Genomic DNA, 68157 nt, shown 5'->3' with positions numbered 1-68157 from the left:
GATGGGAGAGCTGAAGGCATTGAAACAAGAAGGATCAGTGTTGGAGTACCAGGAGCAGTTTGAGGAATTGTTGAACAGGGTGGATCTGCCTGAAGATTATGCCACCAGCTGTTTCCTCAGTGGTCTAAAAACAGAAATACAATTAGCCGTGAGGATGTTCATGCCTAAAACACTACAACATGCTAGGACACTAGCTAAGCTGGAAGAAGCTAAGATTCTAGCTCAGCAGAAGAAGGGGGTGAACAGGCCAGGCTTCCATCCCAATATGACAGATAGGTGGAGAGGAGACAAGAGTTTTGAAACTCCCTGGAGGAAGGAAAACAGCTTTGAACGAAATTGGGGGAGAGATGGTAAGGCACTTCTGCCCACCCCTAACCAGGCTAAAGGTGGAAAAACTGCAGAGGAATACACCAGGAAACCATTTAGGAGGTTGTCATCCGCAGAGATGGATGAAAAGAGGGCAAAAGGCCTCTGTTTCTGGTGTGATGAGAAATTTGGAGTTGGCCACAGATGCAAGAACAGGCAATTATTTCGATTGGAAGTGTGTACAGAGGAGGAGGATGAGGAAGTAGAGGTGGAATCCGAGGAGGAGGGTGAAGTCTCACAAGGTAATTTGGCTTATATTTCCTTAAATGCCATGACCTTAACTGCTATTCCTAATTTTAGAACAATGAGGGTGACTGGCCATGTGGGAAAGACCCCAGTCAACATTTTCATAGATTGTGGGAGTTCGCACAACTTTGTCCACCCAGATTTAGTCAATAAATTGGGGTTGAGAGTGCAGAGAGTACCACCTCTGGTGGTAGAAGTAGCAGATGGCAACAAGATCACCACTAACACATTGTGTGCTGGTTTTACTTGGAAGTTGCAGAACCAAACCTTCAAGACTGATGCCATGGTACTGCTGGTGGGGGGCTGTGATCTGGTGTTGGGGGTGCAATGGCTATCAACTCTAGGTGATATCAAGTGGAACTTTGAGGAATTAAAGATGGAATTTCTCAGTGGTAAAAGGAGAGTTGTGTTAAGGGGCAAGGGTCAGCAGGCTATACAGTTGGTGAAAAGAAGGACCATGCAGAGGATTCTACACAAACCAGAGCAGATTGCTTCTGCTCAGCTATGTTTCCTGGTGCCTGTGCAGTCAGCAACAGAGGGACCAACAGCTAATCTTTGTCAGGTTGTGAGGCACCATAGCTTGAAGGTGAAGCAGAGCAAGTGCTCTTTTGCCCAAACGCAGGTAGCTTACTTGGGACATGTGATCTCAGGACAGGGAGTGCAGGCAGACCCTCAAAAGGTGCAAGCTATCCAGCAATGGCCTATTCCTTCAACCCTCAAGGCATTAAGGGGATTTCTGGGGTTAGCAGAATACTACAGGAGGTTTATAAAGGACTTTGGGAAACTGGCTAAACCTCTGACAGAGCTACTCAAAAAGAACAACTTCACTTGGACAGATCAAGCCACAGAAGCTTTTTCCAGGTTGAAGTTGGTCATGAGCTCCCCACCTGTGCTGGCATTACCTGACTTCTCACAGACATTTGAAGTGGAGACAGATGCCTCAAGTGAGGGCATAGGGGCAGTCCTGTGTCAGAAGGGGAGACCATTAGCTTATTTCAGCCAAGGCTTGGCTACTAAGCACAGAGGCCTCTCTGTGTATGAGAAGGAGATGCTCGCCATTGTGAGTGCAGTGCAGAAATGGAGACCTTATCTGTTAGGAAGACACTTTATCATCAGAACTGATCATCAGAGTCTTAAATATCTGATTGAACAGAGAGTGTCTACACCTATGCAGCAGAAATGGGTGGCGAAACTTATGGGGTATGACTACAAGCTTCAATACAGGAAGGGGGTAGACAATGTGGTGGCTGATGCATTGTCTCGTCAGCCTAACCCCGATGCAGCAACACTAGCTCCAATTTCAGTCATTAAGTCAGCTTTGCTTACTGAGATCCATAACAGCTGTGTTCAAGATCCCCAGCTGCAATTGCTGATACAGCAACTGCAAGATCCTACGTACAATCACCAGCTTACACACTACACTTATCAGCATCAACAATTGAGGAGGAAAGGGAAATTAGTTGTGGGGCATGATACTGACTTAAGGCAGAGAATCATCAAATTATGGCATGACTCCCCTATTGGGGGACACTCAGGAGTACAGGTGACCTACAAGAAACTCAAGGAGGTGGTGTACTGGAGGAATATGCAGAAGGAGGTGGAACAGTTTGTGGCTTCGTGTGATACTTGCCAAAGGCACAAGGTTGAAAATGTAGCATATCCTGGATTGCTCCAACCATTGAAGATTCCTGAGAAAGTATGGTCGGACATATCTATGGATTTTGTGGAGGGATTGCCTAAATCTAATGGTAAGGACACTGTCCTTGTGGTGGTCGACAGACTCAGCAAATATGCTCATTTTATTCCTCTCAAACATCCTTACACGGCACTGATAGTTGCTCAAGTGTTCCTGGACAACATCTATAGGCTCCATGGCCTTCCTAGCACCATAGTGAGTGATAGGGACACCATCTTCGTCAGTCATTTTTGGAAGGAGCTGTTCCAATTGTTGAAAGTTCAGTTATGTTTGTCTACTGCTTATCACCCTCAGTCAGATGGTCAGACTGAGGTGGTTAACAGGTGTTTGGAGCACTATCTAAGGTGTATGTGTAGTGACCAACCAAAACAATGGTGTTTTTGGTTGCCCCTGGCAGAATTCTGGTATAATACCAATTTTCACTCGGCCATCAAGAGTACTCCCTATGAGATTGTGTATGGACAACCTCCCCCCTTGCACGTCCCTTACATTCCAAGCAGCTCCCATGTTGATAGTGTGGACAGAAGTTTGGCTGCAAGGGAAGCTGCTCTCCACTTATTGAAACATAACCTGCATCGAGCTCAACATCGAATGAAACAACAGGCTGATCAGCACAGGTCTGAACGAACTTTTGAGCAAGGGGACTGGGTGTATGTCAAGCTTCAACCATATAGACAACATTCGTTAAGGGGTCACTCTTGCCAGAAGTTATCTCCACGATATTTTGGGCCATTTCAGATATTGGACAAGGTGGGTTCTGTGGCCTACAGGCTACATCTTCCCCCAGATGTTAAGCTTCACCCCACCTTCCATGTCTCTCTATTGAAGAAGCATGTGGGTGATCAACCTGTGCAACCACACATCCCTACTTGTATCACTGATCAAGGTCAGTTGCTCATGGAACCTGTGGCTATCTTGGATAGGAGACTGGTGCGTAGGGGTCGAACTGCAGCGACCCAGGTGCTGGTGCAGTGGAGTAACAGTTTCCCTGAGGATGCTACTTGGGAGTATTGGTTTGATCTCCAACAGCGATATCCTCATTTCAGTTCTTGAGGGCAAGAACTGTTTGAAGGAGGGGGTATTGTTGTGACTAAAATATCCATGTGGAAATAAAGCTCAGGTCAGTGCAGTTAGTTAGGCCACGTCAGAGTTAGTGCCAGCTAGGAATGGCTCCATGCGAATTGGTTGGGCCATGCAGGCAAGAGCCATGCAAGTTAGTTACGCCAACTGGATTCTGTTAGGTGGTTACCAAAATGGAAAGTCGGCTGAGCAGCTGGGATACGAATAAGGAAGGTCAGCGCATGATTGGTATAAAAGCAGGGGAGCTAGGAGGAAGAGGCAGTTCAGAATCATATTTCTTTCTATTGTATTTCATCTTGTATTCCTTTCCCTAATTCTCAATACATCAATTCTCTCTTTCTCGGATTGGCTTCCCATTCTCCAATCCCTGATTGAGAGCCTTTATCAGTGAGATTTTTACTACCTTACGCATCAACTTTCCCCTTTTATTCGTTTATTAACCCACCACCTCCAACTCCTCCGGCACCAGCCCTCGGCGGACTAAGCTCAAATCATCAGCTGTTCTCGGCGACTAAATTTTCATAATTACTACGAAATAATCTATAAAACCATAAAATCATGGTAAATATTTGTATTCTTTTGATTGTTATAATTTGTAGTGTTGTTGCTCAATTCAATTTCTCTCCCCAAACCCTAATTTTCTTCATTGATCCCTAATTTACAGTAGTAGTTTGCTTTAATTTGATTCTTTTGTATTGCCTTTGTGGGCATGTGGCAACATTTCTTTAGAATTCAAGGGCACGTTGCAGATTTGAACTTGCATTGTTTATGCTGATTCAGTTGTTAAATCATCCACATTCTGTAGAATGATTTCATTGTAGATCTTTGTTTTTGGCTGAGGGGAAGGTGGGCGAAGGGAATTTCCAAAGGGGGAGATCTGAATTCGGAAATGCATAAAAGGCTGGATGATATATTTCTGAATTGTTAGGGATTAAGGAGATGGAAATTTGCTTAATTAGTTGCCAGCGAGAGGCTGAACAAGCTATGGTTTTGCAATACTGGATGCAGGGGGTTTCTGATCTTTGTTAGCATGGTGTCATTTGGATGTGAAGGATGGGAGGGGATTCTGGAATGAGTCGATGACTAACTCACTTTTTCTTGAAGTTCTGGTTTCAGAGATCGATTGAGGGATTCAAAAGTAATTTTCAGTTGAGGTTCATTTAGATCCTTTTGATGCGTCAAATAGATCAAAATGTGCAATGAGTTTGCCAGTTACTTGTTTGTGCTAATTTTTCTCGGTTATCGTTCAGCTATACAGTCACATGTTGATATCATTTTCACTGCTCTTTGAAGGTGTGTAATTTGTCTCAGTGCATGTGGATTAGCATTATTTCCTTTTGACAGATAAATTTCTAAGAACCGAAAAAGTCTGTCCTGAACCTTTCCGATTATTTAACTTTGAGTAAAAGTTTAAATCATTTTATTACTTGTGGATGTCATTGGTCTAAGATTTGGCATTGCTTCCTCGTTTTCTTTGGGTTTCATATAAGATTTAAAATCAAGGGGAGCCCAGGTTCTGGGTGCTGTTTATGCATTTTCTCTCATTTACTTGGGATGAATTTTTTCTATAATTATCTTTTTATTATTTGCATTGCCTATTCTCTAATACCTTCTAATGCAACTGATTAGCTCTGAAATTGTGTATTTTTGCTTGCCTTACTTTTATCTGAGACGTTGGAGCATCAATTACATCATCTTCCATTTGTCAGATTCACTTTGTGCTTCTAATTAGCCGACAAGGAAAAGTGAGGTTGACAAAGTGGTATTCACCTTATCCCCAGAAGGAAAGAACTAAGGTACATCTTTTGAATAGGTTTTACTGGACAGGAAGCGAAACTCTTTACATAACAGTTTTTTTCTGCCTCTGTTCACCTTTATATACTACTACAGTTTCTATGTACGTTTTTGGAGCTTGAATATTTGAGCTTTTACTTATTCAGATTATCCCTCTGCTTGGGTCATGATACTATTGATAGTTGAGACTCGTCATAAAGATCAATTTATTATGTCTTATATTTTTCTTATATGATGCTTTCAACACACATAATTGTAGCTTTATTATGCTGATCATAAGTTGTCTACAACATGATATGTTAAACCTACATTCATTTTTAATCATCAAATGACTCTTCTTTTGTATATAATTCTCTAAGGTTATCCGGGAGCTTAGTGGTTTAATTCTCCCTCGAGGTCCCAAGCTTTGTAACTTTGTGGAATGGAGGGGATTCAAGGTCGTTTATAGGAGGTAGTGTTTAATCACCCATTCTTTAAACAGATTTTTGCATATTTAACCATGATGCTATATAAATACATGACTTGGTTATTTATTAATAATGTCTTGTGCTTTGGTCATATTATGCTTACATGGTTCACCATTCTGATATAGTCTTGTTGATTTGGCAGATATGCCAGCCTCTATTTCTGCATGTGCATCAACCAGGATGACAATGAATTGGAAATCCTTGAAATCATTCACCATTATGTTGAGATTCTAGATCGTTATTTTGGAAGTGTGAGCCTTCTGAAACTTAAGAGCACCCTAGATATAAGGCAAATTCAATTTGAACCTTAGTCATTTTGTGCAATTTTTGGAAGACTTAAGTGATTTGTGTATTGATTTTAGTGGTGTCTTCCTTTATTTTGTAGGTTTGTGAGCTAGATTTGATCTTCAACTTCCACAAGGTATGATCTTGCTATTAAGATTCCACATTTCTTTTATGCTAAAATCTCTACATCTTTCTACAAATCTTAGGGAAACAGCATTTTCAGGAAGACAATGGTCCTACATCTAAGCTAAAATCAAGGGCATGGTTGGAAATCAATGTTTTAGAAGGCTTTCTCTTGGAATGTTCCTGTAGTAAGACTGTAATTAGAGGAATAGGCTTCTGGAACTTATTTCTTTGTCTGATCTTTGGGTTCAGATTCATCCCAGGGGCAAGATGCATTTCGTTGTGGGGTAATTCACAAGTCCTATAGAATTGCCAAGTCAGTTGATTATCTAGTCACAGAACTCCTTAGAAGATCCATGCCTGATATTAGTTTAAGTGGGTGGCAGGACATGACCTTTTTTTGCCCTAAGATCTGTTTTACTTTTTCACTCCAGTACCTTCTTTAGTCTGATCTTATGCATCTCAAGCTATATCTTGTCATACTTTGACTAGCATTTCATCACTAGGTGGTTTCTAGGTATGACAACTGAACCACCTTAGCCATTTGCGGCCAATTTTCCCTCTTTAATCCTCAACTTAGCTCATCACAGTTAATTAAAAGTTTTTATGTATCGCCACTGTGGTTCTTATGTTTAATTGTAATCATGTTCTTTGTGACAATCGAATTCTTGGATGATGACCCTTGGCCCTGGAACTGGATCAGTTTAACTTGCAATATAAGCAATAGTCAATTTCTAGGTTTTCCTTTTAAACTTAGCTTATCACAGTTAATTAAAAGTTTTTATGTATCGCCACTGTGGTTCTTATGTTTAATTGTAATCATCTTCTTTGTGACAATCGAATTCTTGGATGATGACCCTTGGCCCTGGAACTGGATCAGTTTAACTTGCAGTATAAGCAATAGTCAATTTCTAGGTTTTCCTTTTAAACTATGTGGTTCTCCTTTTAGCTGGTTTTCTTGATCTGCCATTTCTGCACTTCCTTTATCTTTGAAAAAGCTGTTTTGTCTTTGTTGTTTAAATCTGAAGTCCTTGTTACCCTTCATATTTCATTTGAGAGGTTATTTGGCACGTAATCAATTATAGCCTCAAATCATAGAGCTCAATTAGGCTACAGCTTTATGTAAACATTGTCCATTATAGGATTTATGTATGTCTAGTGACTAGATACTGATCCTAAGGAATAGATAATGGTCCTTGAACAACTCTGAGTTGAAACGCTAATGGTGCTAGAAGTTAAGCTTGTTAGAGTATTGTCAGCTTCAGTAGCGAACACATCTATTCGACTCCCCTTACATTATTGGCCTACTCTTTTTGGACATGGCTTATCTTTGTTACAGGATCTGCTGTAGGTTTATGACTTGAGTGACCTGATGCTAGAGTTGTCAGCCTTAGGAGGATCCTTGGCATGTGTTTGATCTTGCTGGATTAAGTTCAACTAGCTTCCTCACATTACTTCTTCCTCGATATCTCGAATGAGTTGAAAACAACACCCCAAAAGAATACTAGAATCAAGTAAAACTTGAAAAGAACCTGAAGTTTAATTATTGAGAGTTTCACTCGTCGGGGCAAGTCATTGTTCCACAAGGCAAAAGTATTGATGAAAACAGGTTCTGTCCATCACTTTTTCTCTGATGAAAGTCGCAAAAGTTTATTTCTTCTCTACTTTTTTCCAGCGTTGCAGAGATCAAGAATCAAGACCACAGATTTAGGTTACATAAAAGGAAAATTGGAGTAGGTTGAGGTTTTAGTCTTTTGTGTAAAGATTTCTGTAATGAGGAGGTAAACATTTAATTTTTGTTGAATTGTTGTATCCTATAAAGATTTATTAATTATATTTCGTGTTATAGCTAACCATTTGAGATTAGAAACCATGAGACTGGAATTTTAAATCAACCACCTTGAAACACTAGCAAAAGCTGGCTTCTTTTTACATGAAATTCAGTTCTCTTAGATTATTCCATGTTCAGTACCGGCAAGTCCAGATGATTGGCTTTGCTTTGTCCATTTCTGATTTAGTGACAAAATGACTAGCAGGCTTATTACATTTTGGATGAACTACTGATTGCTGGTGAACTTCAAGAATCTAGCAAGAAAACTGTAGCACGTCATATAGCTGCACAGGTATTGCACTACAAAAGCTTTTGATTGATTGATCTCTTGGGAGTTTTAAGATTAATTTTTAAGTTGCATTACATTGCAGGATTCTTTGGTGGAGACTGCTAAAGAACAGGCAAGTTCTTTGAGTAACATAATCGCTGAGGCAACAAAATGAGAGCCTCATAGACATGTGAGCGTTTAGAGGCTCAAATTCAGCATCTTGTATGATCTCTGGCACTCACTGGCTTGGCAGTTTTACTGGTCTGCAATTCAATTTTAAGGAATTTTACATCTTACTCCCGGCAATATGGAATGTGGAGTCTATTTTACCTATAGCAGATCCTAATTGATTTTTTTTATTATTTATTTATTTAGACTGGCGAGGAATGTTATACAGTACGCTTGGTGACCTGTATGATGTTATACAGTACTTTTTGGTTTTCTTTTTCTTTTTTTTTTCAGTACTCTGAGTTATATGGTTATGTGTTTTAAATTTTCTTTTATTTTATCGTGTATATATATATATATATATATATATATATATATATATATGCAAAATTATTTGTTGTTCTTAGGTACTTCTTTATGTAAAATAGATTATATATTTGTACTTGAGACTTTATTAAAAAATTTCACATGAAAACTGCATAGTTCTTCATACAGAACTATGTGATTGAGATCATCTGCACGAGGATTTCCAGACTGGATCATTAAATATTAAAACTCTCCTATGTAAAAAGTTTTGGGTACTAGGCCAATAATTTGGAGATCGAAGGTGGTGTAATTGTGTGAAGCCTAAACGGTAAAAGTAAAATCGAGAGAAATAAGACGTGGCTTTTCAGCTAAAGGATAAATGGACAAATTCGTTCCTAAACTTTTTATTAATGTCGATTTAATTCCTAAGGTCAATTTGATTCCTAAACTTATGTTATGATTCCAATTAAGCATCTCTGCAGCGGCGCCACCACGGAAAATTGATCAAACTTCTAATTGATCAACTAAATAGAGGTTTTTTGGAAACTTTAGGTATGTCCTCCCGACACTATCAATCTCCGCCACCTGCTCTTTCTTCTCTTACCTTTCTTCTCCCGCCTCTCCTTCCCCGCCCTCTACATGTCAGTCATCTTTGTAAATTTTGCAACTAAGGATCGATCAAGAACAAGATGCAATAGTTTGACTTCTAGGACAGAGGAGGGTGCGAAAAGGAGCCAATGATGGAGAGGGGTTAGAGTTTGGGAGGGGTTTGAGGGCCAAGATATTCCAGAAACTAAGCAAAGAGATTCCCTTGGATTGGGTGGAGCCGAACCCATGTGATGCCTCAAATCCAAATGTTGGATGAGTGTCGGATCTGATCTAGGCATGATGAAGCATGTTGTTTTTTGGTAATCATATGATCCAATGATTCCCTACGTACAAGTAGTAAGAGTAATTTGAGTTTTGTAAGCATTATATTATCAGAATCAAATATAAGAGCAGTACCAAAAACGGTGGATTGGATGGAGAGTGAAGAGTAGATTCTATTTTCTTGTTTTTTTTTTTTTTTGAATTCATTTCCATCCTCCGTCCGTGGAAGAAAAGGAGGATGTTCGTAGTTAGCAAGAACATTCCGGCAAAATCCACAACATGATATATGCAACAACTGGAGGACTACTGGATGTATGATTTGATGCATCACTTGTCGTACCCAAAGCTACGACAAACTTTATTTCAGTGTATCCATATTATTTTTGTAGTGTACAGATTCAGCAATGCCAAAATTTCCCAAGAAACTAACAAGGAATTCATTGCTTCGCCTAACACTTAATCGTCCGCTACAACAAGAGTCATTTTGATGGCCACTTGGGACAATCCCTGCCTTGAACTTGGCATGGCTGCAACTGTGTAGAAGAAAGAAAGGGAGAAGCTTTTACTGCTCTCTTTTGCGAAAGGAAGCTTCTTCTTCAATGTAAGAAAGATTGTGTTTTGGGCTGCTCAAGGACTGGTTAGCGGGCTGCAACAAAGATGACTGACATGATAGAGGAAGGGAAAAGAGAGGCAGAAGAATAAGGGTAGGAGTAGAAGGAGGCGGTGGGAATTGATGATAGTGGGAGGAAATATCTAAAATTCTTAAAACATCTCTATTTAATTGGGCAATGAGGAGCTTGATCGATTTTCCGTGGTGGTGGCGCCATAGAGATCTTTAATTGGAACCACAACATAAGTTTAGCGATCAAATTGACCGAAAACAAATGTTAGGATTTAAATCAACATTAACAAAAAGTTTAGGGATGAAAGAGTTTATCAGTTTTCAGTTAGCTAAAATCCTAAATCCAGCAAATTCATCCATTCTTACAATTGTACAACTTTTCTTCACAATGTTCTCAAACATTTTCTGATCATCAAATACAATTAAACCATGAAGTTTGTCTTTTGATGGTAAACAGATGAACCTAATATGCTTATAACAAGAAACAACAACTGAAATTTCCGTAGATTGTCTAGTGTTTCTTCTGAAATTTAACACGAAACAAAGAAGCCGAATTCATTAACCACAATACTATGAAATTCTTCATGATTCACGCCTAGGCTTTCTTGAATACAAAAACAAATGGATCATCACTCAAACCAAGCCATTTTTTCCCATTTTCAATAAACACACCAATGTCTCCGCACCCAACCTTGCAGGAGGCACAAACTCCAGGACAATACACAATCTTGTATCCATTCCCACTTCCATCTCTCTCTATTTTGAACCAACTGCTCAAAGTATCAGCTCCGGGACGGCCAATTACACCATTGCTCATCACATATCTCCGCCCCGTATTTTCATCGATGGGTCCAAGTTTCCAGGCGGTTGATTGCACACAAATGGTTGCTGCGTTGAAGGCAATATTGAGATCAGTAGACAAACTTATGCTCTGCTGTCTGTTGTCCACAGGCAATAATCTTAGCGGAACACCATTTGAGGCTTCAAGATTTTCTTGCATGACATAAAACGGGCACGCGAAATCTTTAGCTGACAAGGCTAGCCCTCCTCCATTCCCACCCTGGCTTGGATATATGTAGTATTTTGTGCCTGATTGGAGTTGATGGCCATCTGCATCTAGTGCAAAGTTGATTCTTGCAGGTGCTGTGGATTGAGAGAATGTTGAACAAGAAAAAGAAAGCAATATGGAGAATAGAAGCCCAAGTTTAAGGTAGGATAACTTCATATTGTATTTGATCTGGTTTGACATAAACATCAAGGGGGGGATTTATTTATACAATGCTAGCAACTATACATAACCAATTAGACAAGACAGAAACCTTCGTCTTGTATTAGATGGTTTTCGGATCCTCCATTACACCACATGTGTCAATCGTTATCATGCACCCTGTATTTAAACAGCACCTGATACGTGGAAATGTTTGACAAAATGGTACCAATAGCGATACAAATAAAATTATACATGAGGCCGATATAGAAAATAGAATAGAGATTGGCATTGAAAGTGAGACATAAGAGAATATAAAATCGTATTTGAATTATGACAAAATTAATAATGTTTGATCCACTTCACACTCCAATTGCTGGCCAATATAAAACTTATATATGGTGATTGTTTTCCTAGACTTTCTTTTATTTCTTTATTAGGAGTGGGGCTAAGCTATTGCTCCCGTGAGTTTCCCTTTGGTCTTTAGCCAAATTGTTATGCCTTTGATATTCGAATCAATTAATCTGGATTATAAAAGAAAGATTGAGGCTCTAGAATCCTAAAAGTAAAGATCTTTTGCTATTCTTTTGAGCATGTATTGCCAATGATTTAGCAAAGTGAAAACATTTGGCTAGTGGATTGTAACACATAATTGGTAGCAAGTGCTTCAGTCCCTACTGTTTAGTCAAAGCATGATCTAGTGGCCACAAAAGGGCCCTTCTATAGCTAGAGAATCAACTGGTTGGTGCTTTTGTCTGTCCTCGAATTTTATCAGTTTTTTGAACACATAAAGCAGGGAATGGTTGAGGTTTCAATGCCCTCTTGGATCCTAAATCGCATGTTTCTCAATTGATTCTGATTTTTACAAAAGCTGATTTCAGAGAGCTCAAAATCAGGATCTAAAACGCAAGTCTTTTGTAACTTCTGCTGAAAGAGAAAGGCGATAAAAACCATCATCATCACTTGACATATTTTTCCAAAACCAAAGGTTAAAAACAGGTTCCTACAAATTAGTGGAGAGTAAGCCCTTAAAGTCGTGAACCCTATGGAATACTCAAAGACCAATCAAGTAATAACAAGGTTTGCCAGCACTAAGCTGAAAAGGGCAAAAACAAAATGTGGATTCTAATATTTAATTTGGCTTCTTATCCATAAGCCACATAGCAAGGGATAAATGATAATTAAGCCTAGATTTTTTGTATGCATCATTTGGGTGTATATTACTTTAGAGTTCAGACCTTGACTGCGTGTCGTGTCATATATATCTGCAAAAGTGCCGTTCTGTGATTGCTGATACAAAAGAGAGGGCAAAATGTGTAGGCATCTGGTTGTTGTTTGTGTATGTTTCCGGTAGGTGGGAGTTAAAAAAATGGTCTGATTGTACCAAGGAAAATGATGGACATGGCATGTTGTCGAGTCTCCGGAGTTTCAGGTGCTCAATGATTGCATTCATGTGACATTGTGGACAGGATGGATGCTATCAAAGATTACATCATACATGAGTCTTCTCTATGCCAAAAAAAAAAAAAAAAAGTGAAAGAAAGAAAAGTTTTTAGAGGCTATCAGACAAATATTTTAGAGCATTTAGGCTAGGTGAGCAAACCCAAATCATGTTGTGCCCAAGATTTATGAGCCATAGAATTCAAATACGTTTAGACTCTGGGCAGGCCAAAAAATGGATTTAATAGGCAGGCAAGCCCATCTTAGTGGAGGCCTTTGCAGGGCCTAGGTTTTGGACAATATAGACCTATTAGAACTAATTTTCATTTGATACTATTGAAAATTAAAATATGAAATCCGCATGCTGAAAGCATTAATCACTCAATTGAAGTGATATTACTGTATATTTGTTATAAATACTAGAATTTTACCACCGAAGCAAATTTCTGAAAAGTAACATTATTTCTGGTGATTCACGCTCCGTTCTCTATACAAGTTTCTTTAGATTCCTCCTCTCCTAGAGTATATGTTAGGGTAGGAGTACCTCTCCGATAATGTAGGTAAGTGTAGGAGTAGGATGAATATTATCGTCGCGAGGAAAAAGAAAAAGAACAGGTAACCTCGTTCATTTATTTTACCTATGAAAGTTCGAATTCAAGTCTCACTTCATCGGACTCTTGTTGATACGTGTTATTCATAAGATCCATGGTAAATCGCTTCAAATTCACCGAAAGCATGTCCTTCCCTCGACATGAGAGAATCTTCTCTCCTTTTATACCTTTTCCTTGCACCAAACGGGGGGAAAAACCACTCAGTAACAACAAGAAGAACAACAAGAAGTCAACAACAACAACTGAATATCTTCATTGCAATACTTTATTTTACAAACGAAAGCTTTCTAGTACCTATGTCACATGCCTATGTTGAATATACTCAACCAACATGCTTCCCATTTTCAGATACATGAATTAGAAAAATTGTAGTTATCCATGTAAAAATGTGCTAGTCACATTCCCTTGATTTGGCCATCCTCCACAAACCAGACTCCCCCATATTATGCTACGGCCTTTTTGTCTGCCACAATCTCATGTGAAAGCTAAAGAAATAAAGCTTGTTTGCCCAATGCAAATGGTTTTTTTTTTTTTTTTTTGGGCCCTATTTGAACATTTATCAGAAAACAGACAAAACCAGACGCCCTCACCACCCCGACAACGACCAAAGACAAAGCTCTCATCTTGTGAGTTGTGACTGCCCAACAGGAGAAAAGAAAGAAAGAAAGAAAAAAGGGAAAGGAAAGAGGGAAAAAGAAACCACGTTTCATTCAATTTGAAATCAATCAATCATCAATGATATTATAAATAAGCCTGCTGTTCAATGTTGTCAGGAATTTGGTGCTTTGCTTTGTCAAATGTTCTCAAAGTTACAGTATCACGTTTCATAGAAATTAGGAAAAGCAACTTTGGCCTTTTATCTGTGAAGCAAGTTTTTGGCCAAGTTTTTTAACAATTTTAGTTACAGTAATCTTAAAAAAAAATTTTAACGTTTTTAAATTATACATTTCAAAATATTCAAAAATTTACACTTTAAAATTTTTTTTTATAACTTTTACAGTCAACTACAGTAAAATTTTAAACAAACATCCAAAAAACTCAATTGCCAAACTGGGCCTTTGTTTGTTTCTATGATAGTAAACTCGAGCATTTGTTTGCATTCTTATGATTCTTGATCTAACCTTTAACTATGAATATTCAACAAGCAACTGATGAGCTTCGTCTGGGCACAGGTCACTCAGTACGTTTGGATAGAGTATTATTTAAAATAATTATTGTGAGATGAGAAAATATTTAAAATTATAGAAAGTTAGTTGAAAAAACGACAGTTAAAGAAATTTTGTGTCCATGAGTTTGAATTTTAGACTACACAGGTAACTTATCAGAACAACTTTATGGACATCCCAAAAAAAAGCATCATCTAAGTAGATGGTACAAAAAAATCTAATGCCACCGAAAGAGTCAAGCCCACTAGAGCTTGCACCACTAGAAATTGCTATAGCAAGTCAAGCTGGGATGACATTCCAACTAACCCAACTAAAATCCAAGTATATATGGGGCAGCTTGAGAATGATTTGTCTATAAATTGATTAATAATTTATTAAGAATTATTATGAGAAAAAAAAATACAATTAGATTAAAAAAAAAAGAGAAAGAAGTATTAAAATTTATTCACTAGAAGATTTAACATAGGGGAGCCCGGTGAGGTACACCTTTCCTCTTGTGCAATTTCTTCTTTGGTTTTAGCATAGAAATCCACCCTTCTTGAATTACCTCAGAAGACTCTGATAAAGAAATGGATTGATCCTCATCTTCATTCTCCTTCAAACACATATTATCAAATCCGGAATTTGGAGTCTTTCTACAGTTCTTTTCTTTACACATTTCCTTAACCATAGACACCTGCAAATTAATTTTAAAAATTGATCACACTTTCATGTTTGACAAGAAAAAAAAAATTTAACAAGAACCCTTTTGGAAAAAAAAAAACAGATATTGAATTGGGGGACTAATAATTACTTTGCATGCAATGGAACAAAAGTTGTTAGGCAAGTCTTGTATATGCCTTCCACAAGCATCACATGTGGCGCCACCCTTTGATTTCTGAATTTTGATGTCTTTAGTTTGAGGCCTTGGATTCAAGTGTATTGCTTTTTCTCCATTAATTTTGTAAGTCTGTGAAGAAATGCTACATTAGCACAATGCAATTTGATAAATACGTAATGTAATTTAGACCAAAGCATTTGAATTGAAATACAAGATACAGTAAATCCAATCGAATCCAAAAGAAGATAAAATAAATTCAATTTTCATAACAAACTTAAACAAAATCCCTCTTGCTAAACAGATTAGATCAGGGCCTTGTGATGGAATGATAATCAAGATAAAGCTTTTAATGAAGCATTAAAAACCGCCCTAAAACAAAAATTGGTAAATTAAGATAAGATTATCAAGATAAGGTTGAATTGTATGGAGGTAGATAACCAGATAACCATAAAACCAGGTGGACTAATCTAATGATCAAGAAACCATTATCCCACCAAATAACATCGAAAAAAAAAAGGGACCAACAAATTATAGTTTCCAGATGAGCTAATAATTCAACAATACTCACTTGAATTTTGGAGCAATCAAGATGCTTCTGAATGTCTTGCAGGCGAACAACATCATGATAGACATATTTGCAGATTTGAAACCATTGGTGAAGGCAATGAGGAGAAGAAGAAGACATACAGTGCTTGCACAAGCCAAGATTACAATCAATACAAAAAATGTTCTTTTCGTTCTTCCTAAGATCATGGTGATCAGCACATGAACCAAAAAATTTGCTGTCCAACAAAGTATTCAGCCACTCTGGCTTTCTCTTCTTCAGTCTTACCGCACATCCAACCTTCAAAAATCAAATACAAAGATCAAACAATTAAGTGAAATTCACACATATATAGCTCTACAAACATAATGATGCAAGAATTAATATAAGGTACAAACCATATTGCTTTTAGTGCAAGATGGAGCAGCAACTGGATACGGAAGTGGACAATATAGAGCAAGAAAAATGGTTATTGGAGAGAAGAGGGTTTTAAAGGTTTTTGAAGATTGAGGCTGAGATGGAAGGAGAAAATATGGAAAAGAAAATATGGGAAAAAGAATAAAATAGGAATGGTAAGAATGGGATCTTCTGAAAAGCTACGTAAAATATGTTCACACTGGGAATTCTTTTAGGTTTTCTAATTCCCGTGAAAGGTGAAAGAATTTTTGTCGATGTGGGGCCTATATGAATAGGGGTGCCATGGATGACTGACACGTGTCACATTGATATGCAATCCACACAACTTTCCGCTAATCTCGGCCATTGCTTCCGGAGTTGTGGAGGCGCCGCTTTTGTCCCTTTTCCGCTTTCCCAAATTTTATTGCATTGACATTGGCTAATCCCATGGAATTGATCTAAATCAGCGTATATTTTTCTGAATAATGGGTATAAATTTGTGATGCCAGGTCGGAGATATTCTAAAGTTTTTGGTGAAATTTTGAAGTGAATTTTTTGTAAGTTAATTGGCAAGTTAACCAATAGTTATTGGGATTGTTGGTTCGAGGCGTTATGTTTTATCTAACAAATTAGAGTTCGAACCTAATTCTAATTGTCAGGTTTGAGGATAGAAAGGGACTAGGAGAAGGAAAAGGGGAAAAAAATGTCAATTAGCAAGTTGCATCTTTTCTAAGTCCATTTGTATAGTGTGTTTACGACAATAATAACCCTTTTAATTATATTATACACAATACATTTGACCACTCAAATGTAAACACATGAATTAGTATTGCCTTTGACTGAGATCAATAGCATGAATTATAGCTCCAAACATTGGAAAATTTAAGGGGACAAAGGCATGGAAAGTTGTCAAAACCATCATCCTAACTTTCAACGGTCAAGATTTTTTTTGACAAAGTAAAATTTCAAATAAAGTTATTGTTTGTATAACACCACATAAGTTTGAGATAAAGGACATGATTTTCCCTTATAAATAGTAATAGGTTTTTACATTGTTGTTAAAGGGTTGTGCATGTTCTTTTTTTTTAAAAAAAAAGTACAAGTGAAAAGACTCAAATCCATAATCTCTTATTTACACTTTTTCCTTTTCCATGAACCACTCAATCCATTCCTCCTCCAAAGAGTTGTACAAGTCGTTTATGATGAATTACGACATCCTATAAAGGTAACACACTGCTGAAAGGTTACATATTACTAAAGAACAATAGGACAGGTAATAGAATAATACTAGTTTATAAAAAAGTATACGCTAAACTAATATTGGTTTATATTTTCCAAGACAAATAGAGCTGCGAGTTTTCAATATTACAACAAATTCATAAGCAATTGGCCACAAGTAAAAAAATGTACACTAAGATGAAGCACTTTATTGGTGGCTACCCCGCCGGAGTTGATTAATGATCTCCAATATTTAATAGGTTTATGGGGCAAGGGAAAAAAAAACAGAAACAGTTCATTCTCTCTCTCTCCCTCTCTGGCTATTTCTTTCCTCTCTAGTCTCTAATCTCTATAAGCTGTGTATTATGTATTCCAATGTCACGTAACATAATGGTCAAAGTGATATTCTAATTAAATAATAAATTATGATAAGACTTTACTAATTGATACTTTGGGTGTAATAATATCCTCAAAGATTGTGATGATGACATTGGAAAGTAAGGGCCAAACATAAATAATCAGAAATTAAGAAAGGCTGACTTTTCTTCAATGTCAAAGACTTTTTGTTTCTCTCTATTCTTCTCTTCTTCTTCTTATTTTTTTTCTTTTCAGTAAAGAATGTGAATATAGATTTTGAATTACCAATACAAAACACAAGGAAAAAGACTAAAAATTTCAGCACGGATCTTCACTGCCGAGTAAGAGTCGAACTCTACGGGCGCTCCCCGAATCAAATTTGAATTAGTCTCACTGAATGTGGAAATATCGAGTGCTCTAAGCAAAAAAGGAAAAAAGACTGAAAAAATGATTAATTTGTAAAGAATGCGAAAAGAGAGTTTGAATTACCAAAACAAAAACAAGGGAAAAGACTGAAAAATGGAATAAGTTTCATGCAAAATGGAATCAGACGATTATATCTAGATTAACAGTAGCTAATTATGAAAATCTAGCAAAAGCAAATCGTTGAGCTATCATTTTATCTTGCTTCTTGCAGCAAAATCAAATCAATCACAGGATTACCATCATTACCTGATTTCTCGTTTGACTGCATCTTCTCTTTCTTGCAAATATTTCCTTTTCCTATAATTTCTTGTTTTTCTTCCTATTTGGACCAATGCCGCAATCAGTATATTATCACTCCCCAAGGAAAAGCATAATTCACCAGCATTCTATCAGCTTTTTTTTCCACCAATTTGAAGGAGTGGCTTTCAAACCTTCTCATCCATGCCTAGAAACAATCCAGTGTTAAATATAACCATCTCTGTACTTGTACACATGACATATTAAGATCTATGCCCATACTGCCCTGTACCATAGCAGATGGTACATAATAGCAAATTTGAAAACTCAACAACCTCCAGAGAGTTCGACATTTTGTTTCTAAACCTTCAACTATCGAAATTGACCTAATAAAATTTTCAATATTTTAACGTTCTCCTAAAAATGGGAAGCTACCATACCACTGTTGCATAGCAGAGCACAATGCATCTGTGACGATTTCTTTGAAATAACACCAAGCTATTGCGGAAATACTAATAGAAGACAATTCATTTTGGATTCAGGGCAAAAAGTGGTCAAAAATCTAAATTGGGATCAAATTTTACTAACTTATTTTGTAAGGGACGTACGGGTTTGTTTGGATTGTGTTTTATTTGGAATATTTTTACTGTAGCACTTTTTGTGATGTGATGTGTGTGAGATAAAAAGGTAATTGGGAAGATAAAAAGGTGTATTGGAAATTGTAATGATGATGTAAGCAGATAAAATTGGGGAAATAAAACACAATCCAAACAAATATTTTCAAGAGTGAAAGATGGAAAATTTCGTTTGACGAAATGTAATGGATATTTTGAACGATTTTTTTCTTTTTTCATTAATTGTATTGCATTTTTTCTGTTTTTATGAAAAAAAGTATTGACAATTCACTTTTTTCTTTCAAGGGCATTTCTTTTATGCAGTTTTGAGGAAAAGTGCAAAGGAAATTAGGTACCACTAACGAAAAATAGAGTGCCAATGGCGACGCTCGTATTGGAACGAAATGTTTTGCCTTCTGAGATTCCTTCTACTTGAATTATGGTGGTAACAAATTTGAATGGTTAAAATAAAGAAAAATAAATCATTTTCTCGTCCAAATCTCTTTAATTACTACTGCCTCGGACCCTATTTTACATCGATTCTTAAGTTTTTTTCCTAAAAGTTTTTGTCAAAAACTTTTCAATTTACCAATTTAAGAAAACCACCCACTTCCCAGTTCCCTCTGCTTATACTTAAGCTAGTTTTCAGTTAAAAAAAAAAAAAAAAAATTTCAATATATAATTCTTAGATACTAGCTGTATTTGTCTTGAACATGTGAATCACAAAAGCTGCGTAGAGTTTTGTTATTTTGCCAAATTTGTTAACGACAGAATCAATTATTTTTGTTGTGTAGGCTGCATTTAAGTGCTATTTGCCAATAAAATAGGAATTCTTCTTGTGAATGTTGTTGTACATATAAAATACTCACGTTCACATATAAAATAGTTTATTTACTTTTAATTTTTAATATTGCAAAAAGAATTTGTGAGAATATTTGTTCTAAACTAGGAATAATAGTTGATAGTATCCTCAAAAATATCTCTTACCAAATTCTAATCTGCTTATCTAAATTTTTTATCAAACCCTACATGTTTTGATTCTCATTACTGAACCCTCTTACTTGTAAATTTAAATTACCTATCGAGTACCCTCTACCCTATATGAATAATTCAATAAAAGAAAATTAACTTTTATCAAATTAAAATTAATACATATATATATCCTGTTAAATTACCACATCACGTTGAGTCTTAAACTTGGATAGGGTCATAGAACTTGCATGAGAAAAAGATTCAGACTGACATTGTCTCCATTTGCGGCTTTTAGTTAATTATGCCTTTGGCCGTGAGCAATTTCAGCAAACATCCAAGAAAAGATTCAGACAAATACTCTCACATTTCCTTAAGAATATATATATATATATATAGATATATATCTATACACTTCCTTAAGAATATATATTAATATGTTTTAATATTTATATACTGACATTATATAGACTATCAAATTTGGATAAACAACAACATACAACATTTGCACACACACATATACACACACATATACATATATATATATATATATATATATACATATAAGATTTTTAAGATCCTCTTATCAAAACCTAGTAAATTACTCGTCGATGACACTTTATAAATATCAAATCCTAACGGATAATCTATCAATCGTCTAATCGAATTAATCATAGAATCAGATATTGAGAATTTCGAGTTTTACCCTATTTATTGCCGTCCCTGTTCTAAACACCTCTAGTAATTATTCAAATCTGTGTTTAAATTATTTTTGTTTACAACATCCCAAATATGGGACAGCGTTATACTTCATATTTGGAAGTTACTTTCATCATCTTTATTGGACTATATTTTGCAATCCAATCAATGTTCTAGGTGATAGTGCGGGAATGAGACTGAAAAATGTGAGGAATTGCTCTGCTCGTGTGAGTCTTGAATCCTCAAAAAAAAAAAAATGAAAAAGCCAAAGATAAATATGTATAAATTTGAAGGGGCAATTTTTACCCAGAAACCATCCCATTCAAAATGACAGCTGTTAGCGGTAATAAAAGAAATTACTGGGGTAAATTGATTTTGATGAATAGTAATTTCCCTTAAAATCAAAAAATTCTTCAAGAATGTATATCAAAATCTACGTGGCGTATTCTTATTGGGCAAGATAACGTAATTCCGACTCCAGCTCTCGAAATCTACGTGTACGTCAATTCCCAGAGCACTCCATCTTCTTCTTCTTCTTCTTCTCTTCTTCAAAACATCGACAAAACCTCTAGAAAACTCTCATTTCAGTTTTTTTTTTTTTTTTACATTTCCTCTTCTTTTTTTCTTTTATTTTCCAATTTTATTCTTATTTTTTAATTTATAATCTCAAATATTTTTTCTGATTCAATTAAAATGCCGCTGAAATCCTCCCAACGGAAATTATCTTTCAGTACCCTGACCACCCTCGAAGCCCAATCCGACGACGTCACTTCCATTCCCCGCTCCATTTCCGATCCCTCCGCCTCCTCCTCTACCGTCGGAGACGGCGCCGTATTGGACCACAAGAAAAGGAAGAAGAGAAAGAAGATAAAAAAATCGGGAAATGATAAAGTAGCCGACCTTGATGGAGAAGCAATTGATCGGGGGCGTGGGTTTCTCCTTGATAAATATAGTTGCACCGTGGTTGAAACTTATCCGAAGGTGGTGCCGGAGGCGGAGGAGCCGGAGAGAAGAGGAAGGGATTGTTCGGTGCGGACGGTTCATCACAGTCCTCATTTGAGGCAGAGGAACGTGAGTTTTGTAGCGGAGGAGGTGACGTCCGGGGTGACGTCATTGGGGAGTGAGGCGGAGGGTAATTGTAATGGTGATAAACATAATGGAGGTGAGATTGAGAGCAAGAGTTTTAAGGAAGATGAAGCAGAATCGAAGCTGCAGGAACAGCAGCAGCAGAAACCGACCGTTGAGATGAACGGGAGGAAGTTGGAGAAAGAGGAGTCGTTGGATTGGAAGAAATTGATGGCTGAAGATCCCAATCGTAAGTCAAGTTTTGTTATTTTGTTTTTTTAACGTTAATTTTAGGGGTATAAACATCTCTAAACAAATTCAAAGAGTGGAATCTTAATGAGGTTGAAATTATATTCTAGGTTTACTTGATTATTAAAATCAAGGCCGAACTTGAGCTCTACTCGAATGAGCTTTGGTTGTTGTTTCAATCAAACAAGCTCAGACTCAAGATCAGTTACATGCTAAACTGTGTCTGCTAGCATTATATTGTTTGTTTGTCGGTTCTGTACTGTGTTTCATAGCTACCATTGACTGTTAATGGCTAATCGGAAGTGAAATTTAATTGTAGAGAATGAGGGCGTGAAAAAAAAATTCAATTGTGAATTTATTCCTACTGGATAACAATTCAATTTATGCAATTGTGAATTTATACTTGCCTTTTATAGCCAAAAAATGTTTTTTTTTTTTAAATTGTTTGTGGGAAGTTTACTTTGAAGAGATACATGCTGGCTAATTATTGAGACCAGAAAGTACAGAGTGACATGATCTTTCAAGTAGATTTCTGTGTTTTAAATAGTGACATGATCTTGTTCATTGATCATGACACATTTAGGAGGCTACCTTTAAGAAGCTATCATAGTTTTGTAACATAACAAAAGAAGCTCTTTTTGTTAGAACTCTGTACTACAAGGTCTGCTTGAGAGACATTAGGCGTTCAGAGATTCTTAAGAACTGGTGAATTGTAGATTAAGGACAGCTTGATATTTCAATGCCATGCTAGTATTTTAGAAAGTTATATTAGGAATTTTCTGCTTCATGTTATCCTGCTTTTGAGGATTGGATGTTTGGGTTGAACTGGAATTATGGTGATCTGCTAGATCTCCAGTTAGGAATTTTAGTCTTAGGAGCTGATCACAAAGATCACAAAGTACATGTTTTTGGGAATTGTTCTAAATGTGGGAAAGTTGGATTTAAAAGATTGAAAGTCTTAGGAAAAGTTTGGATGAAGTTTCAATGTCATGGGTTAAGATTTAAACTTAATGAGGCAGGAAGTAAGTGCAGCAGGAAGGAATGAGAGTTCTTTTTCTATTAAGTTCGTCCAATTGACATTATATGCGCACTTGTAATTAGGAAAGAAGAAAAGTTACACTGACAGCTAGTTTGTCAGTTGTGTAGAGCACCAAGTATGAATTGTATCATTAAGTTGGAAAATTGTTTTTGTTGTGAAAATCTTGTAAATCCTGTCTGACCTTGGTTGCAATGAAGATTTATTTCACACTCATGCAACTTGCCATTAAAATACATGCGAAAAAGGGGCTTCTTGAACTAACCATATACGAAGTCTGACTTGCATAGCAGTATTTGTAAACTGCACATCAGCATTTGCAATAGAGAATATTATATGCAGAAGAAAAAGCACTTACACTCACGCTATTAGGTGCATGTGAGTAATGTAGACATGTCTCCTATATTGTTTAAATTCACATAAGTTGATAGAACGTTTCTTCTTTCAGTACTTTGAGCTTCAGTTTTGGGCACAAAATAACGAAATTAGTATATAAGTTCTGGTTAAAATTTATCCTTTCAGCAAAACTTTTTTTCTGTGGGTCAACTGAAATCATTTCAGTGTTTCAGATATTATCAGATTGCTCTCTGTAGCTTGGAAGTAACTTTTTGTAAGTCAATGTTCATATTCTATGACAGCCAGCTTCTCCAAGGGCACTCAGTGTGATCTGATTGAGCAAGATCTTTGGAGTTGTAGCCTTCAACATCAGTACTGAGTCTTGGACTCTGATTATTATTTAAAAATCATAGTACAAGCTGATATTTCTGCTGGCTTTACATTGTTCGGTTGTCTAATAGTCCCTTTATGATGATAAAGAAGTTGAACTTGAGTGTTCATAGCCTGTTCTGACTCATGACAACATTTCATAATTAACATGATTAACAAGTGTCTACTTCATCATTAAGTATCGTGAAATATGATCCTAACTAAGGCCCTATTTGATAACTCAACTTAATGCTGAAAATAAATCCATTTAAGAGATTTTTTAAGTTCAGCATGTTTGATAACATGAATGTCTTACCACTTAATACATTAAGCGCGACTTAATTTGTGTTCAAAATTTTAAGTGCAAACTTTTCAGTGAATTTGCTGAATTGACAACAGGTAGAAGGACCAATTTTTTCATTCCTCTTTCGCTCACTCTTTTTTTTTCTCTCTTTTCTAATCAAACATAAATTCATATTCTCTCTCATACACTCTTTCTTTCACATACAAGCACACACCATTTTTCTTTTACCACACGCTCTCGTTTGTGCTCTCTCTCTCTCTCTCTCACACACACACACACACAGTAGCACTGACATATTATCTCACATGCAAAAAAAAAATTGTTATCAAACAGATATAACTTTATTAAGTCAGCAACTTAACGTTTTCAGTCCTTAAATTTCAGAATTCAGACTTTGGACTTTAGTGTTTCAGAATTCGGACTTCGGACTTTAGTGTTGTCAAACAGGGCTAGTTAAACCAAAAAAATTGAGGGTTCCAAGGAAGATTGAATTCTGTATCTAAATGATGCATTTTATCAAAATTTTAGCATATATGCATGTTCATTTCTTGATAGCCTACTCATGTTGTTCTTAAACACCAGACTACAAGAATTTGAAATATCAGAAATTATCAGCTTGGGAGATCCAAGTAAAGTGACCCACAATGATTTTCCATTTACTCTATACATTTCCTCAGGATACAAGTTTATGTTCCCATGTACTAGTTCAGACGCTGCCTTCGAAAAATTCTAGGCATACATTAGGCACGCAGTTTATTTATGCTACTCCTGCATGCTCATAGTTGTTTTGTACCAATGAGAAGTGCAGTGTTGGTCTATAGGTTGTCAGTTATGTAATTGCTGAAAGTCCTACACAAAAGGAGAATTAATTAACACTTGTCCGAGTAGGCTTTTTTGTTCTGTAATTTTTAGCTGAATTGCCAAACTCAATAACTGATTTTCTAATTCACTGTGCTGAACATGTTTCCATTTTAGAGGCGTACCCTCTGGAGAAGTCACCTATGAAATACTTTTTGGAAGAAATGTATGCTGGAAATTCATTAAGGAGCACAATCACTCCTGGTAATGAGAAAGATCGAGAAAGAGTATATGATACCATATTCCGCTTGCCATGGAGATGTGAACTGGTGAAGTTTCTCATTTTTTCTACTCTTAAGCTAAGACAGCAGTGAATGTCCATGATACTTTTTATCTGATTTCATGCTTTCTACCAACAATTAGTCAATAAGTACAGGCTCTTTGTGGATGCTATAATTTTATCCTTCTGAAGAGTCTGCTTTGGTACGGTAGCCATCTTAAGTTGCTAATTGCATATGGGATTTAATCTCTTTGTCTAGTTTTGTCTCCCTTACCCTTTTGCGTCAGACAACTGGAGAATTCCTCATGTGTAGAAAGTGGCATCTAGGTTATAAAGACTTGTTGTATAATATCAAATTCTTGTAATGCTATAGGATAGTATTAAAAGTGTTCTATGCAAAATGAATCAGAGAGCATAACCTATGTGATGTGTTTATTTTCTACTTTGCACTGGATGCTTGAATTACATACCTATTAAATGCAATATTTGAAAATTTTTGGAGAAGAAATAAAACTACTATGAACAGAAAAAGCTATATTTCCTTGTAATAATGGTTAAGAGATCAACAAATGCAGCCTTTGGCATGCCAGCTATTTTTGACCTTGGGTTTGTAACTGATGCTCTGTTCTCATACAGGACTTATATACTGATACCATAAAGGAAGAATTTAATGCCATAGAACAGTCATTCTGAATCAATTGAACTTCTTTCTTGGACATTATCTGGGATGGACTATAACGATGTCAATGTGTTGCAGCTCATCGATGTTGGCTTCTTTGTCTGCTTTGATTCATTTCTATCACTGTTAACTATCATGCCAGCACGGATAACTATGATGTTATATAGACTTCTGAAAACAAGGTTAGTTGTTTCACGTTCTTAGTTATGCTCTTGATTTATCAGTAGGTTGAGGAATTATATTTGTTTCTCTTTAAAGAGCCATTGGGTTTTCCAGAGTTAAGATGAGTATTCTAAATGCACAAGAGCCGTGTCAGTTTACAACACCATGCTAACAAGTGATGAGATGATATCAGTAATCCAGCAAATGAAAAAGCTCAAACATTTCCATTTTAGATTGTACGAACTATATTCTAGACATGCATTTTAGTTTCCATTTTTGAAAGTAAAAACTATTATCCTTGACTTCTCTGGATGGATAGATTTTTTTTTGACAATTCTTAAATTAGGGCCAGCCTCATAATATGGGATCTCTTCTATATATATATATATATATATATATATATATATATATATATTTTGGCCATGAGGGGAGGGAGGGCAGCTGGGGTTGATGTGGTTGTGGGGGTGGGGAAGGGGGTGGCGAGAATGAGAATGTTATATTTAACTTAAAGGTATCTGGAAAGTTAGACATCTGATATTCTTGTGTTTCCCTAAAGCTTTTTGTAGAGTCTAAAATTTAGGTCCAGAGTGTTTGCATTCTAAAGTTAGGATACCATATTGCAGGATTATGAATTCCTTACGCTATACAGAAAGGGGAAAAAAATCGCTACAGGAACGTCAAAGGAATGAGAAGACACAACATTGTATCTTCCATTTCCGTAGCTTTAATTTGCATTCTTGACCCATATATTAATTTTTCACCTTGGAATGGATAAGGGACTGTAATCTTGTTTTCCTCATACTCTTTTACTGCTTTTTCTTATGTGTTGTCCTTGTCCTATCGATGTGTTATTTGACTGCTAGTTATTGTTTGACAGAAGCTCTGTAGGTTGTGAAGGAACTAGCTTGAGGCATTATCTTTCACGGTTGATTGACATTTGAATGATTTTTTTAACACTTCGTAGGAATGGAAGCTACAGATTTCTTTTAAGTTGGGTTTGTTTATCAAATGTATCAAGCTAGTCATTAGTTAATGTTGCCATGTTTTTGTGGAGTTTGTGCAAGTGCAGATTGATTTAAGTTATGATGTTCAAATTTAAAATTCCTCACTGAAGTCAAATTTCGTAAATTCTGATTTCTTGTAAATTCAGATTCCTTCTCAAAATCTTGCCTTTTACTGCTGTCAGGATAATAAAGTAATGAATTGTTTAAGGGGAGGATATTTGTCTCCAAATTCAAGGAACTTGACTGTTGTGTCCTTCGTCATTTTGATATTGCTTTCTGATTGTTTGGTTGTAGCTCAATGCTATGTAGGTTTTTTAATTATTACTTAACCATATCAATGGCAGGCAGTTCAAGAGACTCTCAGCAGCTGAACTATCTGATATTGGCTGTTTTATTGTCTTGGCTATTGGAGTCTCCCTATTACAACTAGCAGGTTCACCCTCTATAACCTTTAGTTCTTTCTTCCACCTTTTTTCTGCTCATGCACATTTAATTGGTTATTTTTGCCTGCTATGTTTATTGTTTTACTAGAACCTTCTCCCTCATAGGTGATACTTACCTTTTTTTTTGCTATCCTTGATTTGCTACTTCAGATATTAGCTGGATATATCACATGATTCGTGGTCAAGGGACAATTAAACTTTATGTTGTCTACAATGTTTTGGAGGTAAGTAATTGCAGTTGGGTTTATATTGAGATGTCTATTTGCTTGCAAAGCTACATTTCAATGATTGTACATTTGGCATTGTTCATTAAAACTTGACTCCTAAGGAAATATAGGATTCAAAATGTTGGTGATATCTTTGATATCAATGCACCCCGGAATCATTCATGATGCTGCTCCATAAATTTCGTTAGGAATTATTTTGAAAGAGATAGAAAAATGTCCTTGAACTTTCCTTCTTTTATATTTTTCCAACTGTTGCAAATTTTACTTTCTGGACCAGGAGACCTAGTTTGGTTTTATGCTTGGTGTATGTGTATAAATGCACTTAGTTTTAGTGCATGCATAATGATACACACGTGTATGTGTTACATAAATTCATATTTATGGTTATTTACATGTAAATTTATTTATGTACTTGTATATGTATGCTGAAAGACCAATATATGGATTGAGTTTTATGTTGAGTTATTTTACCTTTTATCTTGGTATTTCTGATTATATACCATATCTAAAAAATCTGTTTTGAGCTAAGTGACATCTTTGGTAGTATTTAGTGCTTACTTTGCTACTATTGTGGCTAATCATGGCTGACTAACTTAATTCCAGCATTATACTTTCATCTTATTCAAGTGCTATTATGTAATGTAGACCCAATTTTTTGTCCTCATTTTGGTGGTTGACTAATATTGTTGTCTGTCCTACATATATTGCTGTGATTACTCTTGTGATTAATCAAATGTCCAGACTATCCTTTTTAGTACATCTCTCATATTTTTTGAGGGTGGTGATTCTGAAGTTCATAATCTTCCTTTTATGACTTGGCTGTTGGCTGAGTGCAGAAAGGCAATGCTATAATCTATTCTTTGATCTTTTATTGTACTTATTGTTTGAAATGTATGTTTCTTAATCTACTGTTACTTTCAATTATCTATTTCAATTTATTGTAGAGGCTGAAAGGTCTATAACAACTGGTGCTTGCCCAGATATTTGATAGACTATGCCAAAGTTTTGGGGGAGATGTCATGCAGACGTTGTTTAATACAGCAGATGGACTTGCAAATTGTTCAGTGGAAAGCATGCAAGAATGGCAGTGGAGATTCATTAAGGATGAGGCATTGGCTGTCGGTGCATCCAATATCCTTGTCTCTAGAGCAGCTTATGAAAATTTTTTTGTTGATTTGTCATGTGACCTTTTACTCTCTAATTATGTTTTTCCTCAACTCTTAATACTTGTGCACTCATTTATTCTGTTAGCTCAGGGTATTACTCTGTCTACTTGCATAGTTGCTCATAATAATGCATTATTCGCTCTGCTAGTCTCCAACAATTTTGCTGAGATAAAGAGCAATGTCTTCAAACGTTTTAGCAAGGATAATATTCACAATCTCACATATTTTGGTGAGTAATTTTCTTTTCTTATACAAAACATTCAACTTTTGATAGCAATTTGGTTTCAACATCTATCGCGAAGCATATTATGTACCTTTCATTGGTATCTCCAAACAGATACTAGTTCTTATTTCATCTGTTTTTATTTTGTTCCTGAAATTCTCAATCTCATAATGTTTCCTCATCTCTCTAATACTTGCATTGGGGTATTGTAGTGTTGGACTTGGTGCCTCTACAATGCTCTTGATTTTCTTTTACCCAACTTATGCCTTTTTTCTCTTGCAACCTTTGTGTCTTACCAGATGCAGTGGAGCGGTTCCATATTTCAGCTTTTCTTTTGTTTGTGTTAGCTCAAAATATCCTGGAAGCCGAGGGTCATTGGTTTAAAAGCTTCCTTTATGTGAGTATCTCACACTATATATTCTGGTGATGGAACAATTGAGTGTGAATGGGATTTGTGTATATACTTGGCATCTTGATGCTTATGATTGTTAACCATACCTTGCAGAATGCTTTTGTTGTTTTTATATGTGAAGTGATGATCGATGTAATTAAGCATTCATTCATTGCAAAATTCAATGACATAAAGCCTGAATCTTTCTCGGAATTCTTGGAAGATCTTTGCAGACAGGTGTATATTTTTTTTTTCCATTTTATGTTTTAGAGTCTGTTAGCATCCTGTTTTTTGCAATCTTTTTTCCTGTTTACATCATGAATATCTACTGCCATGGTTTAGTCCTAATGTGTTTATGCATTTGTCAGACTCTAAAGATACAAACAGAGACTGGGAAGAGAAGTCTTGTTTTCGTTCCATTGGCACCAGCTTGTTTGGTAAGCATTTATTGCTCGTTTTAGTTGCTACTCAACCTGTGATTTCCTACTTTGCCGACTTTCAAAAGTCCTTTGTTGTCTTCAGTATTCAAGCTCACCCCCTTTTCGTACTTACTAATGCCAACTTAGTAAAAGCTCAGTTCGGTTCTTAGTCCTGGAGCTGAGAAAGTTTTGACGAGATTCTTTCCCTTCGTCTTTTGTGTTGTAAATGTACTACAGGTGATCCGAGTTCTGCGCCCAGTTTATGCAGCTCATCTACCTTTTAGTCCTTTTCTTTGGAGACTCTTCTGGATTTTGCTCCTGGCTGCTATGACCTTTGTGATGCTTTCTAGCCTCAAGCTGTTGGTCGGCATGGGCCTTCAAAAGCATGCCTGGTGGTATATTAGGAGGTGCGACAGAAGAAGAAAACTTCACAAAGACTGATTTTGAGAGAATAATTATTGGACGAACATGGAGTTTTAACTCTCGAAATGCCTGGAAATTCTCGTACCCCATATCGTAACAGAGACGGTGAGGATCTCCATTGAACAGCAAATCAAGAATACTGATGCTTAGATATTTGACCTGGAACAGATGTTAGTCTGGGCAATTTTGCTGAATAATGCCCATCAAGTTCATATAACTTCATGTGATACCTCAATTTTGTCTTCTTAGAAAGAACATTAAGCAAGCATTTTGAAAGTAGTAGCGTTGTACACAAACTTCAACGGCTACATATGTGATGAATGCATTGTACAGTGTTCATGATGAAAGCTAAAGTTGTGAAATAGCAACTTTGTTGGAGAAATTTTTCTGCATTTTCGAATCTCTTCTGGTACCACTGGTAGGCATTGATGCAAAAGAATTCACAGACTAAATCAGCAAATAAATGAAGTTGTGTAAAGGACTGTTAACAGATATGGTAGAGAGATGAAATCAAAATCCCATCAATACAAATATTAGAGAATGATAAAAATTAATTGTGTTTGGATTGCATTTTTTATGATTTTTTATGGAAAAATTACTGTAGCGATTTGATGTATGTGAGGAAAAAAGGTAATAGGGAAATGTGATCACGGAAAACAACGTAATTTTCTGACGGAAAATTACAATCCAAGCAAGGCCAGTTCCGGATAATGAGATTTTCACACAATCATTCACATAAACTAACTACTAGCAAGAGAACAAATAATGAAAATAGTTAAATGCAGAAATCCCCTAATTGAAAATATGGTGTCACTTCGAATAACTATTGAGCTTTTAATGGGGATTAAAATATCTTAAAGAGTGTAAAGTGCAACTGATTATATTAGTTCGTGAGATTTTACTCTAATAAAAAAAAAAAGAAAAAAAGAAATGGCCTATCATAATTTGCAAAAATAATAAATAAAAAATTGGTCATAACTCACAAAAACTAGGTATTAATAATAGAAGAATTCCATAATACTAGTAAATGCATTTGCCCGAAACCAATTAAAAAGCAAACTCAAGAGTAATTCGCCACTAAATAATACTACAAATTCTCCTCTTTTAAATACTCATTCCTCAACTCTCATTGACTTTTGGTACTGCCAAGTTCGAACTCTTCCACACTTGACAAACTTGCTATCATAGAAAAGGGAGGTATATATATATATATATTAAACAGAACAAACACGTAGAACATTCTAGCCATGCAAGTTTTCACATTATGGTGCAAGTATTGAAGCTCTCATCATCATATGGATTGTTGTATCCTGGCTGATAAGGATATGAGGGCACATATCCTACGTTTGTTCTGTCGTATGAATTGGGATAATAGCACTGCTCGTGCCCATAATAAGCATCAGCAGGCAACGAACTCCCTGCAACATGCTCGTTGCCACAGGAGTTCTCCGGCGTATCAGAATTGTAGCCGAGCCGGCGACTGTGTGAAGCGTTTGCTTTGATTTGTGGATGCTTTACGTCAAGATGAACTAGCTCTGCATGTTTCCCGGCTCTTGCTATTGCCCTCATAAGCATGTTTGGATCAACCTCGCCGTAAATCTTTGCAAGCCCTTTTTCTGCATCTATGGAGACAGAATATACCCCTACAACAGAGTTCAAAGATACAGCACTTGCATGTTTGATTTTGAGGGTATCAATATTTACTTGAAAAAAAATGATAAACCATGGGATGATGGATAATTAACTTTGATAAATGTTAATTGCACTTCACTTTTTGTTAATCACACTCTTATCATTTATTTTATCTTATAGTCTAATAAATGAAATCAATATGATAAAAAATAATATAGGAAATGCGATTAACAAAAAGTGGAGTGCAGTTAATATTTCCTGTAGATTAATACAAAAACAAAATGGCCCAAGCAATAATAACTAAAAGATTTTTTGTGAATAAAATTAACCCCCTTTTGGGCAAAATCAACTCTCTTGTTTTCCCTTTTTTTGCTTTTTGATTCTTCCCCCCCCCCCCCCCCCTCTCTTTCATACTGCACTAGAGAAACTGGAAAAAGAAAAAAAAAATCTGAGTCAAGCATAGGTGTCTACACACCAATCTTAAATTAATTAATGATTCATCAAGTGAGTAACCAATTAAGTGGGGGGATGGGGAGTGAGTTAGGTAATCTGAGGGAAGAATTCGAATCCTTCCACTTACACTTGGAAAAAAAAGAATAATCAATTAAGTGATCAATACTAAATAAAAAATTAAGTGATAAACATTAATGATCGACTATTCATAGATCCCACGTCTTTAATTTGTTGTAAGATACCTTGCAATAGTCTCATTTATTCCTATATATATATATATATATATATATATATATATATATATATATATATATATAGAGAGAGAGAGAGAGAGAGAGAGAGAGAGAGAGAGAGAGAGAGAAGAAGTGAGTAATTAAGTAATTACCAATGATGGAGCTAAGGATTTCCATTGTCTTCATCTTGCATGCATCGCAATGAACGTTCACTTTCAAAACACAAGCCTACAAAATAGTATGTAGGAAAATCAAAATAAAATTGATTTTAGGATTGCTACAGACAAGTAACATTATGAAAAAGATAAAGATCAGAACCACAAGCTACATTTTTTAGGTTTATTTCAGAAATGAACTTGAAAAGTCAAATTGCATTCGATTTGATCTGTTTCTTCTATTTTTGAGTTTCATAGGACCGAATCTTCAAATCAGTCTCATAGACAGAAAACATGATGTTTGATTAGATGTCCACCTTACCACAAAGTTGAAGTTCTACCCATTGAAAGTATTAGCAGAATAAATGGTTTTCATTAGTTTATCCAAAAAAATAAAAAATAATCACACTATTGAGCAATATTACTCTAGATTTTGTAAAAGTTGATTATGACAAGCGAATATAGAAAATAATAATTTTACATTTAATCTTTTTTTTTCACTCTTAAAAAGATCTAAAATTTAGATAGAAAAGGAAACATGAATATAAAAAAAAAATTAATTATTCAAAATCAAAATCTAAAATCACCCGAAATAATCAAACGTGAACAATATGGCGGAGCTATGGAAATACAAGCTTCACTCTTAACTACAAAAATTGGATTTCTTGCTTTTTAAGCTATTGATGTGAACCAAGCATCAAGTATAATTGTTATCTCAATTGTCGATTCTGGATTTCGAACTCAAATCCATGAATCTATTGAAACTTCCTAATATACAGCTTATGAGACCAGTACAAGATTGAGCATATAAAGCCAAAAGAACAGAAAAGAGTTCAACTTTTTTTTTTGATAAAAGAAATATCGATCCTTCCATTCCATAAAATCTGCACTAATTGCAGAAAATAGTCCAACTTTTATACTGTAATAACTAATAACTAATCACCAACAGAGCCTCAATCAGACATAATCACAAATTTATTCCTCAAAAAGACAAAAATTACATAGAAGGCGATTAAGCAGCTAAAGGCTCCTTCTGGGAAAGTGTAAACGTAGCATACAAGTCCAATCTTTGAACTTTCCCATGGCTGCCTAGGGCTAGTCAACAAAACCCTCGTGTTATTATTGCAACTGATTAAAAATTCTCCCACAATGGCAATTAATCATAAATACAATTTAAGGTGCAAGATTCATTATTAAAATCTAAAATAATTTCAAGATCTAGACAATTACTGCTTTATCTATGGGGACTTTTTATATGGTAGATTATTAATTAGAGAATAACAAAAACATAAAATCTAGGATTTACCGCATCAGCGTAATGCGCCATCGAAATCAAGAGGATGAACTTCTTCCTTTTCGTTCTCCAAATCCTCAATCAGATTTGTCAAAGATGAAGGATACTCTAATTGTTGTAATTACTTTTGTGAACAAATACATAGGGGGGGGGTACTTATAGAATTAGGTTTAGACTTCCTTTAATTTTAATCGCCGTTAAATTATATTTAGGAAGAAACCTAGTATAATTTTACATTCAATATCTTAGAAAGCTTTCCTTCGTAGAAAACTTTCCAAGTAAACATTCTTTTACTTACTTCAAACCCCATTATAAAAAATAAGAAAATAGCAATAATTCTTTGGAAATAATAATGTAGGGAAACTGTATACTGGGAAATTGGTTAATTCTGGTTTCCATATTTTAGCATATTCTAGTTTTATTATGTTTGAAATCCCAACAATTTCCTTCCATGTCGAAGATCTTGCCAATCATCAAAGATTAGTGGCCATGGTTACTGTCTGGATTTTTATGGAAGCTAGTCACTTCTTGATTAACATGTCGACTCTTGACAAATAATGAGAAGCCAGGTCGAGTTAAATTGATAATCAAGAATTTCAAACAATAATTTCAGAGGCTGGAAAAGGTTCGACAATCATAAACTGGAAAATTCATCAACCATCAGAATTGGCCTTTTCGGCTTAGCACGGGAGAAGTGATCTAAGATTCTGTGTTCATTAAAAGTGAAAATTGCGTGACGGATGAACTTAGAACAATTTGCCAAGCCGAGAGACCATTATAAGATCTACGAATGTGGATGAGTACTAAATCAACCTAGATTGATAATATGCAATGTAACGACTGATTCTCTATATGTGCTTTTTGCTTAGCTTGCACGGAACTGTAAACGAATCTAATCAAACCAAATATTTTAGTGTTCAAATTTGTTTGATTATTTTATCGAGATTGAAATTCTGTTCAAGTTTGACTTGTTTATCTATCGAACCAAATTCAAACGAACTTCTATCGAGCCAAATTCGAATCAAGCTCGAGTAGATTGAGTTTTTTATATATAAGTTTCAATTTTATGCTAATCGAGCCAAACTTGAGTCGAGTTTGAACATTATTGAATGTTAAATGCTATTCAAGATTTATTTGACTACTTGGAGAACTAAGTTTGAACACGCTCCAACCAAGTCAAATTTGATTTGAGTATTTAACCAATTTGATTTATCTTTCAATCCTTATACCTAGCATTCGAGTATTTAAACATGAGAATAGTTAATTGCACTCCCCTTTTGTCACCGGTGCTCCACTTAAGTTCATTAACAAATAATTAAGTACAAAAATTTTCCATTATTAACAATTCCCCTTTTTTTTTAAAAAAAAAAATCCAATTATGTAATTTCGCTCAAGAGTTCAAATACTGAAATTACTCCAAAAAAAAAAAATTTTTTTTCCATACAGTACATTACACCACAAACAACCAAGGTTGGAATCACCTTATTGGCCCCTAGACCTAGACAGCTACCTACAACTTGTGTCATCATATGGAACTATGCTTTTATTTCTTCATGTTCAAAAGCTATAGCGTAGAAATCTGGGAATTAATACAAATCAGCATAATAGACCACTGACGATCCAGTAAAGAGACTCCAAATTATTGACAGAGAAAGGAGAAGACAGAGATTTAACAGTCACTTGCTTAACGTGTCAATCGGTTGAGTTTGAGTCATGGAAATTGCCACATTGATGGACTTGTCATCCTCATCTCTAATGAAGAAAATTGTGGGTCTTTTCGGCTCAATGATCTCCACGGTCCCTTCCAACATCTTGGCTACCTTTCCCATTGTTGGCCTATTCTCCGCCCGGTCTTGAAGGCACCACATAGCTGTCTTGACCATCCTATTGACCATATCAAAATGTGCAGTGCTGTCATAAGAATGCTTGATTATTGGGTCCAAAATGTCATCAACATTCATTTCTTTGAACACCTTGTCAAATGCCCAACTTGGAAAGTACCATTCATGACTGTCCACCTCTGAGTTCTGCTGGTCAAAATTCCTCTTACCAGCTACTATTTCCAGTAACACCAATCCAAAGCTGTAGACGTCGGATTTCGACGTAATGGGCTCCGGTCGGAGCCATTCGGGAGCCAAATATCCAGGTGTGCCCCGGAACCTTGACTTGGTCACGATGTCCTCCTTTTTCTTCAATTTAGCCAACCCAAAGTCTGATACTTTTGGGCAAAAATCATCTCCCAGGAGGATGTTCTCAGGCTTAATGTCACAATGCAGCACCCATTCTAAACATTCCTCATGCAGGTAAGCAATTGCCCGTGCCACGCCGAGGGCGATCCGGTACCGGATATTCCAATCAAGGACGGGTTTCCGGTCAGCCAATTCCTGTGGGGATTCGTCAAGATCCAAATTGACCAAATCTCTTTGGAAAATGAACTTGTCCAGTGAGCCATTAGGCACATGCTCATAAACCAACAACCTCCTATTCTTCTCAGTACAAAACCCCCATAGCCTGACCAAATTCAGATGATGCATCCGGGCTATAATATTTACCTCGGCCCAAAAATCAGCATCCCCTCCTGCAACATTTTTCAGGGCCTTAACAGCGACTACCCTGCCATCACCTAAAACTCCTTTGTAAACAGTACCAAAACCACCTTTTCCAATAACATCAGAGAAATTTTTTGTAGCATCTTTCAGCTCAGCATAACTGAACTTTTTAAGACCACCTGCAGGCATGACTTCAAGACCAAATGTCCAAGCCATATCCCTATACTTAGTGTACTTCTTGAGAAAGGCCCAGAAGAAGAAAATACCACTAATCAGTTCAGCAGCAAAAATAGTTGTGATGATCACAATATTCCTAGTTGTAGCCCTGGATTCTTCAGGTGGTAAGGGGAGCTTGATTGTAACAGGACAAGCTGTTTCCATTAAGGTTGTCATACCAGTGAACTCTGGATTTTCATCTGTTTCAGAGCTATCAACCCTCAAAAACATGACAGTTTCAGTACCTGGAGACCAGAGCCCATAATCTAGTCTTTCCATCAGAAGTATGCAGTCATTTTTGCCATCATATTTGAACTGAAAGCCTTGACAATTATCTTCAGCCAAGCATTTAGCTTGACAATCAGATAAAGTCAAATCCTGAATACTTGAAGAGTTTGCTGCTCCGGTAAAATTCACGTATTCCAGACGGAAGAAGTTGCTGTTTTTCAAATCAGTCAATGGAATTTTCCTTTCACAGGAATCATGGGAGCTTTTCTTGAACCCTGGTGGACATACACAAGAAGTAGAGGAATCTGAAGTTTCATACATACATATAGCATTTGCGCCACACGTACCTTTAATTTGACACAAGTTGAACACGGCTTGCCATACAGTTGCCCATTGATCCAAGCTTGAGTCATAGCTGTAAAGCCTGAGATTTCCATCTTCATCAAGAGTCAACCTTCTCAACTTCTGATCTCCCAGGTCTGATGAAATGAATGATTGGAAGTTTTCTTTTGAAATCCTCCCTTGATCATCCACCTTCAAGAAGGCATTGTCAGCAGTCCAGTAATAATCTGGATCTCCGTTGTACACAAGTTCTTTAGACTCATTAAACTTGAACTTCCCATTCATACTGGAAAGAACTCTCTTTGCATTTGTAATATTCTGATTGGGAAGTATTGTAGTAGTGGGATAATCAAAACTTGCCCAATCACCAAAAACCAAATTCCCACTTTCTTGAAGAATGAGAGCTGTTGTGTTTCTTCTGCTAACAGGTCTTGAAGGCCAGAGATTTTTACCAGAAAGGGTGCTTAAGCTCAGCTCCCCAGTCGGTTTGATGATCAATGAAGCTGAACTATTAACAGGGGAGTCATAATTGGCTGTCCATACTATGGTAGCATTGTTTTCGGTTATTCCATAGTACCAAACTGAGAATGTGTAAAGATTTGGAGAAGAAGGCAAAGGGAGAAAGCCTGCCGCAAAAGTAGAGTTAGGAGAAAGAAGGATTTGGTTCTCGGTTGGAGTCCATGATGAGTTAGAAATGGAAAAGGATGACAAAACTTTTGGTTTTTGGAGTTGGGATTTTGAGAAATGAAGATTTGAGATGCTTAAGATGATGAAGAAGATCAAAGGATACATAATCGGAGGAGGGAGGGAAGGAATGTGAATGGGAAGTGTAGAATTGAGAGCCGAGGAATTGGATTACATAATTGTGAGAACTGGGAGAAAAAGAGGACGTTTCTCGGTCGATTGAGTTGACTTTGAAAGTCCACAAGGTAGGCTATTTTCAATTGATGAGTCTTTTGTAGCGCACGTGCTGGATGGGCTTGGCTTCTGGCCTGTCTGCCCTAGTGGAGAGCTGGTGACAGGAAGGAACGGAGGTTAGATCAATCATTTCTGAATAGTGTGTAATATATTTTTAAATATTTTATAATTTTTTTATATTTTTATAATAAATAATAAATATTTTATTATTATTTATGTAGATCATATATATAATAATTATATCTCTATTATTAAATTATACAAGTAATTCACGTAAAATTACACTTTATCCAAAAAAATATTAAATCATTCGTAACTATTGTTACAAGCAACCCGTCTGCGCCCTTCGTTCTTGGTAGTTGGTAATTGACTAGTTGCAAACCCTTTATGGCAAGTGGGGCTAAGATAAAATCTCGTGAGCCTAATGAAAAAGACTATAATATTAAAGTATTGGATTATTCTTTTCAATATTATAAGTAAATAATTTTTCTACCTGAAATGCTTGAGTGCACGTCACATGTTAAAAAAATTAGAATTTAAATAGAGTATATGTGTCGCATATCTATTCGTATTAGAGTAAAAAGAAGAAAATTATATTGAGAAATCATGAAGGATTAATCTTAAAGTTTTTAGGTGAATTAACCATTTCGATGCTTGTTTTGAGCATTCTTTTATCAAAATTTTGCTATAGAAAGTCTTTTAACAAATTATTTATGAGATCAAAAGATGTTTAAAAAACATGTTTGAATTTTTAAAAAATTATACTTTGAAAAGCTCCATTGTATTCTTTAGTTTGTCTTTTTCGTAGGGGACGGGAGTCAATTAACGATAAAAGACTCTTGTGAGTGGTACAATTTTCTTTCTCTTGGTCATTTGGATGTGAACAGCATTGTCAACTTTTTTTAAATAACTATTCTAAGGAAGCTTTTTTTTTTTTTTTAGTGTAAGTGAGTGGTATCGAAATCAGAACCTTTCATTTACACTCACTTCTACCGTACCGCTCAATTTATCCCTCAATGACTTCCTCCCCTACCCCCCTCCCAAAAACTTGCATTGTCACTTGACTTGTATCAAGCTAAAATCAAAAGGATAACATCCATCAGTTTTCTATTGTACTATTTAAAATAGTAAAAAGAGCAAAAATTACTTTATCTCTCATAATAATTCTCTTATAAGTTTTCCAGTTGTAAAAATGTTATTAAAAATAATTCCTCAAAGACTTTTTTGTTTTTTTAACCTTTCCCACCCTTGGCAATGGGGAAGACCTTAAAAGCAGTGTTGTTAGATCCAGATCGAATCGGGTGTGAACCAGTATTTTTTTTTTTCGAGTTGGTTTATAGTTCAAAACTGTTTTGGTCAAAATCAATCAAAATCGTCAAAAATCGGCTAAACCAATGGCTCGGTTCAACTGGTTGACTCGATTCTCAAATTTTACTTTCTTATTTTTCCCACGCATAATTTGAGTTACCTAAATTGTAACACTTTCATTTATTAATAAGAATAAGAAAACGCCACCCACTTAGTGTAAATACCAAAATCACTCGCTTTTCTGAATAATCCCTAAATCAAGTTGTTTTCATCCCTATCATCTTATCAAATTAGCATTAGTGATTCCAATTTGCATTAATTTGTTTTAATTTAGTTTTTCAAGTAATTTTGGAGAATGGACATATTTTAGCCATAAATTTACATTTTTATATATAATTTTTAGGTGTATATTTGATTGCAAATCTAATATTTTTGGAACATTTTGTATGATTGGCCGAATATAACTAAAAACTTAATTTCAATATTTCTAAAACTTATAAATATATAAAATAATTATGATATCATACTGAGGTCAGCGGATTTTTGAGAACGGTTTGATCGATTTGACTAATTGACCTTTAACCTAATTGTTTAATCAAGTAGCAATCCGATTCGAGTTTAGCAATATTACTTAAGAGCCCTCCCCTGTCCTTTGGTTTTTCCTAGTGGTTCTCTGAGTTAACTATTAGGAGGGACCTTCAAACTCCAATTTACCCCAGAATTTATGTGGTTAAAATTTCGAGTCTTTTTCCAACTCCTACTTTGCCCTATTGGGTCCTTCCATGATATTTATTAGTGTAGAAATTAATAGATGTTGCTCTTTTTTTTTTTTAAGAAATCAAAACTACTTTTTCCATAAGCCAAAAAAAAAAAAAAAAAAAAAACTTCTTCCCTACCATCCATTTTTGTATCACATTGCAAAAGTGTACCGACTTTAGATCACTGGGGAACTAAATTTGTCACCCTAGTAAGAGTTAGTGCTAAAGCTGTATTATAGTAACTTGGATACTTGAAAAATTAATAATTGTTTAGGATGCTAAGATGGTTAATTTCATGGTTTAGATGCCACATAGTTGTCAACTTGAGAGAAGATGCAAAACAATCTTATGCCGTTGTGATTTTATTTGGACTTCCCCACATTTATTAGTTCATTGCAATTTGCTTAACAAATACGGAGAAGAAATCTGGATTGAACATCAAATTTTGACTTTGGATGAAAAATAGCCCAATTTTCCAGTTTTCCTTCCTAACAAGCTGACATCCACTCGACGCACTTGACAATGCTGAAAAAGGATTAGACATGGAAGTTTGTACTAAACTAGTAGATTTCCAAAAGTTTACAGCTAACTTGTTATTTTAGAAATTCAAGGAATGACTTAAAATCAGTTAGAAAGCTTAGAAACTTTTGAGTTTGCACATTTTAATGCCACAAAAAAAAAAAAAAGATGTTTGTCAACAATGAGACTTGCACAAAAAAATGGCTATCCTATGTTAGTATATTGTCTTGGAAAAACTGCTATGATTACATCAGTAAATTTTCATTCCAAACAAAGATATACTACTCTCCTTTAGTAGCATTTACATTTCTCAAGACAACACGTCTATTACAACACTGTAGCATTGACAAAACTGATTTTACATGGTAGAAAGACAGGCATTTGTAGAGAATCATCAATCTAAAAGCTCTGCAATCTACATTTCATAGGACTAATGTTGGGTAGGGTTGTTCAAAGTCCCAGTATGTTCATCCGTCTCCAGGTAGAATATTACAGGCCTTTTGGGTTCTGTGATCTCCACTGTCCCTTCCAACATCTTGGCCACTTTTCCCATTGATGGCCTATCATCTGGTCTATCCTGAAGGCACCACATTGCTGTCTTCACCATCCTATTGACTATATCTAAATGGGATCTGTTTTCATGAGACTGCCTAATTTTTGGGTCCAAGACCTCATCAACATTCATTTCCTTGAACACCTTATCAAATGCCCACATTGGAAGATACCACTGATCACTCTCCATCTTTGAATTTTGTTGCTCAAAATTTCTCACACCAGTCACTATTTCCAACAGAACCATGCCAAAACTGTAGACATCGGATTTTGACGTAATTTGTCGATCACCTCGAACCCACTCCGGCGCCAAGTATCCACGGGTGCCCCGGATTCCGGACATGCTCATTCTGTCCTCCTTTGTCTTCAACTTGGCTAACCCGAAATCGGATACCTTCGGGCAAAAATCTTCCCCCAAAAGGATGTTTTCAGGTTTTATGTCACAATGTAGCACCCATTCCAAACATTCTTCATGCAAGTATGCAATTGCTCTTGCCACACCAACTGCAATCCGATATCGGATATTCAATTCAAGCACAGGTCTTTGACCTAAACTCGAATTCGAAATATTTTCTCGTTGCAGATTTGATGTATCAACGTTTTTCTGAAAAATGAACTTGTCTAACGAGCCATTGGCCACATACTCGTAAACTAGCATCCTCCTACCCTTCTCAGTACAAAAACCCCATAATGTGACCAAATTGAGATGGTGCATCCGGGCAATAATTGTTACCTCAGCCCAAAAATCAGAATCCCCGCCTGTAACATTTTTCAAGACCTTGACAGCAACAACCCTACCATCGCTTAAATTTCCTTTATAAACAATACCAAAACCACCTTTTCCAACAGCTTGAGAAAAATTTTTGGTTGCCTCTCTAATTTCAGAATAGCTAAACCTTTTAGGTCCACCTGCTGGTACACTCTCAAGCCCAAATGTCCTAGCCATGTCCCTATACTTAGTGTACTTCTTGAGAAAAGCCCAAAAAAAGAAAACCCCACTAATCAATTCAGCTGCCAAAAATATAGATATAATCACAATGTTCCTAGTGGTGGCAGAGGACTCTTCCGGTGGAAATGGAAGCTTAATTGTGACAGGACAAGAAGTTTCCAAGACAGAGGTCAGGCCAGTGAATTTTGGTTCAGTGGCTGTCTCAGATTTATCAACCCTCAAGAAAAAGGCACCCTTAACACCTGATGACCAATATGCATAAAACAGTCTGTCCAATTGAAGTATGCAAGTAGTAGTACCATCATACCTGTACAGAAATCCCAGGCAATTTTGCCTCCTTAGGCATTCAGCTTGGCAAGTGGTGAAATTTGACACCATAAAAAATGTCAGGTTCGTTCCTCCAGTAAAATTGACATAATCCAATTGCAAAAACTTGGTACTTTTCAGGTCTGTAATTGGATTTATCCTATCACAAGAATTGGGATCAAGAGAATTTTTCTTGAATCCTGGAGGGCATGTGCAAGAAACAAAAGTAACCAAAGGATCATATACACAGATAGCATTAAGACCACAAGTACCTTGAATTCGACACAAATTGTACATGGCCCTCCAAACATCTGTCCACACACCAGAAATTGAATTAAAGCTGTAATGTCTGAGATTACCATCTTCACCAAGAGTCAGTCTTCTCAACTTCTTATCCCCATAGTCTGACGAAATGTAAGAAAAGCCGTTCGCCATGGAAATCTTCCCCAGATTATCCAAGCTGAGAAAAGCATTACCAATGCTCCAGTAGTTGGAGGGATTGTCATTGTAAACTAGTTGATTAGACTTGATAAACTTGAACTTCCCATTCTTGGAAGTTAAAATTGTACCATTAATATTCTGATTGGGAAGAATTGTATTAGTTGGATTAGCAAAACTTTGCCATGTCCCAAAGACCAAGTTGCCACTTTCTTGGAGGATGAGTTGTGTGGAGTTTGAGTTGCTAACAGGTCTTGAAGGCCACAAATTTTGACCATAAGAGCTGTTAATCAAGGTTAATACCCCTGACGGCGAAATGACTAAAGAAGCAGAGTTGCAAACAGGGGAGTTATCATTTGCAGACCAGACTATTGTCTTGTTTGGGATGCTATAATACCAAACTGAGAATGTAAAGAGGCTTGGTGAAGAGGGCAGTGGGAAAAAGCCTGCAGCAAAGGTGGAGTTGGGAGAAAGAAGGATTTTGTTTTGATCTGGAGCCCATGGTGAATCTAAATTGGAGAAAGATGAGATGTTTTGCTGTTGTTGGGAGGTTGAAAATTGAAGATTTGAGAGGCTAAAGCTGATGAAGAAGAAGAGCAACAGAGACATGGTATAGACAAAGAAAAACTTGAATGGAACCTGGAATCTGTTTAATCTGTATAATCTGAATGGATGTATAATACATGAGGTGAAGATTCTGAGCTTAGTACTGTTTTGGTCATTTGGTTATTCTATCTATGGCGGCTTTTGAAGTTTGATGATAAGGTTCAATTCTGGTTCATCTGAATCATGACCATTGACCAAATTTCTTTTACTTTCTTTTCTTCTTCATTTGTTAACTGTGTTTTTTCAAGTTGCTTACTGGTGTAGTGCATACTTCCTGTACAAGAACCAAAAAAAAAAAAAAAACTCAAGGACCTACTGATAGCACATATTCTTTTCTTAAATTTTAAAACAATGTTAGATAAAATGACAAATTTTCTTTTTCTTTTTGAAGATATATTGCAGTATTGACTATGGTGTAGATTATAGGAGAAAAAAAGATGAAAATGGTAATAACACTTGCAAATAGACAATTGTATGACAAATTGATATTTAGTATTAAGAGTCTTGGAAAACACAAGATAAATGATTAATCTTCTATATAATGATAGTGCTTAAAAAAAACAAATTCCACCAATCTGTGAGCTTTTAATGGCTCACTCATTGATCTTTTTAGTGGTTCACACGAGTGTGTTTGGATAGAGTATTATTTGAAATAATTACTATAACAACTTTTATGATATGATGTATGTGAGATAAAAATTAGTTGGAAATATAAAAAAGTGAATTAGAAAATGTGTTTGAGGTGTAAGCAAAATATTATTTGGGATAATTTTGCAATTCAAAGACACTAATTAATGTTATTTGCATGAGTATTTATGTTATAGTAAAAGAAATTGATGTTGTTACAAAATCTGATTAATTCTCTTTTACAGTCCAAAGTAAGGAAAAGGGTTAAAATAATTTATCCCAATTCAAGCAAATTTGAAGTCAACTTATCAAAAGTCAAAATCATATGCGCAGCCAAGAGTCACCGTCCGATGCAATAATTGTAGTTCAATAAATACCCCACTTGCATTCATGATAGTACTATGAAAACTTTAGCGGAATAATTTGGAGTTTTTTTTTTTTTTTTTGTGTGTCCCGCAGGGAGTGGACCCCGCAGACTATTCACCACCCAACTTGCTGGCAGCAAGGTTCGAACTAGGGACCTGAGGCTCCATCTTGGAGTTTTTTTAAGTAATACTATATACTATGATTTTCCACGGCAAATTACGGGTTTGTTTGGATTGTAAATTATTTAAAATTATTTGAAATATTTTTATTATAATATTTTTTGTGATGTGATGTATGTAAGATAAAAAGATAATTAAAAAAATAAAAAGACGTATTAAAAATTATAATGATGATATAAGTAAATAAAATTGAATAAATAATGCTCAATCCAAACAAATATAGAAGGTTAAACAAAATCACACAAAGCCACCCGTTCCGTTTGTTGAGTGGGACCATGACAGCAGCGATGATAGTCATTGGCATTTATAGTCAAACAGGGTAGTGATCGTATGCCATGAATTAAGTTAGTTATGTGAATAGGACCAACAATGTTCCTGCCCACATCGTGTCAAGAATGTCTTTGTCTCTCGAGGGAAGTACAGTATGGTTTGTAAACTTCCTCAAGGTTGTTACTGTTACGGCTCTTCAAGATTTGACATGAATGGAGGTTTTGATGTTTCAAAAAAAATATGTAGTCAAACAGGGCAAGGAAAGGAAATTTTTATTGCAAATTGCATGCTTTTGCTAGATTCATTGGATCTCACTTGTCTACTTAAACAATGTTTGGCAAGTGAGTTTTTTGGATGTTTATTTAAAATTTTACCGTAACTTATTGTAGAAGTTTTTTAAAAAAATTTTTGAAATATGTAAATTTTTGAATATTTTGAAATGTATAATTTAAAAATTTTGAAAAGTTTTTTGAACTTACTGTAGCTAAAGTTTTTTAAAAATTTTGTAGCAGACAAACTTGGTAAAAAACTCAAGTACCAAATAGGGCCGTTGACAATACAAAAGAAGATTTGACTTTAAGAGATTAATGAGAAAATCTAGCGTGTTATTATACATCAACACTTTACACTAATTTTGCATTATAGATAAAATGTCGTTATTGATAACGAAGTGAAAAAAAGAAGAGCCAACACCTAACACTACTCCAAATAACTTTCTTGTAAATTGGATTGCTCATAAAAATAAAAATCCAAATCTTGGACGGCATTAAAAATCCAACCATGAAATGCATCTTGTTTGGGAACCAAGTTTTTTGCTAAGTTTGTCTGCTACAAGTTTTTTAAAAACATTAGTTACAGTAACTGTAGACACCAAATTTTTGTCAATTTTTAATATTTTCCCAGGATTTTTCTATTTAATAAGTTATTTATTTTCTTGTATTTTAATGTACATTTTCTCATTTTTTGCAGGTTTGCTTTACGAAAAGAGAAAAAAAAAAAACAAAACAACAAAAATAAAAAAAAAATCAAAAAATCATTTTGTTTCACCAAATTAACTATTAACCCATTTTCACACTCAATGGCCATGGACTTGTCTTTTCATTAATTGAGAAATCATCATTTTGGAAGATTCAGCACACAAGCTCCATTTTGGCTACAAGACATCTCTCGGCTTTCTCCAGGACAGAAGAAGGAAGAAAGGAAAAAATTTTCCCTCCCTCTCTCGGCTAGCTCTTAACAGACAAGAAACAAAAACAGACAAGAAAAAAAATTCCCTCGGCTCTTTCTCTGGTCTCTCAACCGAAAAAAAAGAAAAAAAAAAGAATAACGCCTCTCCTTCTCTCGGCTCTCATCTCTCCCAATATTTTTCCAACACATTTTGCACACAACAAGGCAGCAACCAGTTGGATAATTGGAGCTTTGCATCAGAAACTTCAACCAAGCGATTGCCACCTACATTGAGGTAATTTTTAGTTTTGTTTAGCACATTAAATCCATGCTTCATTGTTTAATTTTCTTTTGCTTTTGCTGGTTTCCTTGGTTGTTGGGTTGCTAATTTTTGGGACAATTCATGCACAGAACTAAGAAAAAAGAAACGGGCCTATGAATGCATGTCAAGTGTTTGTGAAAATGCCAAAATGGAAAAAATGAATTTTAGGGGCTGTTTTGCTTTATTCTAGTCTCTTTATGTTGTTTTCTTGTCAAATTAAAATCATAGTTGTATTATAGAGGTTATAAGGAGCATTGTAATATATTTTTTATGATTTTTGGTGAAAGATTTGGGTGTTTTAAAAAATAAAAACTGGACTGTATTTTGACTTTTTGGCCACTTTCAGATCATCTTTTGTAAAAACTAACTCCGGAAATGGAACCTACGCGAAAAATCGAGTGAGGGGGTGTATTTTGAGGATTTTTGGTAACCGGAGAGGTCACCGGCGGTAGCGGTCGGCGGCGGCGGCGCCACCGGCGACCACCATGGCCGCCAGCTGAAGCTTCAGCTCGCCTGGGAAGAAGAAGAGACGGAACGAACGGGGAAGAAAGAAAAGAAAGAAGAAGAAGAAAAAAAAAGAAAGAAAAGAAAAGAAAGAAAAAAGGGAATTGGGCTAATGTTTATTTTTCTAATGGGCCAAGAGTTAGTTTTGGTTGGGTTTTGGAGTTGGGTTCTGGTTTATTTTTTTTGGGTTTTCCGTTGGGCTAAGAGGTTGGAGCCCATGTATTCTGGCTGGGTTTGAGGGATAAAAGGACGGGCTGGCCTGTGTGTTTTAGCTTGGGTTTTCAGTTGGGCTTAGGTAGGTTTGGCCCAAGTAAAATAAAAGAGCGGCCCGATGCCCTTGTTCTTGCCCAGATCTGGTTACGATTTGCACTTTGGCCCCTGGTCTTTGGAGTAGTTTTATTGTGGCCCAGAACATTTTAAATTCCTTTCACCTAGGTCCTTAAATTAATTGCATTTTGGTCCCTGAATTTTATCTTTCATTTAATTTTGACCCTTAAACTTTGGAAAAATATAACTTCTGTCCCTAAAAGTTTTCAATCTTTGCAATTCAGTCCCTGATGAATTTTGACTCTCTTTATTATGATTGTTTCTTTTCTTTAATAACTAATTATGTTATTTTTGAACATATTCAACTTGCAATTTTTAGATGTTCTTAAATTTCTTTGCGTTTGACATGTTAATGTGAATTTAGTATTTTAACATTATTATTATTTTCAATTAAAGTGGTGCCATGATTCTTTTGTTCATTGTGAGTATAAATAGGACAATTTGACTCCATTTAGTCACCACTTCAAACGGGAGGTACCCCTATTTTATTATTTCAATGTCAATTACGTGCTCTTATGTGCTCCTATTTGTTCCTATGTGTTTATATATTTTTATATGCTTTATTTACTTGATTTAAATATTCATTCAAATTTTCTTATATATGTTTTAGTTAATTTTTATAATGATTCAAGAGGCATTTAAATACCTCAAAAAATGTAATAGATAGGATAATTAGATTTGTTTTATTATATTTTTCCCTTCTAGATTGTAGTTAGGCGCCCCCGATGTAATAGATAGGTTGCGTGTTTATGTGGCTTATGTGTTATGTGTTTTGTCCGTTTTTCTTAGGATTTTGGCATCTAGATATTATGTTTACGTGTTATGTGTTACGTGCTCTTATGTGTTTATTTGTTTTAATTTATGTTTTATTTGTTTCGCTATGAATTGTTAATGCATGACGTCACCACACTAGTCCAACGCTAGTTGTGGTTTCTCCCTCCGCTTACTTGCTAGTCCAACGCTAGCAAGGATTTTTAGAAATGGGCTAGTCCAACGCTAGACCCTTTAGGTCATCTTGCGCTAGATTCATTTTGTGTGAAATTCATTACATTTTCATGCATATTTTTTTATCTTTAGGATTTTTCTCATATTGTATAATATTCCCTATTACATTACCCCATATCCTCTATATGTGTTAATCATGTCATTTAGAATTGCATTTCATTTAAATTAGTTCATTTGCCTGTTCATATTAGGAGAATTATTCTTTAAATATGGGAAATGGGGTGATTATAACTTTTTAGTTTAAATACTCCATTAATCCCTACATAAGAAAATCATGTCACGAATTTTTGTCCCCCATACCCGTTATGCTTGCATTCATTTTTCTTTGCTCACTTATACCTTATGTATATAATTTAATTTTCTTTTCTTTTCTTTTAATTTCATCATTTGCATACTCGTGACACCTTCAAGGAATTATTTTGGCCTTCGCAATTAATGTGATTGGTTCAATTAAACCCTTGAATGAACATTTTGATCTTTTCGATATTTTATAAATTTAGGTTTGCATCTATGTAAGAAACATCCAAATATGATAAAATCAAGGGTTAGATTAGGAAAATTTTGGCTAAACCTCGCAACTAGCTTAGACTAGGTTGAAAGGGTGCCTTAGATTTGAATTAATTGAACCTTTGCCTTCCCTTTCTTCAACCGTGACTCCCGAACTCATTTTCTCTTTTTTCAAAGACCTGGAGTTGTCGAAAAGGGTTTTATTTTATTTTTGTCAAAAATATTTTTTGGGTGACTTGGTACACCAAAACCCCATACCAAGTGGCGACTCCTATTTTTTCTTAAAAACCCTTTTAGACTAAATTTTGGACCCAAATTGTCGCATTCTTTTTAAGTCCCATTCTAGGTCCTTTTTTTATCTATTATTAATAAATCACATCTTTTTATAAACACCTTCTTATTTACTTTCTTTTCCATCGCGAAAAATGGGGCGCGACAACTTGGCGACTCCACTGGGGACGTTAGAGAGTCCAAGCACTTGGTTTAGTCGTCTTTTCTCTCTTTAACCCTTATATTTATCATATTTGGATGTTTTAGGTTGCATTTTTCTTTTTTAGGATGTTTTGCATTTCACACTCGTAATTGTTCCTCGTCTTACGTGTATGTGATGAATGATTTATTTATTTACTTTTGTTTCGCGCTTTGCATTTGGGGGGTGGGGAATATTACCCTAGAGCCTCGCATTGGTTCTCGATCCTTCCCCTCCAAACCAAGCACTAGCATACGTGCATACGTTTTATCTTTTGTCCCTAATTTATTTTTCTTTTAGTGGCTTGCCACGCCACTCTTCCCTGTTAGGATTAGGCGACCCACTTGGACGTGTGATCGCGACACGACGTGTGCGTAGCATGATCCGAGGGGTCACTCAATCTTCCATTTTAAGCTTTGGGTTGATGACCTTTAGCTTTTAGTCGAAGATTGAGGATTTTTTATAGATTCACTTGGACATGTGGCCGTGGCACGACGTGCACGTAGCAATGTCTGGGGAATCGCTCGAGCCACCGACAAAAAACCTTGGGATTAATGACCTTTGGTTTTCAAGTCTGAAGGCTCGGGGACCTAAAACCTATCGAGTCTAGATGCATTAGTGAGCCGATACCTCATGCATCCATGATAGTTTATCTAAGGTAGAGTCTGCCTTACCCTATTAGGGACACAATTCACGAGGGGAGGGATCTAACCCCTCTTTTCCTTTTATTGCTTTCTCTCTTTGTATTGTTTTGCTACAATGTGTTATATGTATTTGTCTGATTGAACTAACTTTTCTTGATTTTTGTCTCCATTGCATTCATAAGCCCTAGAAAATAAGAGTTCTGGCATGGTACTCTCTAGGAGCCTACCCTGTTTGATATGACACGTTTAAATTTAATACTTCGCATTTACAGCATAATTACATTTCATTTTAGACTCACCCCGGCATACAAAAGGGGGTTCTTCTAGGTCATGTTTCATTTGTATACTGCATATTTAGTCGCTTAGATAAATTGGTATCATGCATAAACCTTAGAGGGAATGCCATTTAGGGAATCTCGTTATAGGAATAAACCACCTTTTGTTTCGGATATATAATCCAATGAGATTTGCATGTTTATATTTTGTGTACCATCCAAAGGGGTAGTGCACAAGGTAAGGTAGGATTCGATCCTTTTTGTGTGACGGCATTGAGAATGATGGAACAGTTTTTACGCATTAGAATATGAGCCTTTAATAATCACCTTTTGGCCATTTTATCAGAATTGGTAAAAATCCCTTGCGTAAAGGACATTAAGTTGAAGAAATTCACAAATTCCTCATCGTTGAGATGATAAGTATGTTAAGGCCAAATTTTGATTTCTGAAGGCTCATAGACTAATAAATCACACTGATTTTTTTGAAACTACCAATGGGCAGACAATTCCATCGATTTGGATAAATCATCAATTTCATTCATTTCATTTTTGTATCTAAGATGATTGAATCGATTTTTTTTTATAGATCATTCGACCCATACAATTTTGCTCATTTTTTTTTAATTTCATTTTCATTTTGAATAAATCATCAATTTCATTCTGTTTATTTGGCCAGTGATCCAGTCGATTTGTGAATAAACTGTCAATTCCATCCAATCCATCTTGACCAATTTATTCACTTTAGGTCAATCCAGTCAATTTTGAATAAATCGTCAATTTCATCCAATTAATTTTACCAGCTTATTCAATTTTTAGGACAATCCAATCAATTGTGACTAAATCGTTAATTTTTTAGTAAATTTTCAATTTCATCAAATCCATTATTTTTTTTAGGATAATTCAGTCAATTGTTTAGTAAATTTTCAATTTCATCCAATCCACTTGTTCAGTTTTATTCACTTTTAGCATAATTTAATCAATTTTTGAACTAATTATCAATTCCATTTGATCCATTTGGCCCGTTTATTCTTTTTTTTTTTTAAAAAAGTTTTGATCTATGGTTTATTGAATAAACTTGTCGAGACATTTCAATTCATTCAAAAATAAGCTTTTCGCACTAAATTAATTTTTAATATCACTTTATGTGTCAATCAAAGCAATCAATCCATTCGGACTTTGTCCTCATTTTATTAGAACAAATTGTCTCTTGTCACTCCAATTAACCAAATTTTTTAAAATTGTCTTCTATTCGAATTTCAATAAGTCGATCGGATCCATCAGGTATGGTATGGTGCCTACCCCTGAGGATTGCATTTTCATGCTAGGCCAACCCTTGGCATAAAAGGGCTCTCCCATAGGACATGCATACCGATTTTGCAGTTTTGCTTACTAACTCTGGGTATTTTGCTTTTATTTTTTCCCCCTCCCCTGCATTTATAAAAGTTGTTTTAACAAGGTAAAAAAAAAATATATATTTTTCCTATATCTGATAATATTTTTGGGTCTAATAAATTTTGAAAAATTACAAATGTTACTTGATTCTTGGGCAGATCCCACAATGTGAAAAAAAATGAAATGAAAAAAAAAAGAGAATGAAAAATCCATTTGAAAATGCTAGTGTAAAGCATCTCAAAAATCTCTTGATTCATTATTTCTAATCCATTTTGTCTCAAAAGATAGAAAGAGAAAGTGTGTATATATTTGAAAGTGTATTCTTTAGAGATATTTTTTTTTCTCACATGTATTATATTTGAGAAATTTTCAAACATTTGAATAATAAAGTTTTATTTAGACAACTATTGTTTTGTATATACTCATTCTTTATTTGCTCATTGGGAGATTTCATGATGAATCCTAAGAAATAAGGCTAAATTGAAATTTTTTTGACCTCTTGTTCGAAATTCATGAGCGTATGTCCAATTCTCAAAATTCTTTGCATACACTAGATTTGTGGTCTAAACTATTCAATGAGAGCAGTCGAAAATAAAGAGGGGTCATTCAAATTTGATAGTTTGTCATAGAATATCAACCCCGACACTTTTCTTTTTCATTTTTTTTCGTCCACTTCTATTGAGCCTCTAAGATCAGTCACATTGGTTGACTAGTTTCAAAGTGAGACAATTTTTTACTGTGAAAATGTCCTGGGTGTCTAATCAGATTCAATCCACATCTGAGTGAAAGCAAAAATGTACATTACTTCTTATTTTGGGAATTTGGGATGATGCTTTAGGCTTTCATTTCTCTATCCATACAGTTTTTATCATTCAGACTCCTTTTTGAACCATCGCAAGCACAATTTTGTTTCAAATAAGAGCCTTGGTGATCACAACCCTACATTGATGAAATTTTCAAATGTCAAAAGGAAGTGGATTTTCCCAATGGGCTATTCTTTACTTTGGTTGTCATGAGAAATAAGAATGATACTTTGGCTATCGTTTCTCCTATCTACACACTATCCATCCTTTGCATCCTCATTTGAGCCTAAATTGGTGGTTCGTTCCAAAAGCACTCATGATCGCACCCCCACACTGGGGAAGGAGATTTGAGAATTGAAAAATGGCAAAGATGTTCAAAATTTTTGAAAGGGACATCAAATAAAGAAAACGAGTGAAAAAAAAAAAAAGAAGAAAGAATTACAAGTTGGGGGATTCTGACTCTACCATTGATATTTTGGTATTCAATATCGAAAAGAAAGAAGGGCCATCTACACTCCAAATTAGGGAGTTTTCAATTTTATCATTGACTTTGGGATATCAATATTGGTAAAAAAAAAAAAAAAAAGAAAAATGTGAAAAATGATGATGAACTGAAAAGAAAAGAAAAAGCAAAGACATCCAATGCTGAATTCCCTCTAGTGATTGAGAAAAAAAGAGAGAGAGTCAAATGGGGTCCCGGATTTTAAATCCAAAATTGGGGCAATTTTTTAAGGAATGCGATCTTAAGTGCGTTGTCCTTGAAAAGTTTATTTCTTTTAGCTATCGTTGTTAAGCCACATTACAAGCTCATAAAATCCATTGCTGACTTCTCTTTCATGACAATTTGAAGTGAAAATCTTGCCTCTAAGGAATCTTCCAATCACTCATGATCATAAGGCCATAACCTGTTTTTATATGTTTAGCTATCGTTTCTACTTATATATTACAAGCCTATACAGTTTATATGTTGACTGAGTTTTCTCAAGAAATAAGAGTGATAAACTATTTGCTTTCACCAAAATGTGATATTAGATGTGCTAGATACAATTTGGAAAAAAAAGACAGATCCTGGCACACCATCTCCCTGAACCACCTCAAAATCATGAATAATACCCATTTGGTTGGTCCTAAAAGATGAGCTCATAAGAAAAGTGATCCTTTTCCCTCAACACCGATCCCAAAATGAGGAAGAGATCTTTTACAATTTGGTCTTATTTTGAGGGATTTATCATGGAATCTTCTACATGAGTTTGGATATGATATTTAAACTCTTCATTTGAAAAATGTAGTTTCTATTCACATTGCATGTGATTATTTTGCAAATAAAATAAGCCCAAATTGGGGCAAATTTTTTGTAATACATTTGCAAGATGTTGTCAAATAAGTTCACATTGAGGCAAAAAAAAAAAAAAAAAAAGTTTTATAATACATTTGTAGGGTATGTCCAAGATCAAGTATATATTTTTTAAAATCTTGATAAGTCAATACTTTGCATGAATCTTAATTGTTACATCATTGCTTAAAAAAAAAACACAAAAAAAAGAATAAAAAAAAATTGAAAAATTCCCCTTATGCAGGTGTTTATGGTTGAGATCGAGGAAAAAGTGCAATTCAAAACTTGCAAATTTGGAGATTAATCACAAATAAAAATGGAGCAATAATGCTACATTGCAAAGTGGAGGATCGGCTATTTGCTCAAAAGGAGTACATACTTCAGCAGCCAACTTGAAAAAAAAAAAAGAGAAAAGAAAAGAAAGGAGGAATGAAAAAAAAAAGAGAATAATGAAAAAAAAAGAGGAAAAAATGAAAAAAAAAGAAAAGAAAAAAAGATTGAAAAAAAAAGAAAAAAGAAAAAGAGAGTTTTTCCTTCGATTTTGCGAAATTTTGCAATTGAACTCTGGGAGCATTTCATTGGAGATTACATTTCTAAGTTGGGGTAACACCTTGCCCTCTTATGCTGTAATGGAAGTGGTAATACATGCCAAAACCGAGATTCCGTCCTTGCACATTTTGACAAAGGCTCAGGCAGAAGAAATCGAATGGATTAAGGAGCACAATGAGTTGCTGTCTCTAATTGATGAAAAAGAAGTTGAATGTTTGTCATGGACAATGCTATCATCAAAGGATGGTTCGTTAGTTATGACAAGAAAGACAAATCTCGCTTATTTGAAGTGAGGGATAAGGTTTTGAAGTAAATTCTTCCGATTCAAGAGGAGGTTAAAGAAAAGTTTGCTCCAACTTGGCAAGGGCCATTTATTGTTCAAAGAGTGCTATCCGGAGGAACACCCATTCTCACAGAACTGGATGGACAGGTTTTTCCTCTGCCAATCAATTCAGACATGTGTAAGAAATTCTTTATCTGATTAGGTGATTTTTCTTTTTGAGATACCATCTAGGGTGGATTAAAGGCGAACCTTCTTCTTTTCTCTTTGAATATCTTACCCTTGATTTTTCCCTTTGAACCTTCAGAATAACTTAATCATTCTTTTTGATAGCCCCCTAAAGATTGCAAATCCCACACCAGGGCAAATTTTTAGCTCCTATTTGTCATGAAAAAAAAAAAAGAAAAAAAAAGAAGTCAAAAGCCAAACTGGGGCAATTTTTTCGGTTTTAATACCCTCATACTGGGGCAAATATTGATAGAATGCGGTCTTAGGATTTTTGAAACCTCTTTGAAAATTTTTCTTTGAAACCTTAACACTTTTGCTACACCCCACATGACCCCATCAAATCATAAAGTCTCGACCTCCGCCTTAGTGGTATTTCTAATAAAAATCACTTAATCAAATGGCAAATGATGTCAATATACCTTCACCATTTTTACATGGGAAGGGTTGTCGCGCTGATGCCATCCTTTCTTTAAATACATTTTTGAGTTGATAAAGGTCGTTAAAAAGATTTGTTCATTAGGTGAAAACCTGAAAGAGTGTCTTCAAAGGAATGGAAGAAAGAAAAAGACAAAGAAAAAGAAAAAGAAAAAAAAGAAGGACGAAAAGAAAAAAAAAAGAAAAAAAAGGAAAAACAATAGAAAATGAAAACAAAATAAAATAAAAAGGTGTGACCTTTGTAAAAATCCGAAAGGCTAAGGTCATAAAAGTGAGATTTTGGAGCACAAGAGAATCATGAATGAAAAGCGGGTTGTCGACACTTGAGATACCGGCCATTCATTCAAATCTGGTCATTAGAAAAGTTGATTTGTGGTACAAAGTGAGGTATGGCTGACTGATGCTAGAAAATTGAGAAGATTCAACACAAGTTGCAGCACAACTCTCGGGGAGCAGTTTTGACATCAAAAGATCATGCTTGCATGGTTCTCAAGGCCAAAGGAATCACAAAGGATCACATGGGTGGTGGCATTATGTGATCACTTTTTCTGCCTTTTCGAAAGTATGAAAAATGTGGTCTTTGTTAAACATGATTTACGCTGGAGCAAATATCAGAGGAATGATCTCCAATTTTGGTAATGCATTTTAAATCGGCTTTGTGAAAAAGAAAAAAAAAAAGAAGAAAGAAGAAAGAAAAAAAAAAGTCTTTTAAAATCGAGAGGGCAGTGGCATATGTATGTACCTCTTAAATCTTTTGAAGGGAGAGTTGTCATTAGTATTTTTCAAGTTTTAAAATTCATCACTTTTGATCTTTTCAAAAACAAAAAACAAAAAAAATGTGTGTGTTTCTTTTATTTCTTCTAAAGTTTGAAAAAAAAAAAAAGAAGATTACAAATCCACCAACTTGAGCAACAAGGTCAAAATGCAAAACAGATGATTGGTTGTACAAAAATTGATTCAAATTGAGTCAATTTCTGAAATGATTTTTCAGGTAAGTATTCAAAAACTTTTTCATGCAATAACGTGTGTCATGTCTTTTATCACCGTTAGCATCGAGTATTGACTCACTAGCGTGTGTTTTGTTTTTTCATATCCGTTAGCATCGGGTTCAACCCACTAGCGTGTCTTTGATCACCGTTAGCATCGAGTATTGACTCACTAGCGTGTGTTTTGCTTTTTCATATCCGTTAGCATCGGGTCAACCCACTAACGTGTCTTTGATCACCGTTAGCATCGAGTATTGACTCACTAGCGTGTGTTTTGCTTTTCATATCCGTTAGCATCGGGTCCAACCCACTAACGTGTCTTTGATCACTGTTAGTATCGAGTATATCTCACTAACGTGTGTTGTCTTTTACATCCGTTAGCATCGGGTCCAACCCACTAACGTGTCTTTTATCATCAGGCAGGTTTGGCTTGTATCCCACTGACCATTTTTTATTTAATTGGGTTAAAGTCTGTCCCACCAATCGGTCATTAAATCAAAAAAAAAATAAAAAAAAAAAAATCAATCATCATCATCATATTTAAATTTCCTGTTGGAGCGTAATCGCGTCCCTCCGCGCATCTTTTTCTAAAAGACAATTTAAATTTCTGTTGGTGAGTCTCAGCGTCCACCGCGCACCCTCCTATCTCCCTTCTATCAACTTAAATTCCTGTTGGTGAGTCTCAGCGTCCACCGCGCACCCTTCTATCTCCCCTTCTTGACAAATTTAATTTTCTGTTGGAGCGTAATCGCGTCCCTCCGCGCACCAATTTAAATTCCTGTTGGTGAGTCTCAGCGTTCACCGCGCACCCTTCTATCCCCCTTCTTGACAAATTTAATTTTCTGTTGGAGCGTAATCGCGTCCCTCCGCGCATCAATTTAATTTCCTGTTGGTGAGTCTCAGCGTCCACCGCGCACCCTTCTATCTCCCATTCTTGACAAATTTAAATTCCTGTTGGAGCGTAATCGCGTCCCTCCGCGCATCAATTTAAATTTCTGTTGGTGAGTCTCAGCGTCCACCGCGCACCCTTCTACCTCCCATTCTTGACCATTTAATTTCCTGTTGGAGCGTAATCGCGTCCCTCCGCGCATCAATTTAAATTCCTGTTGGTGAGTCTCAGCGTCCACCGCGCACCCTTCTATCTCCTATTCTTGACAAATTTAAATTCCTGTTGGAGCGTAATCGCGTCCCTCCGCGCATCAATTTAATTTCCTGTTGGTGAGTCTCAGCGTCCACCGCGCACCCTTCTACCTCTCATTCTTGACAAATTTAAATTCCTGTTGGTGAGTCTCAGCGTCCACCGCGCACCCTTCTATCTCCCCCTTCTTGACAATTTAATTTCCTGTTGGAGCGTAATCGCGTCCCTCCGCGCATCTTTTTCTAGTTATGACAAGTTACTTTCTTGACTGTTTTGATTAATAATTGTGCTTTCTCATTCATTTTGTGTGTCATGTTTAGAAATTCTGAGAGACCAAACTTTTTCGACTTTGCAAAGTTCACAGTTGGTCAATGCACTTGTTTCATTGTGGTTCACTTGCATTTGAACTACGTTTGACCTGATTCCCATGGTGGGATACGTAGGCAACTCTACATGGGTCCGGTCACATTTTCTGCAATGTTATTGCATCATTTTGTCCAATAATTTCAGCCAAGTGTTGGTTTGTTTATTTTAGTTCAGGTGCAGCTACAAGAGACAGATAAGCAATTTGGTGTCTACGTCTTTGTCTTGAGTTTCTTTGAAACTCTAGACAAAGAGGGGCAAGCTGTAGACACCAAATTTTTGTCAATTTTTAATATTTTCCCAGGATTTTTCTATTTAATAAGTTATTTATTTTCTTGTATTTTAATGTACATTTTCTCATTTTTTGCAGGTTTGCTTTACGAAAAGAGAAAAAAAAAAAACAAAACAACAAAAATAAAAAAAAATCAAAAAATCATTTTGTTTCACCAAATTAACTATTAACCCATTTTCACACTCAATGGCCATGGACTTGTCTTTTCATTAATTGAGAAATCATCATTTTGGAAGATTCAGCACACAAGCTCCATTTTGGCTACAAGACATCTCTCGGCTTTCTCCAGGACAGAAGAAGGAAGAAAGGAAAAAATTTTCCCTCCCTCTCTCGGCTAGCTCTTAACAGACAAGAAACAAAAACAGACAAGAAAAAAAATTCCCTCGGCTCTTTCTCTGGTCTCTCAACCGAAAAAAAAGAAAAAAAAAAGAATAACGCCTCTCCTTCTCTCGGCTCTCATCTCTCCCAATATTTTTCCAACACATTTTGCACACAACAAGGCAGCAACCAGTTGGATAATTGGAGCTTTGCATCAGAAACTTCAACCAAGCGATTGCCACCTACATTGAGGTAATTTTTAGTTTTGTTTAGCACATTAAATCCATGCTTCATTGTTTAATTTTCTTTTGCTTTTGCTGGTTTCCTTGGTTGTTGGGTTGCTAATTTTTGGGACAATTCATGCACATAACTAAGAAAAAAGAAACGGGCCTATGAATGCATGTCAAGTGTTTGTGAAAATGCCAAAATGGAAAAAATGAATTTTAGGGGCTGTTTTGCTTTATTCTAGTCTCTTTATGTTGTTTTCTTGTCAAATTAAAATCATAGTTGTATTATAGAGGTTATAAGGAGCATTGTAATATATTTTTTATGATTTTTGGTGAAAGATTTGGGTGTTTTAAAAAATAAAAACTGGACTGTATTTTGACTTTTTGGCCACTTTCAGATCATCTTTTGTAAAAACTAACTCCGGAAATGGAACCTACGCGAAAAATCGAGTGAGGGGGTGTATTTTGAGGATTTTTGGTAACCGGAGAGGTCACCGGCGGTAGCGGTCGGCGGCGGCGGCGCCACCGGCGACCACCATGGCCGCCAGCTGAAGCTTCAGCTCGCCTGGGAAGAAGAAGAGACGGAACGAATGGGGAAGAAAGAAAAGAAAGAAGAAGAAGAAAAAAAAAGAAAGAAAAGAAAAGAAAGAAAAAAGGGAATTGGGCTAATGTTTATTTTTCTAATGGGCCAAGAGTTAGTTTTGGTTGGGTTTTGGAGTTGGGTTCTGGTTTATTTTTTTTGGGTTTTCCGTTGGGCTAAGAGGTTGGAGCCCATGTATTCTGGCTGGGTTTGAGGGATAAAAGGACGGGCTGGCCTGTGTGTTTTAGCTTGGGTTTTCAGTTGGGCTTAGGTAGGTTTGGCCCAAGTAAAATAAAAGAGCGGCCCGATGCCCTTGTTCTTGCCCAGATCTGGTTACGATTTGCACTTTGGCCCCTGGTCTTTGGAGTAGTTTTATTGTGGCCCAGAACATTTTAAATTCCTTTCACCTAGGTCCTTAAATTAATTGCATTTTGGTCCCTGAATTTTATCTTTCATTTAATTTTGACCCTTAAACTTTGGAAAAATATAACTTCTGTCCCTAAAAGTTTTCAATCTTTGCAATTCAGTCCCTGATGAATTTTGACTCTCTTTATTATGATTGTTTCTTTTCTTTAATAACTAATTATGTTATTTTTGAACATATTCAACTTGCAATTTTTAGATGTTCTTAAATTTCTTTGCGTTTGACATGTTAATGTGAATTTAGTATTTTAACATTATTATTATTTTCAATTAAAGTGGTGCCATGATTCTTTTGTTCATTGTGAGTATAAATAGGACAATTTGACTCCATTTAGTCACCACTTCAAACGGGAGGTACCCCTATTTTATTATTTCAATGTCAATTACGTGCTCTTATGTGCTCCTATTTGTTCCTATGTGTTTATATATTTTTATATGCTTTATTTACTTGATTTAAATATTCATTCAAATTTTCTTATATATGTTTTAGTTAATTTTTATAATGATTCAAGAGGCATTTAAATACCTCAAAAAATGTAATAGATAGGATAATTAGATTTGTTTTATTATATTTTTCCCTTCTAGATTGTAGTTAGGCGCCCCCGATGTAATAGATAGGTTGCGTGTTTATGTGGCTTATGTGTTATGTGTTTTGTCCGTTTTTCTTAGGATTTTGGCATCTAGATATTATGTTTACGTGTTATGTGTTACGTGCTCTTATGTGTTTATTTGTTTTAATTTATGTTTTATTTGTTTCGCTATGAATTGTTAATGCATGACGTCACCACACTAGTCCAACGCTAGTTGTGGTTTCTCCCTCCGCTTACTTGCTAGTCCAACGCTAGCAAGGATTTTTAGAAATGGGCTAGTCCAACGCTAGACCCTTTAGGTCATCTTGCGCTAGATTCATTTTGTGTGATATTCATTACATTTTCATGCATATTTTTTTATCTTTAGGATTTTTCTCATATTGTATAATATTCCCTATTACATTACCCCATATCCTCTATATGTGTTAATCATGTCATTTAGAATTGCATTTCATTTAAATTAGTTCATTTGCCTGTTCATATTAGGAGAATTATTCTTTAAATATGGGAAATGGGGTGATTATAACTTTTTAGTTTAAATACTCCATTAATCCCTACATAAGAAAATCATGTCACGAATTTTTGTCCCCCATACCCGTTATGCTTGCATTCATTTTTCTTTGCTCACTTATACCTTATGTATATAATTTAATTTTCTTTTCTTTTCTTTTAATTTCATCATTTGCATACTCGTGACACCTTCAAGGAATTATTTTGGCCTTCGCAATTAATGTGATTGGTTCAATTAAACCCTTGAATGAACATTTTGATCTTTTCGATATTTTATAAATTTAGGTTTGCATCTATGTAAGAAACATCCAAATATGATAAAATCAAGGGTTAGATTAGGAAAATTTTGGCTAAACCTCGCAACTAGCTTAGACTAGGTTGAAAGGGTGCCTTAGATTTGAATTAATTGAACCTTTGCCTTCCCTTTCTTCAACCGTGACTCCCGAACTCATTTTCTCTTTTTTCAAAGACCTGGAGTTGTCGAAAAGGGTTTTATTTTATTTTTGTCAAAAATATTTTTTGGGTGACTTGGTACACCAAAACCCCATACCAAGTGGCGACTCCTATTTTTTCTTAAAAACCCTTTTAGACTAAATTTTGGACCCAAATTGTCGCATTCTTTTTAAGTCCCATTCTAGGTCCTTTTTTTATCTATTATTAATAAATCACATCTTTTTATAAACACCTTCTTATTTACTTTCTTTTCCATCGCGAAAAATGGGGCGCGACAGTAACCTCAAAAAACTTCTCAAAAATTTTAAACTATACACTTCAAAATATTCAAAAAAACATACACTTCAAAAAAATTTTTAAAAACTTCTACAGTAAGTTACAGTAAAGTATTAGACAAATATCCAAAAAATTCACTTGCCAAACGGAGCCTGTAATTTGAGCAACTTTACACGTAGTTTCGTTGCTGTAAAATATTTGAGCTTGTTAAAAAATTTGTTCATTTCCCAATCCCAAATCAAAGTATTTTACTAACAAAAGGTTCTTTCTCAAAGAATGGTACTTGATTCTGAACTCTCTCAGGTGGCAACATAAAAGTTTTACCTTCATTGTCAATAATAACATGTTAGCATTCATCTAAAGTTGATTTGCATTATCCTGTCATGCAGTATGGCCGTTTCAGCTATCTGGATTTTCAAGATGAAATTGTACATTGAAATAAGCACAAGTGAGGACACGTGAAAATAAAATGAAATAAAACAAAAAACTGGACAAGTAACTCCTATAGCCATGTGTTGGCACAAAAAAATCAGGCAGCATAAGGCATTAAATTTTCAAACAAAGAAACAAATTCACAATTCACAATTGAGTAGATAAATTCAACACCACCCTACAAATATTTTTATAAAGTAGTATGTATCCGAAATTTCACATCTAAGTCAAGACAACTTTACAAAAGCAAACCAAGTCCAAACGCAAATATCTGCGGGCCGAACATTACAAGAGCAAAAGACATCGTTCTTCAATCCAGAAGCAAATGCTGACCTCCCAAAAGTTTGAATGAACAATGTACGCCTACGTTAAAATAGTTACAACAATTAGTAGGTGACAAGCAAAACTTTAAGGGGAAAAAAAAAGAAAAAAAACACAAAGGATTTGCCAGAAAATATCTCATGCATTATTTTAAGGTACCTAACAAGTTGTTAGCCAATTAAAATAATTACCTATTCCACAATATATATATATATATATATATATATATATATATATATATATATATATATATATATATATATATATAGTCATCAAAGCACAATGGTAAATAGAATCGTCTTCACATGAATTGACTGATTTATTTCTTTCTAAAGCAAGAGTTAAATGGGGGGATTTTTCCTAGAAAATTAAACTAACTAATTAACTCTAACAAAGGAAACATGCAAAAATTAATTAAATCTAAATAATGATAACGATGACTCTAGCCAAAGGAATAACTTCAAAAATGATTCATGGTCATTGATGCAAAAATAAATTCAAGCATTCATTGATAAGTTGGTTATAGTTGTCAATAATCTCCAACAATCAGTTTTTTCTTATTTTTTCAATAGTTAAGGTACGGCCATTAACTACTTTTCTAATCGAAAGATAACTCTAGATACGACCGTAGAATTTAATTTCATAATTGTATTAAGGAATGTAAAAATTTTGTTCTAACCAACAAATACGATATGAGGATTCATTTAAGTTAGATTGCATGTCTCTTTAACAAAAACCCAATTATGCAGTCACTACGAGGATTAAAATAGCAAAACAATTACAGATTTAACTGTGTTAATTAGCAGTAGATTATTTAGTCGAATTAAGTACCGAGATCTAGATATCCAACCAACACAATAATTATGAATAGTAAAATAAGGAAATATACAAATACCAATTAATGAAAGAAATAGTTAAAATAAATTCGATCGCAGTTGTTTGTAGAACTAATTCTTCAATTTATTCTTTGACCAGAAAGAACTTAGCCACGCCTCTTGGAAAAAAGTGACCAAGAAAATTATTGATATTTTCTAGAGTCTTGAGAGAAGAAAAAGAAGTAAAACTAACTAACTACGATATTCTAAATGGACAGCCAGGATTAGGGATTTATCCATGTTTCCACTCAAGAAGATATCTTCTAAAAAGTATCTACTAAAAGGAATTATCTTCCTTCCCAACTGGAATAATCTACTTTCATAGATAATGATAAAATAATATCCTAACTAATTATCTTCAATAAAAATAGGGCTTCCCAAAGAGAATAGAATTCTTGTCTCTTCTCCAGAGTTACACAGAAATAATCGATCATCTGAAATTAGTCCTAGTTCCATACTTTTGAATTTTGCAACCTCTTTAAGATATGCATGTGCTTCACATCAAATAATTTTTTCAACAACTCTTTTTAAATTCTTTTTATTTCAAATTCCTAAGACACCAACAAAATACAAAACTTAATTCGAATCCACATAATAACATAAAAATCTACTAAAATAAAAGGAGAATAGACACAAAATATATATCAATTTAGCACACTACCAGTGCCATCTAGATGTTAGCTATGATATGATCGTTGGTATCCAGAATAGGAAGAGACAAAATAGGATTAGGAAGTCATCAAAAGTTCAAGTAGGTATTAGTAAACGAAGAAGTTCCATTTAATCGTTGAAGAATCTAAAACCAAATCTACTTATCTTGTGCTTTAGGCAGAAAAAGAAACAAACCTTGGTTAGCTTGCCTATCACAAAACTCAATTATGATAAGCGACTAACTTAAGGGAGGGGAGAGGAAGCAAGTAGAGGCGGAAAACTTCAAACAACTAAAATGCCATGGAGACTCCAACTGGCAATGAAACCTTGCTAGTATCTGTTAGGTGGCGGGTAATTGGGTTAGAATTTAGGAATCAGCAATTTGGGGAAATTGGGTCACAGAACGATGTCGTTCCAATTAATAGGATTCAAACGTTAGTTAGGGCGATTAGTGGCTGAGTTAGGGAAATGTAATAAGAGTGGGGCCCACGTAGGTCCAGTCAGACAAGTAATAACAGATTTTAGTTGTTTCCCTCTCAATTCTCTCTCTTCTAATTCTCTCTCATTTGTTCTCTTTCTCAGTCTTCTTCTTCTTCTTATTCTTCAACTATCTGCCTATCTAATTGTATGATTTCTACTTTAGATCATAACAATTGGTAATCAGAGCTTAGATCCTTGAAGCACGAGCAAATTCCATGGCGGAAGGTACGAGATTCAGATCATTGGAAGAACAAGTAAAAAGGCAAGAAGTCAAGCTCCAAGAATTGATGGAATCTAAGAATTGATGGAATCTCTGCTTTCCCATCAATCAGAGCAACAACAGCTTAAGAACAATCTGAAATGGAATTGGAAGAAAACGACAAGCGAATGGAGAATCTATTGACAAGAATGGAGCAGAATTTCAGCAAGTCTTTGGATCAGAAGTTCAACGTACTTCTGTCAAAGATGACTCTTGCGAAGGACAAGATTGCGGATAGAGCGGAAAGAATTACGGTGGATTAGACGCCAATTTTCCTACATCTCCAGCTCATCAGAGATTGCAACCTGAAGGTGAACAATAGAATGCCTACAAAAGAGATTGGGGTAAGTATCAGCTTCCTAATCCACCTAAGATAGACTTGCAGCTGTTTACTGGGGAAAATCCTAGAGAGTAGTTGTGCAAATGTGACAAATACTTTATGAACTATCAAATTCTGGATAATCAGAAGGTCGAAATAATAGAAATGTACCTAGATGAAAAGGCTGATAAGTGGTTCCGAGGTATAAAACTTGAAAAACCTGGATTGAGTTGGACAGAATTTGGAGATCTGTTATGCAAAAGATTCACAGACAGTATTTGCAAGGATGTGGTAGAAGAATTTAACAAATTGCAACAAGATGGCAGTGTAGAAGAATATCAGGAAAAATTTGAGGAGTTGAAATCATTGATGTTGATTAAGAATAGGAATTTGGATGAGAACTATTTTATCTCTAGCTTCATTAGTGGCTTATATGAGGAGATCAAACCTATGATTAGAATGCTGAAACCTGATACATTGACAGAGACTTTTGAGCTATCTCAGTGGCAAGAGTACTAGCTCAAAGTGTAGAATAAAAACTCCAAAGAGAACTCCAAACGGTCTGGGAAGAATAGATTTGGATTTTCAAGGGGAAATACCTTAGCTGTAGGTAGCAACACCTATAAGGTTCCTGTCAATAATACTCTTAAGACCCCTAGGTTCAATAACAGATTGCAGGAGGACACTAAAGAATTGAAAAAGATCTCAGCACAAGAACTGCAGTTCAGGAGGAGTAAAGGACTCTAAAGAATTGAAAAAGATCTCAGCACAAGAACTGCAGTTCAGGAGGAGTAAAGGACTGTGTTTCAAATGTGGTGAAAAATACAGCATAGGCCACTAGTGTAAGCTAGGACATGTGAACTGTATGATACTAGAGGAGGAAGAGGATGCTACTTTTGAAGATTCAATAGGTGAGCAGGATGAACAGACAGGAAATCCAGGGCAAACTATGGAACTGTCCTTACATGCATTGTCTGAATCTCTGAGAAGGAAAACAATTACATTGACAGGCATCATAGATGGGGAGAAAGTTTTTATACTGGTAGACACTGGAAGCTCAGATAGATATATCAACAGTAAGATGGTAATTGGGATGGATATTGATTACAAATGGGTTAAGCAGCTATTCTCTGTCATTATAGGAAATGGAACCACTGTGACTAGCAATGCTATCTATCCTAATGTGCACTGGAAAATCAACCAACATAGTTTCAGATCCGATTTAAAGGTGATGGAGTTAGAAGGGTAGGATATCATATTGGGGGTAGATTGGATGACACACTTCAGTCCTATCACCTTTGACTTTCAACAGCTCAGGATATCCCTGCACAATGAAAGGAATGAAATTCACTTGCATAGGCAATCAGAGGACTATGATATGGATTTAATTAGAGGAAAGGATCTGAGGACATTCATAGAGTACAAGAGGCAAATGTGCATGGCATTGAACTGTAAGAATAAAATAGAAGAATGGGCAGAAACTATACCACAGGAAGTCATGGAGCTGCTTCAGGACTATGATAATGTGTTCCAAAGTCCAAGCTCCCTACTCCCTAGCAGAAGTGTTGATCATGAGATTTATCTCAAACCAGAGGCACAACCTTTCAAACTGAAGCCTTACAGGTATCCTCACCGTCACAAGGAGAAAATAGAGAAACAGGTGGCAGAAGTGCTTCAAAAGGGTATAGTCAAGTACAATAACAGCTCTTGTGCCTCTCCTGTGTTGTTAGTTAAGAAAAAAGAGGGAACTTGGTATTTTTGTGTAGATTACAGAAAGTTGAATGAAATGACCATCAAGGATAGGTTTCCAATATCTAATGTAGATGAATTGCTGGATGAGCTAGTTGGTTCTGTCTATAAAACAAAATTGGATCTCACAGTAGGATACCATCATATCAGAGTTAAGCCTCAGGACACCTTCAAGACAGCTTTTCAGACTCACTGTGGACATTTTGAGTTCCTGGTCATGCTTTTTGGACTCACTAATATACAAATAACCTTCCAGTCACTGATGAATCAGGTATTTAAACCATATCTAAGGAGATTTGTATTGGTCTTCCTTGACGACATTCTGGTGTATAGTCCTACTATGGATGCTCATGTCCAACACTTAAGGACTGAATTTGAGGTTCTGAGGAAACATCAGCTCTATGTGAAGAAATCTAAGTGTGCATTTGCTCAGAAGAAGGTTGACTACCTGGGGCATACCATCACAGATAAGGGTGTCATCATGGACTATTCAAAAGTCAGTAGCATTCTCCAATGGTCTGTGCCTCAGTCAGTAAAGGAATTGAGGGGTTTTCTTGGGCTTACGGATTACTATAGGAGATTTGTCAAACACTATGGTTTTGTGTGTAAACCACTCACTGAGTTGCTGAAGAAAGACAGCTTCAGATGGAACAATCAAGCTCAGGATTCCTTTGAACACTTAAAGAAGTTGATGTGCTCAGCTCCAGTTCTTCATTTACCAGACTTTAAAAAGTCTTTTATTGTGGAGACAGATGCTAGTTGGGAGGAATTGGAGTTGTCTTAATGCAAGAAGGATCTTGACATCCCATTGCCTTTCTGAGTAAGGCACTTTCAGTTAAGAACTAAGGGCTCTCAGTTTATGAAAAGGAGCTCTTAGCCTTAGTAATGGCTGTCACCAAATAGAGGCATTATCTAGTGGAAAATCACGTCATTATAAGAACAGATCACCAATCATTGAAGTACCTCTTGGACCAGAAGCTAAACACTGCTATTCAACATAAATGGATGACTAAGTTCTTGGGGTTGGATTATAAGATATAATATAAGAAAGGATCTGATAATCAGGTGGTAGATGCCTTATCCAGGAGGCATGAACCTACACACCAGAAAAAGCTTGGATCCTGCTTAGCTATCACATCCGTTAAGCCTGGCTGGATGGAGGAGTTGCAGAAGAGCTATGAAAGTGACTCACAATGCCAGGATATCATAAGCCAGCTAATCTTAGACCCCAATTCACATGCTAATTACAGCTTGCTGGATGGAATTCTAAAGTACCAGGGGAAGATCTATGTAGGAGGTGCCAACAACATCAGAGGCCAGTTGATTCAGATCTTACATGACTCAACCGTAGGAGGGCACTCAGGTCAGAGGAACTGC

At 35.6% G+C, this 68157-nt stretch overlaps 7 protein-coding genes and 1 long non-coding RNA gene across 10 annotated transcripts; 4 read left to right on the top strand and 4 right to left on the bottom strand.

Moving 5' to 3' along the window:
* The first annotated feature begins 3661 nt into the window (after positions 1 to 3661).
* LOC113715754 (AP-1 complex subunit sigma-1-like) lies at positions 3662 to 8617 on the top strand. Its single transcript, XM_027240044.2, has 7 exons — positions 3662 to 3949; positions 5098 to 5184; positions 5542 to 5633; positions 5792 to 5900; positions 6035 to 6070; positions 8094 to 8180; positions 8260 to 8617. The coding sequence occupies exons 1-7, from the start codon at positions 3947 to 3949 to the stop codon at positions 8329 to 8331; spliced, it is 486 nt and encodes a 161-aa protein (XP_027095845.1). The 5' UTR covers positions 3662 to 3946; the 3' UTR covers positions 8332 to 8617.
* A 2100-nt stretch (positions 8618 to 10717) lies between these two features.
* On the bottom strand, positions 10718 to 11347 carry LOC113716096 (miraculin-like). The gene has a single exon (XM_072070116.1). It carries the CDS (start codon positions 11345 to 11347, stop codon positions 10718 to 10720), a length of 630 nt encoding a protein of 209 aa, XP_071926217.1.
* A 3546-nt stretch (positions 11348 to 14893) lies between these two features.
* Positions 14894 to 16491, bottom strand: LOC113717308 (protein RGF1 INDUCIBLE TRANSCRIPTION FACTOR 1-like). Its single transcript, XM_027242103.2, has 4 exons — positions 16309 to 16491; positions 15935 to 16210; positions 15340 to 15495; positions 14894 to 15222 (listed from the first exon to the last, which is right to left on the bottom strand). The coding sequence occupies exons 1-4, from the start codon at positions 16309 to 16311 to the stop codon at positions 15004 to 15006; spliced, it is 654 nt and encodes a 217-aa protein (XP_027097904.1). The 5' UTR covers positions 16312 to 16491; the 3' UTR covers positions 14894 to 15003.
* A 4861-nt stretch (positions 16492 to 21352) lies between these two features.
* On the top strand, positions 21353 to 30782 carry LOC113717232 (protein POLLEN DEFECTIVE IN GUIDANCE 1). 3 transcript variants are annotated; one of them, XM_027241949.2, is made up of 11 exons: positions 21356 to 22141; positions 25161 to 25312; positions 26021 to 26124; positions 27453 to 27541; positions 27702 to 27775; positions 28759 to 28909; positions 29006 to 29173; positions 29467 to 29564; positions 29673 to 29795; positions 29927 to 29995; positions 30215 to 30782. In XM_027241949.2, exons 1-11 carry the CDS (start codon positions 21520 to 21522, stop codon positions 30416 to 30418), a joined length of 1854 nt encoding a protein of 617 aa, XP_027097750.1. In that variant the 5' UTR covers positions 21356 to 21519; the 3' UTR covers positions 30419 to 30782. The 3 variants fall into 3 exon arrangements, with proteins under 3 accessions (XP_071926630.1, XP_027097749.1, XP_027097750.1); XM_027241948.2 differs by having other exon boundaries at positions 21355 to 22141; positions 28759 to 29173; XM_072070529.1 differs by lacking the exon at positions 29673 to 29795 and having other exon boundaries at positions 21353 to 22141; positions 28759 to 29173.
* A 4796-nt stretch (positions 30783 to 35578) lies between these two features.
* LOC113715344 (G-type lectin S-receptor-like serine/threonine-protein kinase At1g34300) lies at positions 35579 to 38405 on the bottom strand. Its single transcript, XM_027239530.2, has one exon. The coding sequence runs from the start codon at positions 38292 to 38294 to the stop codon at positions 35844 to 35846; it is 2451 nt and encodes an 816-aa protein (XP_027095331.1). The 5' UTR covers positions 38295 to 38405; the 3' UTR covers positions 35579 to 35843.
* Positions 38406 to 41247: 2842 nt separating this feature from the next.
* LOC113715781 (G-type lectin S-receptor-like serine/threonine-protein kinase At1g34300) lies at positions 41248 to 44045 on the bottom strand. Its single transcript, XM_027240083.2, has one exon. It carries the CDS (start codon positions 43857 to 43859, stop codon positions 41436 to 41438), a length of 2424 nt encoding a protein of 807 aa, XP_027095884.2. The 5' UTR covers positions 43860 to 44045; the 3' UTR covers positions 41248 to 41435.
* A 2293-nt stretch (positions 44046 to 46338) lies between these two features.
* Positions 46339 to 60759, top strand: LOC140016868 (uncharacterized). Its single transcript, XR_011823112.1, has 2 exons — positions 46339 to 46760; positions 54291 to 60759. It is a non-coding gene; the product is annotated as an uncharacterized lncRNA (long non-coding RNA).
* A 4054-nt stretch (positions 60760 to 64813) lies between these two features.
* On the top strand, positions 64814 to 65550 carry LOC140016564 (uncharacterized). Its single transcript, XM_072070115.1, has 2 exons — positions 64814 to 64966; positions 65179 to 65550. Exons 1-2 carry the CDS (start codon positions 64814 to 64816, stop codon positions 65548 to 65550), a joined length of 525 nt encoding a protein of 174 aa, XP_071926216.1.
* Positions 65551 to 68157: the final 2607 nt, after the last annotated feature.

The sequence above is a fragment of the Coffea arabica genome, chromosome 11c (assembly GCF_036785885.1).
Source record: "Coffea arabica cultivar ET-39 chromosome 11c, Coffea Arabica ET-39 HiFi, whole genome shotgun sequence".
Classification (NCBI taxonomy): Eukaryota; Viridiplantae; Streptophyta; class Magnoliopsida; order Gentianales; family Rubiaceae; genus Coffea; species Coffea arabica.
The sequence above is the reverse complement of the archived record's forward strand: the minus strand, read 5'-3'. Positions and strand labels throughout refer to the sequence as shown.

Excerpts from the sequence above, each read along its gene's own strand:
- LOC113716096 (XM_072070116.1), bottom strand. The coding sequence starts at position 11,347 with ATGAAGTTATCCTACCTTAAACTTGGGCTTCTATTCTCCATATTGCTT.
- LOC113715344 (XM_027239530.2), bottom strand. The coding sequence starts at position 38,294 with ATGTATCCTTTGATCTTCTTCATCATCTTAAGCATCTCAAATCTTCAT.
- LOC113717232 (XM_027241948.2), top strand. The coding sequence starts at position 21,520 with ATGCCGCTGAAATCCTCCCAACGGAAATTATCTTTCAGTACCCTGACC. Across the intron at positions 27,542-27,701 it reads CTCCCTATTACAACTAGCAG|ATATTAGCTGGATATATCAC; the intron begins GTTCACCCTCTA and ends TTGCTACTTCAG. Across the intron at positions 29,996-30,214 it reads CATTGGCACCAGCTTGTTTG|GTGATCCGAGTTCTGCGCCC; the intron begins GTAAGCATTTAT and ends AATGTACTACAG.
- LOC113715754 (XM_027240044.2), top strand. Across the intron at positions 5,185-5,541 it reads CCCAGAAGGAAAGAACTAAG|GTTATCCGGGAGCTTAGTGG; the intron begins GTACATCTTTTG and ends TAATTCTCTAAG. Across the intron at positions 5,634-5,791 it reads TTCAAGGTCGTTTATAGGAG|ATATGCCAGCCTCTATTTCT; the intron begins GTAGTGTTTAAT and ends TTGATTTGGCAG.
- LOC113715781 (XM_027240083.2), bottom strand. The coding sequence starts at position 43,859 with ATGTCTCTGTTGCTCTTCTTCTTCATCAGCTTTAGCCTCTCAAATCTT.
- LOC113717308 (XM_027242103.2), bottom strand. Across the intron at positions 15,496-15,934 it reads TTGATTGCTCCAAAATTCAA|ACTTACAAAATTAATGGAGA; the intron begins GTGAGTATTGTT and ends ATTTCTTCACAG. Across the intron at positions 15,223-15,339 it reads TTTGTTCCATTGCATGCAAA|GTGTCTATGGTTAAGGAAAT; the intron begins GTAATTATTAGT and ends ATTAATTTGCAG.
- LOC140016564 (XM_072070115.1), top strand. The coding sequence starts at position 64,814 with ATGGAATTGGAAGAAAACGACAAGCGAATGGAGAATCTATTGACAAGA. Across the intron at positions 64,967-65,178 it reads ATAGAGCGGAAAGAATTACG|AAGGTCGAAATAATAGAAAT; the intron begins GTGGATTAGACG and ends CTGGATAATCAG.